Genomic DNA, 72089 nt, shown 5'->3' with positions numbered 1-72089 from the left:
AGCTTATTCAGTAAGAAATTATTTTCCTTTCCCTATTTGGTATAGAGTTTTACTGGGTTGGAGAAAATTTCACTTTTAATTACATTTCCCAACAATGTGTACAACTTGAATGAGAAAAAATTTGTAAAGAGATCACTTGTATGATGATGACAGAGAGTATAATTTTGTATTGCATGGCTCCAGCTAAGTATTAGTTCCTTAAGGGCTGTTTTGGTGTCTGCTGCCCATGTTTTTGTATGCCAAAAAGCACTGAAAATATTATGATGTGGGACCCTTGGTTAAATTTTTGTGTGTGTGATCACCACAAAGCCCTGGATAAATATTTAAATTGTTTTATCTACTATGGTCAACTTGCTACAAGTCTTACAGCATGAAATCTTGCTGTAAAGATTTTGATTAATAGCAGAACATAGAGCATTGAGCTAGTTGCTGTCACTGAAAGTGGATATTGGGAATTTACCAGACTTTATGGCCTCTTCCTCATGCTCATGAAGCCTGGAAAATTGCAGCATTATGTTCAGACCTCAACACTTGAATCTGTCTTGATACACAATTTGAAGACTCATCTGGGTTCAATAATGTAGTCGTACGATGATTTCTCTAAGGAAGAAGGGAAAACCAACCAACCAACTTTAGTTTTCTTTTTCCAAGATTGCCATTTTATCTTTTCCCATGCACAAGCATCATTTCTTCTTCTGTGGATTTTTTTCTGAGCAGAGAGGTACCTCTGGTCTTGCCCCTTAGTGGACCCATTGACCCATCTTCCATCACTTAATGCCAAAAGGGGTAGCAGGGAAAGCTGAGACTGTGCACTTTTCTTTCTTTCTTTTTTTTTTTGGAGATGGAGTCTCACTCTGTAGCCAGACTGGAGTGCAGTGGCATGATGTCGGCTCACTGCAACCTCCACCTCCTGGGTTCAAGCTATTCTCGTGCCTCAGCCTCCTGAGTAGCTGGGATTACAGGCATGCGCCACCACACCCAGCTAATTTTTGTATTTTTAGTAGAGACGGGGTTTCACCACGTTGGCCAGGCTGGTTTCGATCTCCTGACCTCGTAATCTGCCCGCCTCGGCCTCCCAAAGTACTGGGATTACAGGCGTGAGCCACCATGCCTGGCCGACTGTGCACCTTTTTGAATTGCTGACTAATTATCTAGTTGACACCAGAAGAGCATATCCAGGGAAAATCTACAACCACATCCAGATCTGAGAGTCAGGGCTAATGTCCCCAAGCCCTGGTATTGAGGATATAGGACTTGCATAGACTGAACTAGGGAAGTGAGTTCCCCGCAGGATGATGCAGTGGGTCTGATGAAGTGGACTAAAAATGGTTGTGGGCAGTGGTTGCTCTGACTGACATAGAGGAAATAGTAAACTAGGGGCTTTGAAAATGTTTTATACTTCTACTCTCTAGCATTTTTTTCATGCCGTGAAATGTAGCTTTAATTGGATTTCACACAACCAAGGAAAAAATGAAATCAAACATAATAGAACACATGCAGGTCAACACATTGCATTCAGGACAACGGGGCTAATAGGGGACCAAACTCATATGGAGAATTTGCAATGAGATGGCACTGGTGAAATCTGGGCACAATAATACCCTGATTAGTGAGCACAGCTGCTCAGCATCTAGAATAGTCTGTGTCAGTCTCCATTTCAAACTTATTGTTGCCTTCCTTAAAGTCTGGGTGTGTCTCATCATTGAGTTCCTCAGTCTCGTTTAAAAGAAGCAAAAGGGCAAATCTAATATCTATACATTTTCCAATGATCATCTCAGATTTGAGTTGTTTTTTGTTTTGAAAGGCTTATGTAGCATGTCATCAATTTTCTGGTTGTGCTGATTTTTCTCCTCCTTTCTGCCTATGCAGCTCTCTTGATGATATTGCAAACGTTGAGGTAAGTTCATAACAGGACTTGCTCTACCCATATTTACTTTTGAGAATTAGACAGAAAGCAGAAATACCAGGGAGTCAGCTAGGATTAGCCTAGACAGATGTGGCTCCAAATGCTAGTCACAACCCTTAATATCTGCTTGAACTTGGGCAAGCTACTGAAGCTGCCTGCACCAGTTTCTCACAAGTGATACATGGTTAATGGAGATAATGCATTATGTCCTAGTCCTTAGGAGTCACTGCACAAATGTTAGGTGCATTGGATTCTGGAAAAGAAGGTGTAGGTATAAAAGTAAAAAAATAAATGTTGAGATGGGTTGGACCTTGTATGTTTTAAAACAGTGATCCCCCAGAGTGAAAATGCTTCCTGGGAATATATCAGAATATAAGGGAAAGGGGTATGTGTAGTTCTTTAAACATTTAAAAAATCCTGTTTAAAAAATGTGAAATGCTAGGAGAAAATTTCTACAGCATCTTATTTTTTTCAAGGAAAAAAAAAGCTTTATTGAGGTGTAATTGATATACAAAAATTGCACATACTGTATATAATTTGATGAGTTTGGATATATATATATATATATATATATATATATATATATATACCTATGAAACATTACAGCAATTAATAAACATATCCATCACCTTCAAAAGTTTCCTTGTGCCCTCCCCTCTTTTGTGGTAAGAACATTTTATGTGAGATCTGCCCTTGCAGCAAACATTTCAAATGTATAATACAGTGTAGTTAGCTATAGGCACTACCTTGTATAGAAGATCTCTGGAACTCATTCTTCTAGCATATCTGAAGCTTTATACCCATTGAACAATAACTTCCTATTGCACTATTTCCCAAGCCACAGCATCCTTTTAACTATTGGAGTATAACCAGATAATAAATAAAAATGACAAAATGGGAAAGAAGGTAAAACTAATCACAGAAAACAAAAGATAAATAGGAAATACAAAATCCAATGATAGAAATAAATCAAAATATAGAGAAAATAATCGTAAATGGTCCAAAGTTTCCAGTTAATGCAGAGTTTGCTATGTTGAATTAAAACAAAAATGGAACAATTGGTGGCTTATAAGAGACAGACCACATGAGTATTAAAATGGGAAAAATTTGGAAATGAAAGAATGGAAAAAAGACACACCAAATATTAACCAAAAGAATGTATATGTTCTTAACAATATGTATACATGTATATGTTATATATACATATGCAAATTCTAAATATAGGTTTAAAAACTTAATTATTGTAAACAATTCATGGATCAGGGAATACAGCATAATGGATATCAGAAAATACATAAAATTTGACTATAAATGAAAATAACACAAATCAAACAACTATATCAATACAGTAAGTCTTCAGTGATTATATTGGAAAATAACAAAGACCAAAAATTACAAAGCTAAGTTTGCAACTCAAAGTTAGAAGAAGAAAAATAGGCTGGGTGCAGTGGCTCACACCTGTAATCTCAGCAGTTTGGGAGGCCAAGGTGGGCAGATCATGAAGTCAGGAGTTTGAGACCAGCCTGGCCAACATAGTGAAACCCCATCTCTACTAAAACTAGAAAAAATTAGCCATCTGGGAGTGGGCATGGTGGTGGGTGCCTGTAAAACCAGCTACTTGGGAGGCTGAGGCAGGAGAATCGTGTGAACCCGGGAGGCGGAGGTTGCAGTGAGCCAAGATTGTGCTATTGCACTCCAGCCTGGGTGACAGAGTGAGACTCTGTCTCAAAAAAAAAAAAAAAAAGAGAGAAAAATAGTAAACTCAAAAAGTGTGGAAGGGAGTAATGAATACAATAGCAGATACTAGTGACTAAGGAAACAGTGCACAATAGAGAAACTCAAGGCCAAAACTGGGTTATTGGAAAAGTATAATAAAATAGATACATTTTAGACAAGACCAAGGAGAACAAAAGAGAGAAAGCTCACATAAAAATATTAGAAACAAAAAACTGGACATACTACAGATGTAGCACTGATTGAAAAATAACACAGTCTGTTAAACAACTATAACAATACACTTGAATGTAAGCAAATGAGCAATTTCCTAGAAAGCTATACCTTACTAATACTCAAAAAGAAATAGAAAACTTGGAGATACACACACACACACACACACACACACACACACACACACACACAATAAATTAAAAGGATGGTGAAAAGTCTGTCTAAAAAATAAAAAGGGCAAAATAATATTGCCCAGATGGCTTTTTACAGGTCGAGTTGTATAAAACATTTCAGAAAACATTTCAAAAACAGCTAATTCCAAGTTCATGCAAACTATTCTGGAGAACAGAAAAAGAAGATTTTCCAGTTCATTTTAACCATCTAGTATAATCTTGGTATTTAAATCAGATAGGATAAAAAAAGGTAGAGATCAATCTCACTAATAAATCAGGATTGAACAGTCTTTTTTAAATTTTATTATTATTATACTTTAAGTTTTAGGGTACAAAAAGCAAGCTGAACCTAGACATGTTTAAGAAAAGTATGCAGTATAAACCATTTGAGTTTATTTCAAGAATATATTAGAAAATTTGTTAACGCAATTTATCACATTAATAGATAACAGAGACAAAACATATTAGAGGTAGACAAACAAATCAAACAATGACAATGACGCCAAACCTCCTAGAAAACTAGCAATAGTAACAGGAACTTCCTAAACTGAAGATATGTAACAGAAACAGAGAGCAAATATGATGCTTAATGGGAAAATGTTAGATGTATTTCTTCTAAAGACTGGGATAAACCAATGTTGTATCTATCAACATTTCTTTTTTTGGTATGTTAGGCTCCAATCTGTATAATAAGACACAAAAATGCTATAAAAGATACAAGTATTGGTGAAAAGAAACAAAATTGTGATGATTTTTCAGATTCTATTGTTGTTCCATATAAATTGCAAGAGAAGCTGGAGAAGAGGTAATAGGATTAATAAGAGTTCAATACAGTGACTGGATATAAGACCAATATGTAAAAATCTTTAATGCTTTTTATGTTAGCCACAAACAGCAAACATAATATAAAAGTTACAACAACATCTAAATAAAAATGTATTATATTTTATGGAGAAAATATAAATCTTTACTAAAAACTAAAAGAAGAGACTAATTGTAATAAAAAAGATAGGATTATAATGGAAATTTCAAATCATAAATATCCTCATTTTCTAAAAATCAGTCAACAAATTCATATCATTTTCATTCAGGTTCTCAATAAGATTTCTCATGGATCTTGACAAGCTGATTCTAAAGTTTATATGGAAGAACAAGTGACCAAGAATGGCCAGAGTAATTTTGAAAAAGAAAATCAAAATGGGAGACCCAACTTACGAGACACCAAGAATCATTATTTTTTAATTTAAAAATGTGTTATTAATACAAAGATAAAAATACAGAACACAATTTTACAGTAAGAAGCTTGTACAAAGACATACATATATGGAAACTGGACATATTAAATAGGTAATGGTGCAGATCAAAGGTGAAAGGAGGGATTACTGAAGAAGTGGTTTGGGAACAATTAGTCACCCTGATGAAAAAAAGTGAAATTGGAACCATTTCCTGTGATGTGTTCTAAGATCAATTCTATTTGGATTAAAATAGTGAATGCATGCTGGGCTTAAGTTCTAAGTCATGGGTTGATAGGTGCAGCAAACCACCATGGCACACGTTTACCTCTATAAAAACCTGCACATCTTGCACATGTACCACAGAACTTAAAATTTAAAAAAATCTACATAAAAAACAAAACAAAACTGTTTTTAAAAGAAAATATTGCATAATATCAGTATGACTTTGGTATACAGAAGGATTTCTTTAGAAAATGAAAACCAATACTATAAATGAAAATGTTAATAAACTACAGTAAATGTTTAAATCTCTTTGCATCAAAAGGTACCACTAAGAGAGTTAGAAAGTATGTGTCATAAAATGAGAGAAGATTTTTGAAACAAATTAAGATATTAGGTTATTGTGCAGCATACCCAGAGAACTCCTTAAAACAAGAGGATAAATACAAACAATACAGTTTACAGCAAAGAATATGATCAGGCAAATCACTGAAGAGAAAAGAGACCAGCCAGAATGAAAAATGCTTAATATCAGTAATATTCAGAAAAATGCAAATTATAACTACAATGAGGTATCATTTAGTACGAGTGAGACAGACAAAATGAAGTTTAACGGTTTCAAGTGTCGCAAGGAAGTGGAACCGTGGGCATTCTCATACATGGCTGGGAGAAGTGTGATTTGATGCAATGACTTGGGAGAGTAATTGACAATAGCTGGTAAAGCCATGCCTACCCTATGACCTATGTATTAAAGTGTTCATTAAAGCATGGCTTGTAATGGTGAAAACATTGGAGACAACATAAATGTCCATTAAAAGGAGAAAGGATAAATCAATTTCAGTATATTCATACAACAGAATCCTTTATAGTAGCTAAAATTAATGAACTAGAGATAAATGTATCCACATAAACAAATCACATAAACATAAAGCTTAGTGAAGAAATCAAATTGCAAAAAGAAAAAAGAAATATTGTGTTAGTTCTGGTCCTCTATAATGCAGGCACCAAGACAAGAGTAGATGTGCAAGAGATTTATTGGGGGGGTGGGGGCAAGGAAATGCCTATGAGGGGAAGAGAACAGAAGGCGAGGAGATCTCGCAGAACATGATGCATGGCTAACCTCTGTGCGGAAGCCAGACTGATAGTTCCAGAACCAAATTTATTCATGAAAGGAATCCTGTATGTTGTAGGATCGGCCTTCATTAGTAACTTTTTGTCCTTAGTTATGGACTAGGAGCAGCCTGTGGGAATCATAGCACAAGGCAGGGGTGAAGCCAGAGAATAGCAACTATGGCAGTCAGGCAGTTATGCTCACTAAAGCCAGTGACCCCATGGCCACCATAAGGACCTATGGAACAATGCTGATTATACAAAGTTAAAACCCACAATAAAGTTTTAAGTATTGTTTGTGGATGCATACCTATACAGGAGAAACAACAGAACATTTCTTGGAATAAAGGCGAAATTCAGAATAATGGTTGACAATGGGGCCTGGGGAAGAGAAGAATGAAACCAGGCAAGGATGCACAAGAGCTTTATTTTATAAATTTTTATTTTTAAAATTCTAGATTTTTAAATCATAATCAGCATAATTGTGATTATGCTGATATTACTACATAAAAGTAATTTCTATTACCCTAATATATCCTAATAATAGTAATTTTATAATGACATCATTTTATAATAATTTTAATAAATAATTTTCATAATTAAAATTAATTTTTTTTTTAAAAAAACAATGTACTGGGTTACAAAAAATGGTTCGGGAATCTCGTTGTAATGGAAAAGTAGATGTCCAAGATATATGTATACAATTTTTTTAGAATGACAACAATAATCTGTATGTATACCATTTTTTTAGAATGACAATAATCTGTATGACAACTGGAAATGCCCCAAAGCACAGACAGGACTCTTCATGTATCATGGAGAAGGAAAAACGATGCCATGACTGTTATTTTTCTGTCATTGTTTCATTGGATAATTTGGTTGCTGCTGTTAGCATTTTACAGATAGCTAAGAGTTCAGTCTCATTAATAATAGAAAAAGAGAATTTAATTTGTAAATCCCATTGCTTAGGTATCTAAACTTCAGCCCATTATATCATAGGCGATATGGGGTATTATATATTGCAGTGGGAGTAATAGAGGAAATCCTTTAATATGTGCCAGGGACTGCCGTAAACACTTTACATTTCCTAACTCATTTATTCCTCCCAACTACCTTATGAATTAAATCATATTCTAATTCTACATTCTCATTTTATGTGTTTTCAGTTGTTAGATGCAGTGTTCTGTAAATGCCAATTCAGCCAATTTGTTTGGTAGTGTTATTACATGTCTTTGAAAATAAAGACACAAAGAGTTTAAGAAAGTTGCCCAAGTTTGTACAGCTAGCAGACCCCCTACAGTAGTTTCAAGGTCTTGTATGATCCTGTCCCCTCCCTACCTCAACTTAATATCATGTCACCTGCTCCTGTATAAACGCTCCAGTGACACAAGCCTTTTTCAGTTCCAGAAACATATCAAGCTCTTTTTTTTTTATTTTCTGAGACAGAGTCTTGCTCTGTCGCCCAGGCTGGAGTGCAGTGGCGTGATCTAGGCTCACTGCAAGCTCTGCCTCCCAGGTTCACACCATTCTCCTGCCTCAGCCTCTCGAGTAGCTGGGACTACAGGTGCCCGCCACCACGCCTGGCTAATTTTTTGTATTTTTAGTAGAGACGGGGTTTCACCGTGTTAGCCAGGATGGTCTGGGTCTCCTGACCTCGTGATCTGCCCACCTCAGCCTCCCAAAGTGCTGGGATAACAGGCGTGAGCCACCGCACCAGGCCAAGCGCCTTTTTTTTAAAATTATTATACTTTAAGTTGTGGGGTACATGTGCAGAACGTGCAGTTTTGTTACATAGGTATGAACGTGCCATGGTGATTTGCTGCACCCATCAACCAGTCACCTACATTAGCTATTTCTCCTAATGCTATCCCTCCCCTAGGCCCTCCCCCCACATCAGGACCCCGTGTGTGATGTTCCCCCCGCCCTGTGTCCATGTGTTCTCACTGTTCAACTCTCACTTATGAGTGAGAACATGCGGTGTTTGGTTTTCTGTTCTTGTGTTAGTTTGCTGAGAATGATGGTTTCCAGCTTCATCCATGCCCCTGCAAAGGATGTAGGGATAATGTCTCTACCAGGAGAACTACAAAACACTGCTCCAAGAAATCAGAGATGATACAAATGGAAAAACATTCTATGCTCATGAATAGGAAGAATCAATATTGTTAAAATGACCATACTGCCCAAAGCAATTTATAGAGTCAGTGCTATTCCTATCAAACTACCAATGACATTCTTCACAGAATTAGAAAAACCTATATTAAAATTCACATGGAACCAAAAAAAAAAAGAGCCTGAATAGCCAAGACAATTTTAAGGAAAAAGAAACTATCCGGAACTATCCTTTTTTATGGCTGCATAGTATTCCATTGTATGGGAAAAAAGAGCTCATCCTCACTGGTCGTTGGAGAAATGCAAATCAAAACTACAGTGAGATACCATCTCCTGCCAGTTAGAATGGCGATCATTAAAAAGAAACAACAGATGCTGGAGAGGAAGTGGAAAAATGGAAACACTTTTACACTGTTGGTGGGAGTGTAAATTAGTTCAACCATTGTGGAAGACTATGTGGTGATTCCTCAAGGATCTAGAACCAAAAATACCATGTGACCCAGCAATCCCATTACTGGGCATTCTACTCGAAAGACATGCACACATATGTTTATTGCAGCACTATTCACAATAGCAAAGAGTTGGAACCAACCAAAATGCCCATCAATGATAGACTGGATAATGAAAATGTGGTACATATATCAAGATCTTTCTTATCTCATGGTGTTCACACATGATAATTCCCTGACCTGGAAAGGTATTTTTTCACTAATCACTTTGATAAAGTTTGTGTTCAATATCTTTTTCTTATTGAGTTGTAAGAGTTTTTCATATTTTATGTACCAGTCCTTTTCATTTTTGGAACAATATATTTTGAAGAGCAAAGTTTTTAATATCTGTAAATGTATGTCTGTTGTAGGAGTTATATCTAGAATTCATCAAAGAAGATATACAGGTGGCAAACAAGAACATGAAAAGATGGTCAGCATCATTTGTCATTATAGAAATGCAATCAAAAAGCATACTTAGATGCTATCATACTCCCACTAGTATAGAATCCCTTTTGATGTATCCTTTGCTTTGTGGGTTATTTAGAAATCTGCTCTTTTGTTTATAAAAATTGGAGTTTTCTAAATGTATTTTTGTTTCAGATTTTTAATTTAATTGTACTATATAGTTCAAGAACATACTTTGTATGATTTGAATTATTTCAGATTGACTTATTTTAGAATTCAGAATATAGTTGATCATGGTAAATGTTACGTGTGCATTGAAAATTATGTGTTTTTAGTTGTTAGAGTGTTCTGTAAATGCCAATTAAGTCAAGTTGTTTGATAGTATTATTCAAATCTTTTACATCTTTAATGATTTGCTGCCTACATATTCTATCAATAATTGAGAAGAGTATTGAAATATCCCACTATAATTATGGATTTGACTGTTTCTCCTTAGAGTTCTATCTGTTTTTGCGTCATGAACATTGAAGCTCTGTTATTAGAGGTATAAACCTTTAGGATTGCTATGTCTTCTCAATGAATTGGCCTCTTTATCATTATGAAATGACACTCTTTATATTTGATTATATTCTTTTTATTAGTATTAGTATGGTTTATCTTCTTCCACCTTTTTTCTTCTAATGTGTTTGTTCCTTACAGAAAGCATAGTTTGCTCTTTCTTAAAAAAATCTAATCTGACTCTTTAATTAAGATGTTTAGACCACTTATATTTAATGTGATTATTGATGTGGTTGAGCTTAAGTTACTGTATTACTTATTTGCTTCTATTTCCCCCATCTGTTCTTTGTTCTCTTTTTCCATTTTTTCCTTTCTTTTGAATTAATTAAATTTTATATTACCCATTTTATCCTTTGTTAGTTTATTTAGGTGTTGCTTTAGAGTTTATAATATATATCTTTAACTTACTACAATGTACTTTCAAGTAATATAGCAATTTATGTATAGCATAAGAACCTTATAAACTGTACTTTCATTTCTTCCAGTCTTTGTGTGACATTTGTCATGCATATTTCACATAACCCTTTATATGTCACAAACATATGTCACAAACCCTTTATACATTATTGTCACAAACCATTTATACATATGTCACAAACCCTTCATACATTATTATTTTCCTTTAGTTAATTTATAGAGCTTTTTTAAATATGAAAAACTTTGTTAATATTTACCCACATTTTTACTAATTTCAGTGCTCTTCATGCCTTCATGTTGACATAGGTTTTTGGTGACATTTTCTTTCTGCTTCAGGACTTTAAAAAATCATATTTTTGTACTACAGGTCTCCAGGTGATGGATTTTTTAGCTTTCATATCTATAAATTATCTTTATTTTTCCATCATTTATGAAACATATTTTTGGGGGAATAATGTACAGGTGGTTTTTTTAAATTATAGTAATGTAAAGGTGTTGTTTTGCTCTTTAATTATGGGCTATATTTTCCTGCTCCTTTGTATGCCTGTTAATTTTTTGATTGGATGAAGGGCATAGTGAAGTTTACCTTGTTAAGTGCTGGATATTTTTGTATTCCTACAAATATTCTTGAGTTTTGTTCTGAGGTGTAGTTAATTGACCATAAAATAGTTTGGTCCCTTGAAGACTTTCTGTTAAGTTTTGTGATGCAGGACCAGAGCAGAGCAGCCTTTGTTCTAGAACTAATTTTGTTTCATTACCGAGCTAATACCCTTTTGAATACTATTCTCCATGCCTGGTTGGTCACAATTTTTTTCTTTTACTTTATGGCTTATGAGAACTAAAAATATTTCTGGATCTGTGTGTCCTGTGGAGTTGGCAGCCTCTGCCTCTTTTAGGTGTTTCTCTTTTTTGAGGCAGAATTTTTACTGAAATATTTCTCCTGTTATATACATATTTTTAACTTTTATTTTAAGTTCAGGAGTACAAGTGTAGGTTTGTTACATAGGTAAACTTGTGTCATGGGAGTTTGTTGTACAAATTATTTCATCACCCAGGTATTAAGCCTACTATCCATTAGTAATTTTTCCTGATCCTCTCCCTCCTCCTTCTCTCCTCCCTCTGCAAAGCCCCAGAGTGTCTGTTCCCATTTTTGTGTTCATGTGTTCTCATCATTTATCTCCCATTTATGAGAATATGTGGTATTTGGTTTTCTGTTCCTGTGTTAGTTTGCTAAGGATAATGGCCTCCAGCTCCATCATGTCCCTGCAAAGGACGTGATCTAGTTCCTTTTTATGGCTGCATAGCATTCCGTGGTGTATATGTACCACATTTTCTTTATTCAGTCTATCATTGATGAGCATTTAGGTTGATTCCATGTCTTTGCTATTGTAAATAGTGCTGCAATGAACACATGAGTGCATGTGTCTTTGTAATAGAATGATTTATATTCCTTTAGGTATATACCCAGTAATGGGATTGCTGGGTTGAACTGTATTTCTGTCTTTAGGACTTTGATGAATGACCACATTGTCTTCCACCAACAGTGTATAAATGGTCCTTTTTCCCTACAACCTCACCAGCATCTGTTATTTTTTGACTTTTTAATAATAGCCATTTTGACTGGTATGAGATGGTAACTCATTGTGGTTTTGATTTGCATTTCTCTAATAATCACTGATATTGAGGATTTTATCATATGATTGTTGGACACATGTCTGTGTTCTTTTGAAAAGCGTTTGTTCATGTCCTTTGCCCACTTTTTAATGGGGTTGTTTGCTTTTCTCTTCCTGTAAATTTAAGTTCTTTTGTAGATGGTGGATATAGACCTTTGTCAGATGTATAGTTTGCAAAAATTTTCTACCATTCTGTAGGTTGTCTGTTTCCTTTGTTGATAGTTTCTTTTGCTATGAAGAAGCTCTTTAGTTTAATTAGATCTCATTTGTCAATTTTTGCTTTTGTTACAGTTGCTTTTGGTGTCTTTGTCATGAAATCTTTGTCCGTGCCTGTGTCCTGGATGGTATTGCCTAGGTAGCTTATCTTTCAGGGTTTTTATAGGTTTTGTGTTTTACATTTAAATCTTTAATCTGTCTTTTGTTAATGTTTGTATATGGTATAAGGATGGGGTCCAGTTTCAGTCTTCTGCATATGGCTAGCCAGTTATCCCAGCACCATTTATTGAGTACAGGATGTCTCCCCATTACTTGTTTTTGTCAGGTTTTTCGAAGATCAGATAGTTGTAGATGTCTGGTCTTATTTCTGGGTTCTCTGTTCTTTTCCATTGGCCTATGTGTCTGTTTTTGTACCAGTACCATGCTGTTTTGGTTACTGTAGCCAGTACAGTTTTGAGTCAGGTAGTGTGATGCCTCCAGGTTTTTTCTTTTTCCTTAAAATTGTCTTGGCTATTCAGGCTTTTCTTTTTTTGGTTCCATGTGAATTTTAATATAGGTTTTTCTAATGCTGTGAAGAATGTCATTGGTAGTTTGATAGGAATAGCATTGACTCTATAAATTGCTTTGGGCAGTATGGTCGTTTTAATAATATTGATTCTTCCTATTCATAAGCATGGAATGTTTTTCCATTTGTATCATCTCTGATTTCTTTGAACAGTGTTTTGTAGTTCTCCTGGTAGAGATCTTTTCCCTAGTTTGGTGTATTCCCATGTATTTTATTCTTTTTGTGACGACTGTGAATGGAAGTATATTTCTGAGTTGCCTCTCAGCTCTCAGTTGTTAGTGTATAGGAACGCTACTGACTTTTGCACAATGATTTGGTATCCTGAGACTTTGCTAAGTTGTTTTTCAGCTTAAGAAGGTTTTGGACTATGTTAATGGGTTTTCTAGATATAGGATTATGTTGTCAGCAAACAAGGATAGTTTGACTTCCTCTCTTGCTATTTGGATGCCCTTTCTTTCTTTCTTTCTTTTGCCTGTTGCCCTGGTCAGGACATCCAGTACTATGTTGAATAGAACTGATGAGAGAGGGGAATCTTGTCCTGTGCTGGATTTCAAGGGGAATGATTCCAGCTTTTGTCCATTCAGTACGATGTTGCCTGTGGGGGTTGTCATATATGGCTCTTATTATTTTGAGGTATGTTCCTTCAATACCTAGTTTATTGAGAATTTTTAACATGAATGGATGTTGAATTTTATCAAAAGCTTTTTTCTACATGTATTGAGATAATCATGTCTTTAGTTCTGTCTGGTTGTTTCTTTAGCTGGCCCTGAGTAACTTCCTCAAGTGTATGTGCTGGTTAGTGCTCAGATGAAGCCTTGAGGGGAGCCTTCTGCAAGTCTCTGAAGCTCTCTCCATGTGCAGCTCTCTGCTCTCTGGTGCTCTGCTCCATGAACTCTAGCTTTTTTGGCCTCTTCAATCTCCCAGCTCTCTATCCTGATCTCAGTAGGATCACTGGGCCCTTACCTGGTTTTCCCCTTCCTGTATTGAGGCCTGAAAACTCTCTCAAGGCAGTAAGCTGGCAATAACCTTATTTATTTCCCTCTCTCAGGGATCACTTTCCTGTGCTACCTCAGGTTTAACATCTAAAAAATATTTTGATATTTTCCTTCAAAGTCCTCACATAATTTGAAAGTTTATGGTCATTATGGGCTTCTCTGTTCAGAGTCTATCTCTTCTACCAAACAGTAAGCCCAGAGTAGGAAGTCATCTGTCGGATTCACTTTTGTAAACTTAGTACCTAATACAGTGCTTGGCACTTAGTATAATTCTAAGTATTTTTTGAACACCTAATTGCTTGTCATACAAGGATAACATATCTTTTGGTATTATGTCAGTATATTCTTCTGTATCAGTGTATTCTTCTTTGTATTTATTTTGAAATTATCTTGTTGGAATATTGCTGGAATAAAAGTAATATTAGAAGTACAGGTCAGTTAACTCAAAGTATTTTTATATACTTAGTTAACAAAGAGCAATATTTACTGAAGTAGGGATATGAAGTTTTCCAATATGATGTATTGAAACTTGTTTGCATTTCTACTTATCATCACAGTTGTGTGTGTGTGTGTGTGTGTGCGTGTGTGTGTAGAGTGTGGCTCATTTAGACTTACTTGATATAATCAAACCTAGTCCCCTGCTCTTTGTCACAGATATAACCACAATTATGAATAGTTTGTAGATATCCAGATTTTATCTATGATTTTATATGTAAAATTTCATTTTATACTTTTCAAAACTGTATTGCTACAATACATATTTATGCCTCCTAACTTGTATAATTGTTCTTTTATTAATATGAAATATTTCTCTGTGCATCTTTTAATACTTTTTTTGCCTTAATTCAATGTTGACTCATATTTGTATTGCTAGAGAAATATTTTGGGGGGAGTTAATTACCTGTTTTTATATTTTTTTATTTTTGCAATCCCTTCATTTTAAAACTTCCTGCACCTTTAGTTTTTTAATCCACTTAATAGGTGATTTTAATCCTTTTAATTTCATCATGATTCCTGATATTTTTGGATTTGTTCTTGTCAACTAATTTTTTATTTTTCAATTTTCTCTGCTTTATTAATAAACTGTTGCTGTATATCTAATTACTCCCAAACTTAGTGGTTTAGAACAACAATATTCCCTTGATTATCTCTCATATTTTCTACATATCAGGAGTTCAGATTGGGCAGAGAAAACTTTTCTTTGTTCTATGATGTTTTAGTTCTCAGCTGGAAGACCCAAAAGCTGAAAGCTGGAATCATTTGAAAGCTCATTCACTCATATGTCTGGTAGCTGATGCTAATGTTGGCTGAGGATCTAGCTGGGGCTCTTTGCTTCAATCATGGTCTCCACATGGTCTCTCTGTGTGGCTTGGGAATATGGTGACTGTGTTCAAAGGACCAGCATACTAACAGGGAGAGCCAAGTAGAAACTATTTTTGTTTTATAACCTGGACTCAGAAGTCATGCACACGATATCAACCAAATGCTATTAGTTGAGGCATTTGTAAAGTTCTATGCAGGTTCAGAGTCAGGGAATATAGACCTCATCCCTCAATTTAAATGTGTCAACAACACAGTTTAAGAAGAACATATAGGGTGTTTATATAAAAGTGTGATCACCTTTGGAAAATGCAATCTACCACATCTGGTTTATGATTTTACTTAAAAAAACTTTTTAAATTGATACAATTTGCTTTGTTCGATTTTCCTGTGTTACTGGCTTCAAAGTTATTAATTTTTTTAGCCTACCAATGATTGCTTTTAAATTTTAATATACTTTCATGTATATTATATCTACAAGTAAACTTATATTTTGCTAACAAAGTTTAGAATTTATTTATATATAGTTCTAGCAAATAAGGCAAAAAGTAGCCTACTTTTACTTCTCTCCACCAGTCTCACTCAGCCAAAATTTATATTGCAAGTAGCTGAAATTTCAGCTGTTTGTTATTAAAATCAGGTTTTTTTTTTTTTTTTTTTTTTTAGTAACCAGCATTTACCTTATTTTCTAATTTCCTTTTGCTTCCTGAGAGGCAATAGAGTGAAATACTTAACCTCACCAAGGGATCAGAAAGCCTAAGTTGGCTAGTATTTTTGCTCTACCATTTAACAGTTGTGTGAGTTTGGACAAATTACTTGTCTGAGCTCAAGCACTTTGTCTTTAAAATAGGAGAAGTTCTAAAATATTACTTTCCTCATAAGTAGAAAAAAAATGAGATGGTCTACACAAAGCACTTAGCGCAATGCCTGATACTTAGTGAACTTTCAGTATTGTTTAAAATACTGTCAGTTGTTTCTAAATATTTAAATATAAAAACTTTTATTTTATTATGAATATCTTCTTCTAGAGAACCATCTGATTCTTCCAATTATTCTTTAATTACTCTTGTCTTTCTCTCTGGGTATTACATTAAAAATACATTAGGTACATGGTTTGGGTTTGTTGTGTAAGCACTAACATTTCTAAATATCAATTCATATTTTGATACTCCTATGCCAGTTAAACGAAGATATTCTCCATGCAAGTAGAAGGGAATTTTTTTAACAAAAAAAATGAGATTGAATCTGACATTGATAATCTGAACCCATAGCCATCATATATCCTTGCTACAAGACTAAGCTATCTTGACTGACCAATATGTTCTTGTTTTAACCTAAATAGAACATTATATGTAGGAATCAGGGAATAGGCTGTGAATTGGTGATGTTTGATTCCTATCACTTGGCTGTGTCTCAGGGAAAGTAATTAGTACCAAGATGGCTTATCTGTAGAAGGTCTCTATCTTGGTTGGCTGATCCCATGGAGATATTCAAGCCATGTAGGGACTTGATTGCTTAAACCCACAGATTAGCCATGGGGTATAAATGTAGTCTCAATGGAGCATGTGGCTTGGGAAAGAGAGACAAAGTACATGTGCCTCTCTAATCTATAACCTTGTGTCTCTAGAGGAAGAAATTATGACTGCCAAACACATCCTAGGATTTTGAAAAATATCTGGGAACCACTATGGGTATATATAGTCATGTATCACATAGTGACATTGCTGTCAATAACAGACCACATTGACGACAGTGGTCCCATAAAATTAGAATAGAGCTGAAAACTCTTATTCAGATTTGAAAAACTCTAGTGAAAAGCTGCGGGAGTGGAAAATAGCAATATTGATGATCCTGACCATGTGTAGATCCAGGCTAATATGTATGTTTGTGTCTTAGTTTTCAATAAAAATTCTAAAAAGTAAAAATAAATCAAGAATTTTAAAAATAGAAAAAAAGTTGATAGAATAAGAATGTAAAGAACAAAAATATTTTGGTACAACCACATAATGTGTTCTTGTTTAAAGCTAAATGTTATTACAAAGCAGTTAAAAAGTTTCAAAAAATTAAAAAGTTTACAAAGTAAAAATGTTACCCCTAAGCTAAGGTTAATTTATTATTGAAGAAAGAAAAATATTTTTCAATAAGTTCAGTGTATCCTAAATAAACAGTGTTTATGAAGTCTCCAGTAGTGTACACTAATGCCCTAGGCCTTCACATTCACTCACTATTCACTTACTGACTCACCCAGAGCAACTTCCATCCTGCAAGCTTCATTCATTGTAAGTGCCCTATAAAGGTGCACATTTTTTTAATCTTGTATACCTTATTTTCTTTTAAAATATACTTTTTTTTTTCCTTTTTGGATACAGGGTCTTCCTATGTTGCCCAGGCTGTTCTCTAACTCCAGGGCTCAAACAAGCCTCCTGCCTCAGACTCCCCAGTAGCAGGGACTACAGTCACACACCACCATGCCAGACATTTAATATATTTTTACTGTACCTTTTTAATGTTTAGATATGTTTATATACAGAAATACTTACCATTGTGTTGTAATTGCCTGCAATATTCAGTACAGTAACATGCTATGCTGGTTTGTAATCTAGGAGCAATAGGCTATACCATCTAGGTTTGTGTAAGTACATTCTGTGATGTTCACGCAGCAACAAAATTGCCTAATGGCCGTTTATCAGAATGTATCCCCATCATTAAGCAATGCATGACTATTTTATAAATTATTATTCATGGTTGTATTTGTTCTCTGACAATGTGATAAAAAATCATAATATTTTAATCAAAATAGAAAATAAAGGTGGGAAATCCTACAAGGGATCTGGCATAGCTCAAATAACGATGACATTTATCTCAACAAAATCCCTGTTGGGGTTTTTGATCTCCCTCTGGAATGAATTTGTGTTCTTACACTGACATTTGCTAAGGTTAGCATAGCATGGTACATCAGTTATGAATTTCATTCAACTGTGAGCAGTGGGCTTTAAAATAATGATTTGAAATACTAGGAATTTTATTTTTCTAGCATAAAATAGGTTTGGTACTCATTAGTGGTATGGTAGTTCCTCTATGTCCTCAGAATACTGTCTCTTATCTGTCCCTTCAGTCTCAAGATAGATGATTTGTGCTGGTTTTATATCTGAATTTCACCTAAGAAAAAGGTTTTGGGCACTGGAAATGGACATTCACTAAGGCAGTTGGACACGTTTTGAAGAGTTTAACTAAAAGTCTCCCCAACAACTTCTGCTTGTATGTTATTGGCCAGAATCCTGTCACATGGCCATTGCTATCTGCAAGACAGTCTGGGAAATGTAGTTTCATCTTCTTTCCCCCCACCCCCCTTTTAAATCTATCTAGACATCTATGACTCCTGACAAAATTTGGGTTCAATTAGGAAGAAGAGAGAATGGATTTGGGTAGGTAACTAGCAATTTCCACCATATTTATTCAATTACAAAAACAAAATGAAACAAAACAAAACTTTAATCATTCTACAGTTTAGCGATCATTAGTTTTGATTTCTTTCTTAGTGATTGTGATTATCTGATATGAATAATATATAAATATAAATAATATTAAAATAGACCTTTTTTCTCTTCCTGAATTCTTTTTAACTATTAATTAGTGTCCAAGAACCTCAGCCCTTTTCTTTCTATTCTACTCTCATAATCTTTCCTCTTACTGGCATCTATACTGACCACTCAATCCCTCACCTAGTTGGGAACCTTTGGATAAAGTTGGGTAACAATTGCCAGAGGTTCAAGTTTAGAAGAATCAGAAATGTTGTAAGGTACAGTGATGACTCAGTTATAGATAATAGCATATGTGCCTGATGGCAATGGGTAAAAACTAAGGATTTGGAGGGCATATCAGTATGCTGCCTTGGTAGTGGCAATCATAGGACAGATATACCAAGGCAAAGTGGCATGATGATTCATCATTATATCTCTGGGAATAAATTTTTGGACTATTATATAGGTGACCTTTGTACCTGAGTAGCAAATCTTCAGACATGTTTTCATTTTGTAAAATAACTTATGGGCCAAATCAAATTGTCCCTTCTAGGTAGTGGCACCAGTCTGAATGGTCATGGCAGGGACAGATGTTTGCATTCGGGGAAATGAGAACTTCATTAGGAACTCTACTTGCGTGTGGATTTGGAAGGGTTTATATGCACCCTGAGAAGACTACCTGGATCATCTGGATGAAAGGGTCACAATACACACATATGATACACACACACACACACACACACACACGTATAATAAGTCTCTTAGGACAAAACCCATTGCTTGTGATACATCTACTCTGAAGAAGTTTCTGGCACAAAGAACAAGAACAGTATAGTGGTTAAACATGTGACCGCTTGATTAAGACTGTCTGATTATGAACCCTGACTCCAAAACCTACTTGCTATGTCTTTGGGGGAAAATTATTTAACTTTTCTGTATCCCACCTTTCTCATCATTAAAATGAAAATAATATTAGCTACCTCATAGGCCTCTCGTGGGGTAAGGAAGGTAAACCACTTAGAGTTATGCATGTACTCAATAAATATTAGCAATGATTCTTAACACTTGAAAGTCTGAGTGGTGATGTGGAGAGTGAATGCAGAGTGGTTGAGTCATGTTCTCATACTTGTGGTTATTTTTTGCTTATTTATTTCTCAGTATGTCCTTAAAGAGAGCTGGTGGGTATAAAAGTTATTAGAGGAGATGGTCTAATGCAATTGAAAGGCATAGCTTAAGGCTTTCAGAGATCTGGATATGGGCTTTAGGAAGTCACCTTATCTTTTACAGCCTGAGTTTCCTTTTTTCCTGACACAAATATTAATCCTCATTCTTCCTACCCCACGAGATTTTCATAAGATGGAATGCTTTATAAATTATAAAGTGCTATAGCTGTCTCACATTCTTTTTGGGTGCAGCTGTGTATAAATTATAAATAAAAAGCTACTATGAAAACATAAGGAATTATTACTGTTGTATATTCTGGATGTGCCATTCTGATATATGTATCCATTTAATAATAGGGTGTGTGTGTGTATGTGTGCTGGTGAAGGAAGGGAGGCACCTAGCTCCGAGTGTATGTTTGCGAGAATGAAATGCACATACATTGAAAAATGTAATGCTTTATGACAAGTTGATTGTCTCCTGGAAGAAAAAGGAAAACTTTTAAGTGGTCCTGAATACCAAATTGTCTGACAGTCAGATTCCACTAGAACATCCAAGCACAAAACCATTTATCAGTCAGTCTTGAGAGACAGTGACCAATATGAGTGTGTAGATTGCTTGGAAAAGCAGTTCTATGAACACTGAATGGACTTGGGAAAATCTTTTTAGGTTTATGGGAATTAACATTTAAACTGAAATGCCCTTTCCAGGTAAACTGGAGGTAACCTTGTCATGGTGCTACAACCTTGACTGTTTTGGGACTATATTCGAGTTGTCTTCCCTTGTGTTTTGGGTTTAAGAGGTAAAGAGGCATTGACCTATCTTACTTGGTTTGGTTTGATGACAGATGGGATTGTTTCATTATTTTCTTAGTGAAGCCATATTCTCAGACTCTGCAAAGCCTGCCTTGTCTGGTCCTTGCTTCCTTTTCCAGGCTTATCTTTTCCAGGCTTATCTCTTCCGGCTCTATGCTAGCAATTTGCACCCCGACCATTCTGAACAATTTGCAGTTCCCTGAACAATTATGTTCTCTTCCCTCTTTGAACATGCTGTTTCTGTGCCTGAAATATTCATGCCTTAAAGCCTATCTCTTTACTCCCCTCCAGCAAGTCTCCTCTAGCTCCCTAAGATAGGATCACCAGTCCCTCTATGTAGACTCCCAAGGTGGCCATTATGAGGTAGGTGTCACAATTTGGGTCATAATTTTTTGTTTACCTTTTTGTCTCTTTTAGTAAGCTAGGAGCAACTTGAAGGCAGGGAATTGGGTAAACTGAATTTCAGTTTTAATTGTGCTGTGGTTTATATGACCTTTTTCAATACTGCCTCTTTCAGGTGTATTTTCTTCATTTAGGGTAACCTTGCAGAATATAATAAAGATAAGGAAGCGATAAAAAGTTGAAAGTAAATTGAAAGCAAAATGAACATAAATGTAAAAGTACTTTTTAAACAAAAGTGCTATGGAAATAAGGCATTCACAATCTTTAATATATTTTTGATACAAAAATTGTACATTGGTATTCCACCCCAGGAAATACAAGAGGTTTGGAGGCCAGGAGTTCTGTTGAAATAGAAGAGATTTTAGATTCCTCAGAGATCAGGAATGAAAGCAACCACACACTTCTGGATCTTGGATTTAGTTAGCTAAACTCAGCATAGCTTCCATGGTAAATACCCTAATAAATGTGGCAGGCACCGAGTTACTCTGTTCAAAAATTGTGGTGCCTGTTTTGGGAGACTCACTCTAATTATGAACTCAGAAATAGCTTTGATGCAGTAAGTATTGTGATAATGAAGTCTTGTTTGTGAAAACATTTTGCTGAAGTTTGAGAGTGTTCTCAAAATAACATCCCTTTTTCTAGTCTGTATCAGTCGAGAATTAAAACAAAAGAGTAAGGCAGATGAGAAACTGCCTTAAATTATCACCTGTATTATTCATAACACTGATAATAGAGAGTGTGGTTCATAACTACAGTCATGTGCCGCTTAACGACAGGGAAACACTCTGAGAAATGCATCATTAGGTGGTTGCATCATTGTGTGAACATCATAGAGTGTACTTATACAAACCTACATGGTACAGTCTACTACACACCTAGGCCATATGGTACAGCCTAGTGCTCCTAAGCTATAAACCTGTACAGCATGTTACTGCACTGAATACTGTAGGCAATTTTAACACAATGGTAAATATTTGTATATTTAAACATACAAAAGGTACAGTATAAATACGGTATAATCTTATGGGGACACTGTTATATATGTGGTCTGTCATTGACTGAAATGTTGTTATTCAGTGTGTGGGTGAGAGACAAGTGAGCTTCTTAATACTGAACTACAGAATCACTCAGATGTCTGACCTAGTCATAGGTAGAGATGGACCCTGTGAAACTAGCAAAAACATTGACATTCTGCTTGGGATGGATGACACTTTATGTCACAGAGAAGAGGAGATGAAAGTTTATATATGTCCAGATACTTTTCCCCAACTCATTAATCAGATTAAGTGGCTTTACTTCTGGAGAAGACTGATTCAGACATAGGTTGATGCCAGGAGTTTTTTTGACGGTCAAATTTCCTCTTTATGTGGGAACAAACAAACAAACTAAACAGGAGTAGGAAAGAAGCATTACCTACTTAACATTAATCTATCAGCCAGTTTGTGACACCTGGAGTAGGTGTCTGATTTTTGCCATTTCTAAAGAATCATTCATTCTGAGTGATTAGTTTACCATGAGCTGCCTTGTGATTCCATCGCCTATCTCGGATCTCAAGACTCTGTGAAACGAAAAGGAAATCTTATGCAATAGGAATAAAGAGGCTCTTGCTGCTGCCCCTGGACTCAGTTTTCCAAAATAGAAGACTAAGCTCATAATTGCTAAAGCTATCTGATGATTGGTAATACTATGCATTGACTTTGACCCATAAACTTTGCATACCGCACAGCAATCCAGAGATCATTGGCGTTATTCTCATTTTTTTTTTCTAAGCAGGAACCAAGGATCAGAGAAGTAAAGCAACTTGCTCAAAATCATGAAGACAGTAAGTGGGATTCAAAGTCAGGCTGGTCTAAGTCTAAAGCTCATTCTGTTTCCTCTTTACTGTAAAAATGAAACAAAATAAAATCAGAAAAAGGAGAACTTTGGTTCTTCTTACATCTGTTCTCTGACCCTGGATGGTTACAAATAGTGTGATTCCATTTAAAGCCAAGTAGACTTACAGTTTTATTCTTGGGTCCCATTTTAATTGCCTGGAAGTGTGTTGGTTTCTGCATCTGTCTACTCTTGTATACATTTGTTTATAGGTGGTGTAGATGGCTTATAGAAGTTTAAACCTCTATATACCTCAGTAATGACAGCTCTACCCATTATCCACTGACTTAGAAAAAATCTTCTCCAAGGAGTAAGATGTATATTACTTGTGACAGGAGAAAATTAAGGTGGCATATGGAGAACATTTTAATCAAAGTGGTTATTTTAATGTGTTAGAAGAGAATTAACTTCAACATCTATTCACAGATTTCACTTAACACAAGACCAAAGTACATATACAAAGAAATCTATTAAAATATTACATAAATATTAGAAGTGTTATGCAGATATGTAAAAAATTGGAAGAATGGATGTATCTGAAATTTGGGAAACACTGCCCTAGAGTGATGAAGACAGTTTATTTTGTCTATTATAATTTTGGGAAAGATAGTCCTATTTCCTTCCCTTTTGTCCTATGTAGAAAGAACAGTACTTAGGAAAAGCTATCTACTTAGTAATGATCAACACACAAAAGAATGCCAATTATTTAATTCTCCTTAGAAATTATTTGATTCCAGGCATGAACAAAGGCTGTGAACATGGGTTTTAGGAGATTAGGAGAGGGGTATGAGAAGCATGGCAGAAATAAAGTTGACATGATTTCTCTGCTGTTTTATTCTTAGAATTTCTCATGGAAAGAGCATTGCCTTGGTTTGCAAGAATATTTTGAAAAGTGATCTAGATGGCAAGACATCTCTTCACATCTGCTCTTCAGCTTCCATCCCATCTTCAATGCTCTAAGTGCCTGCTGGAATCAAAGCTGAGATAGGGATAGGACAGTCATTTCTCTGCATGAGATGCAGGGGAAAATTCTATTATTTTTCTCTTAAAGTTTGGAGTGGGTTGCAAGAAGTCAGAAAATGAGTTAAGTCTGGGGTAGTCAGGATTAGTAAAAAAAATTTTTGAGGTTCCTTCAAGTACCTGTTAAAGTGGCATGCATTGTTCTACAAACACCTCCTAACCTCTCATTTATCTTTTGAAAGAAATATTGGGCATATTTTACCATGCATGTGTGTGTATGTGTGTGTGTGTGTGTGTGTGTGTGTGTGTGTGTGTGTGTGGCAACCAGAGTAGCAGAGTTTGTCAGAGTCAAAATGTTTCAAGACTCAGGTAGCCTCTTATGCTGCTGAAGCTCAGAGGCAGATGTGAAGAAGGAAGGTCCTATAAATTTATGGCAAGGATATTTGGGTTCTTTCTGGAAGTGGGATTGTGGATTAGAGGTAACTCAATATAGCTTTCAAGGGCTAGTGTGAACCCAGGTAATAGCTGGATTATATTAAGAAACATATATCAAGTACCTCAAAATTGTGAGACCCTGTGAAAGGTCTGTGGAGTGATATAGAAATGAGAATGCCATAGTGGCAATCAATTTTCGTTTGATTTGGGTATGTCTGATACCTCTCCTATTGGTCCTTAGGGAACATGCTTGTGCCAGGTCTGAGCTCAACAATTTCATCTTTTTGGTCATAGTAGTTGACTCGAAGAGGTGATCAGATCAGTTTAATGAGACTCAACCTTGGAACTTTGGCTGAAAAAGAGATACTATCTTCTGTGTTTTTTTTTTTTAACTTCAAGCATATTTTTTGTATTAGAGCAACTTGAATCCCACATGGGAAGAGACTTCCCAAGAAGGAAACCAACAGAGGAAAGCAGAGCCTGAGAAAGAAGACAACACAGAGAGGAGAGAAAGACTTAAGTTTAATGAAAAGATTCAACTCCTGAATCCAATCATGGCTGGAGACATAATTTCCATGTAGTTTTCAGTTTATTAGCTAGTAAATCCATTTTATTGCTTAAGCCAGTTTGAGCTGGTCTCTGCCACTTGCTCCCAAAAGATTCTTGCCTAATATGTACATGAACAAAGGCAATGGATTAGCATATAGGAGATAAATCTGAGGGAAGCAGTAGAGGGAAAGTTGACATGATTTCATAAGTTGAAGTGGAGCTTTAGAAAGGAAAAATAGAATATGGCTTTTGGGTTGATATCCTGAGCGGTAGAAGATTGTTTTCTCTGTGCTGGATTTCTTCCCTCGTCCCTCCAGAAGCACTCTCTTCCCTTGTCCACCTCACTCTTGCCCCAGGAACCTGGCCTGTGCGAGTTGCAAAGACAAGTTCCTGTGTCTCCTGGCTGCTGGTAGAGTATGGCCAATGGGGAGAAATCAGAATACATACCTCTAGTTCTCTTACTTTGAGGCCATGTAAGATTGGCTGTGTCTGTGAATGAAGGTTATTGCTCTTCCCAAGGTAGTCTGATCTTTGTGATTCTGCCATTTGGGTTCTTTAGTTTATCTCCCCCACTTTGCATCTTTTCAGGCATAGGTTACTCACAGTCATGATGCTGATAGCCTCAGGTTCCTGCACTATCCCTTGTGGTTTCTCTGCTTCCACCCACACCTTTGTCATTAGTCCCTTGGTAAATTAACCTCACTGGAATTATCCTAAATTGAGTGTTCTATTTATTTCTGCTTGGAATTTCAAATAAATGCATGCATCTACCCTTCAAAAGAATTCATGAAAGGACATGTTTATGTTAACACCGATTCCTTATCTGTCTAGAATACTTTACAGTTTTCAAATTTTCATTATTTTTCTTATTCTCACAACCTCACGAAGCAGGCAGGTCAGGTAATATTATCCTCACTTTATAAAGGAAATCAAGACTCGGATAAGAAAATTGATGTTCGCATTCATGCAATTAATAGAGTATCTTTGAACCTATGCCTTATGATTCCAGTTGCTCTGTGTTTATTCTAGTACAGCTTGATTTACCTGAAATAAATTAATTTGATTAAAGCTATTGTATTTTACTCTTTCTCTTTTATGTCTAAAGCAATAGCTAGGTCTTACAGGAATAAGCATAAGCAGAGGTAGTTCTCCATTAGATGGATGCAACAGATATGTGTAACACCTAAAGAGAAAGGGAAAAATTGTGTAAGTGGGCAAATAATGTACCTAGGTTTTGCATATGAGGAACCACCTTAGATAGATTACACAAATGCAGGGAAATAATTATACATACATTTGTACATCTTAAAACAACAAACCGTTCATTTGATTTATGTAGTCAGGTTAGGCTAAAACCTCACTAGTATAATAGCTGAGTCATTTGTCTTAGCAAGTATCTTGGTATTGGCAATCAATAATGCAGCCGAGATGATTGATGGCCTTGTTTTCTTGTGGTGCCTCAGCTGGTCTAAATTATTTATTTGACATATTGCCTCCTGGCAGATGTAAGGAAACTGATGATAATATGTTTGCATTGCTTGGATATATATCTGAGAGGGGGAAATGGGTGTTCTTTTCCTGTCTGTGATCTTTGGGCACTTTATATAGGTAAGAATATGTTTTGCAGAATTGTCATATCATCAGCTACATATATGGAGATGAATGAGGCTGTGAGGTTTTAAAAGTTTCACTCCTGATTGTCCTAAAATGAAATAAACTTTATTACTGTCAGGATCATGATTCATTGGCTGATATATGACTTCTTTCCCAGCCACAGTGAATATATGTGGACCTGGGGCCCAGGGCTCTTTATATCACTCTGTATTGTGATTTTTCTGTTAGGATGTCTGTCTTTCTCAATAGACAGGGAAGTCCTTGAGGACAGAAACTGTCTTATTTATCTCTGTAATCCCAGTGCCTGGCATGGATTCTCAAACACTAGTCACTTAATAAGTATTTGCTGATGAATAAAAGACAAGAATAAATGATTCAGGCAAATAATTTATACTTTTTGCCTTAGATTTAGAATTTATTAACCTTATTAAATAAGATACTGCTTTGGAAAAAGGCATGGACTAGAAGTCACATCTTTTTAAAGAATCTCAGTTACTATAGTCAAGGTTTACACTTTAAGCTTAGTTTTCATTACGTAAAATGGTAAAAACAATACTTTCTTCATAATGTTATTAGGAATTCAAATGTAATAATGAACTTGAAAGACTTCATTATTACATTTGAATTCCTAATAACATTATGAAACCTAAATGATTAAGTAAGCTCTAAATGACTACATAAATAAGAATTTATGTGGTGGCAGTGTTTTTACTGATAACTGGTTTTATCCTCTCCAGCCCCCAAAAAGACTTTGATTTGTGGCATTTACCAACTTCAATGGTATAAAGACTCCTACAGTGGCTGATTTCAAGTTAATTGTTTGAAAACAAGTTTGCAAAGTTTCTGAATATTTAACAACTGGCTTTTATTAACTGGGTTGTAGGCACCACTGGGTGAGAAGTGATTTGGCTTCGTTGAGCAAGATATGTGGTGCCCTTTAGTATTTGGTTGGCGCATGGAGGATATTTTGAGAGTGAAAAGACAACAGAACACTTCTAGTATGGATAAATGGAGACTTCAGATTTGTGCTAAGTTGAAGAATATGACACTGCTACAGTGATTATCTTAGTGATGGAGAGGTATCCAGAAATTGTTTCACTGAGAATTTTGGGGCACCAAAATTAAATGATTCATTCAATGAATAAATATTCATCTTAGGTAGACAGAGGGTCACAGGTAAAAAAGTACTAAAAATGGAGAACGTGTTCATTTGGTAATTTGTGATCTGTGACTCAAGGAATAGATTTACAGCTATGGTTTGAGTGACGGTGTCCCCTCCAAAGTTCATGATGAAACTTAATCCCCGTTATTGTGGTGTTCAGAGGTGGGCTTTTGTGAGAGTTGACTAAATTATGAGGGTTCCACCCTCATGAACACATTAAGGCCTTTATAAAAAGAACTTGTGGGACTGGTTTGCTCTCTTATGCTCTTCTGCCATGTGAGGACACAGAGTTCATCTCTTAAACATATTCTTAAATTTTGTGGGTATATATTTATGGGGTACATGACTAGCTACAGGCATACAATGCATAATAGCCATATCAGGGTAAATGAAGTATTCATTACCTCAAGCATTTGTGTTTTGTGTTATAAACAATCCAAATATACTTTTAGTTATATTAAAATGTACAATTAAATTATTTTTTTTTACTATAGTCACCCTTTCAGGCTTTCAAATACTGATATTATTCATTCTTTCTATTTTTTTTGTACCCATTAACCATCTCCACTTCCTGCCTATCTCCCCACTGCCCTTCTGAGCCTCTGGTAACCATCATTTTATTCTCTATTTTCATGAGTTCAATTGTTTTAATTTTTAGCTCCCACAAATAAGTGAGAACATGCAAAGTTTGTCTTTCTGTGCCTGGCTTATTTCACTTAGCAGAATAACCTCCAGTTCCATCAATGTTATTGCAAATGACAGGATCTCAGTCTCTTTTTTATGGCTGGGTAGTACTCCATTGTGTATGTGACCACATTTTCTGTATCTGTTCATCTGTTGATGGACATTTAAGTTGCTTCCAAATCTTGGCTATTGTGAATGGTCCTGCAATAAACGTGGGAGTGCAGATATCTCTTTGACATACTGATTTCCTTTCTTTTGAGTATATCCCTAGCAGTGGGATTGCTGGATCATACGGTAGCTCTATTTTTAGTTTATAAAGGAACCTCCAAACTGTTCTCCATAGTGGTTGTACTAATTTACATTCCCACTTACAGTGTATGAGGGTTCCCTTTTCTCCACCTCCTCTCAGCAATTGTCATTGCCTGTCTTTTGGACATAAGCCATTTTAATTTGGATGACGTGATATTTTATTATAATTTTAATTTGCATTTCTCTGATGATCAGTGATGTTGAGCACATTTTCATATGCCTGTTTTCTATTTGCGTGTCTTCTTTTGAGAAGTGTCTGTTCAGATCTTTTGTCCTTTTTTTGGATTATTAGAATTTTTTTTTCTATAGAGTTGTTTGAGCTCCTTACATATCTGGTTATTAATCCCTTTTCAGATGGATAGGTTGCAAATGTTTTCTTTCATTCTGTGGGTTGTCTCTTCACTCTGTTGATTGTTTTCTTTGCTGTGCAGAAGGCTTTTAACTTGATGTGATCCCATTCGTCCATTTTTGCTTTGGTTGCTTGTGTTTATGGGGTATTACTGAAGAAACCTTTGTGCACTCCGATGCCCTGAAGATTTTGCCCAATGTTTTCTTGTAGTAGTGTCATAGGTTGAGGTTTTAGATTTAAGTTTTTAATCCATTTTGATTTGTTTTTTGTATATGGCAAGAGATAGGGGATCTAGTTTTATTCTTCTGTGGATATCTAGTTTCCCCAGGACCATTTATTGAAGAGGCTGTCCTTTCTCCAATGTATGTTTCTGGCACCTTTGTCAAAAATGAGTTCACTATAGATGTATGGGTTTGTTTCTGGGTTCTCTCTCCTGTTCTGCAGGTCTATATGTCTGTTTTTATGCCAAAACCATGCTGATTTGGTTACTATAGCTCTGTAGCATAATTTGAAGTTAGATAATGTGATTCCTCCAGTTTTGTTCTTTTTGCTCAGGATAGCTTTGGCTATACTAGTTCTTTTTTTTTTCCATATAAATGTTAGGATTCTTTTTCTATTTCTGTAAAGAAAGTCATTGGTATTTTGATAGACATTGCATTGAGTCTGTAGATTGCTTTGGGTAGTATGGATCTTTTAACAATTTGATTCTTCCAATCCATGAACATGGAATATCTTTCCATTGTTTTGTGTGCTTTTCAATTTATTTCAACAATGCTTTACAGTTTTCATTGTAGAGAGCTTTCACCTCTTTGGTTAAGTTAATTCTTAGGTATTGTGTTTGTAGCTATTATAAATTGTATTACTTTCTTGATTTCTTTTTCAGATTGTTCCCTGTTGGCATATAGAAATATTACTGATTTTTGTGGTTTTTTGAAACTTGTATTTTAGGTACAGGGGTACATGTGCAGGTTTGCTTTATAGGTAAACTCATGTCATTGGGGTTTGTTGTACAGATTATTTTGTCACCCAGGTACTAAGTCCAGTACCTCCACCTTCAGCCACGTGAGATGCCACAGGAAGATGACATCAATGAAGCAGCCCTCACTAGACACTGAACCCGCTAGCAATTTGATCTAGGACTTCTCAGTGTCCAGGACTGTCAGAAATAAATTTCTGTTCTATAGACATTACCCAATCTTAGGTATTTTTTTGTTGCAACATTAACATAGACACATTGGCTATTTTAACAAAAGGGAGGGTTCATGGAGGGACATCCTGTATTTGAGACACCAGAATCTGGAATGACTCTGCTGATCTCTTTTATCTTGATCTTCATGATCTCTCATGGTATCTCTCTACTAGTTTGCTTCATTTTTCCCACAATCTTGATGGGTCACACTTCTTTCTGATGAGTTTATCTAACCATAATTTATATTCACCAGGACACATCAAAAGTGATATTTCTTTGCAACCAAGTTAATGTGCAAGTCAGAAAGTGATTGTCAACTTTCAGGGTGCTGTAGAATCACCCTGGAGAGTTAGTTAAAATCAGATTTTTTGAATGTACTTAGAGACAGTATAATCCAATATCCTGGGGTGAAGCTCAGGAAAATAAGCAACATTGATTACTCTGATACAAATGGTTAGAAGACATTTGGAAAACAAACCCTACCAATTTATGAATTACCTTACCTTTCATGGTTGGACTTTATCTTTTAGGTTGATGTGTCTCATCCTTGACAGCCTATTGGAATCACTTAGAAGCTTTAAAAAATACTGGTGCTTGACACTCAAAAAAAATTCTCATTAATTGATCTGGGATGTGGCCTGGCACCAGAATTTTTTGAAAGCTCCTCAAGTTACTCTAATGCATAGCCAAGTTTTAGAGCCACTGTGCTATAGAAAGCCTCTGAAGGCTTTCAGGCAAGTGTATTAGGCTATTTTCATGCTGCTGATAAAGACATACCTGAGACTGGGTAATTTATAAAGAAAAATAAACTTAATGGTCTCACAGTTCCACACAGCTTGGGAGGCCTCACGATCATGGCGGAAGGCAAAAGGCATATCTTACATGGCAGCAGACAAGAGATAATGAGAACCAAGTGAAAGAGGAAACCCCTTATAAAATCATCAGATCTCATGAGACTTACTCACTACCTTGAGAACAGTATGGGGGAAGACCCACCCTCATGATTCAATTACCTTCCACCTGGTCCCTCCTAGGACACATTGGAATTTGGGGAACTTCAATTTGAGATTTAGGTTGGGACACAGCCCAACCATATCAGCAAGTAAGCTCTTGAAGAGTGAGATAGTCAATTTTGCATTCGAATTACTCTGACAACTGAATGGAAAAGGAACTGAGAGTGACAATACCGGTGGTCTCAATCAGGAATGAAAGAACAGGAGGTTCATGCCAGAAAGTAGAAGCTTAAGATTTCAAAGGTAAAGAGCACAGTTTTTAGGTAAATATAAGGACTAGAGTGCAGCCATTGGGTTGAATTAGAAAATAAATGAAGGTCACTAGAGTTAAGAAAGTCAGTGAACAGAGAAGCTGGGAATGAAGAGCAGTGACAAAGAGAAATAGAAGGAATATCATAACATTTAAGAACCTCAAATTAATACTTTTTTTTAACACAAGAATGGAAGAGTAATGGTCTGTAGGTAAGATATCATGGAACAAAAAATATTCTGACTCTACCTGCTGACCCTGAGAAGAGAAGTAAGTGAGTGTGTGTGTTAAAAAGAAAGGAGGGGCCAGGCATGGTGGCTGACGCCTGGAATCCCAGCACTTTGGGAGTCCAAGGCAGGCAGATCACTTGAGGCCAGAAGTTCAAGACCAGCCTGGCCAACATAGTGAAATCCTGTTTCTACTAAAATACAAAAATTAGCTCAGTGTGGTGGCGGGCACCTGTAGTCCCAGCTACTTGGGAGGCTGAGGCACGAGAATCACATGAAGCTGGGAGGCGATGGCTGCAGTGAACTGAGATCATGCCATTGCACTCCAGCCTGGGTGACAGAGTGCAACTCCATCTCAAAAAAAAAAAAAAAAAGGCGGGGGGAAGGAAAAAAGGAATGGAAAGGGAAAGTTTGCAGAGGTGCGTTATCTAGGAGAGAGAAAGAGCTATTAGTTAAGTCAGGAGGTGGAGAGTGGAGAGGATATTCTGGGGTAAGATATGTTTCTTAGAAATTGAAAAAGAGTTTTAGAGAGTGCATTAGGAATGTCAGAATGGAAATTGAGCTTGGGGTGGAATGGAGCTGGTAGTCATTAGGACTGCCCACAAACATTCCAGCTCCCTCTCCTCCAGGACACATGACATGACTGTACCTTCATGTTTCTGGGATTTAAGGGGGCCATGTGGCTTTCTCTGACCAATATGAAAGTAAGCAGAAGTGATGATATGTGTCAGTTCTAGATGGATGCTTTATACATTAATTCAGTGGCCAGGTGCAATGGTGCAATGGCTGATGCCTGTAGCTGGGAGGCCAGGTGCCGTGACTCATGCCTGTAGCCACTGTACTAGCATTTTGGGAGGCAGATAAATTGCTTGAGTCCAGGAGTTAAAGACCAATCTGAGAAACATGGTGAAACCCCATCTCTACTAATAATACAAAACAATAGCCAGGCATGGTGGTATGCACCTGTAGCTCCAGCTACTCAGCAGGCTGAGGTGGGAGGATCCTATGAGCCCATGTGGTGGAGTGTGCAGTGAGCCAAGATCATGCTACTGCACTCTAGCCTGGACGACAGAGTGAAACTCTGTCACATAAAGAAATTAGTTAATACAGAATTTGCCCTACTTATTTTTCTTTTATTTTGGTAACTGGTAACATTTTAAATAATGAACATCAACCTGAGGTCCTAGACCAGGTCCCCTCTGCTGACCTATGATAGGCATGAAATGGGAGCAGACATGAAACCTTTATTTTTCTTTAGGCCACAGAAGTTTGGGGCTTACTTGTTACCTCAGCATAACTTAGCTTGTCCTGAATGATATAGAAATTAGTGCCTTGAAATGGTACTGCCATAAAAAAGATATAAAATATGTGGCATTTGCTTAGAGACTGTGTGGCAAGTAGTAAGAAACTGCCTCAAAGGCTGGAAAAGTAACACTCCATGTTATTCTGTGCCAAAGTATTCAATAGAATTGTCACGTGAGGTGGCTTGGGAGGCAGACCATGTACTGAGGAGTGTATAGGTCTAAGGTAAAACATCAGAAAAGCAAGTATTGGTATTTTGTGTTGGATGCAGATGGCTATATTTAGGAGAAAAAGGCAGGCCTGAAAGCAGGAATGAAAGGAAATAAAATTACAAAATAAAAAGTACTTCAAGGTTGGAAGAGTATACTACTTCCCATCTACAAATAGATAAACACATGATTGAGAAAATGGGAACAGAAATGAACAATTAAAACTGTATTGGGGCAAGAATCAAATAAGACTATGGGAATCATACCCATGTAGATTGGGTTAACTTAAAGTAAAGGTCCAACTAAACATATGCTGCCCAGTGATGTGGTACAGTGTGGGACACAGCGCTCTGATGGATAACATGAACAACTGTCCTAGGTTGCTGAGACTTACCATGCAAAAACTGGGAAAGTTCAAGGCAAAGTTACTCATCCTATAGGTAGACCCAATGATGGATATTTTGCCTGAATGAAAAAGAAATCTTTGTGATTCTAAGTTACTGAACATTTGTCATGGTTCATCACTGCAGCATAATCTAGCCTATTTTGACTGACACAAGAGGAGAGGAATCACAGTACGAAGAGGAGAGTAGATGTGGGGAACTGACCAGCACACCCTCTTCTGACTCCTTATGAAATATGAGGTGGGGAAGCTGATAGGATTAGGTTAGCTTTTGTTTTGAACAGTACTCTGAGTCAAATTGGTGCCAATTGATGTTAAGGCATGTAAAGGCAGAGAGTATATTTACTTTGACATTCTTTGGTTTGTCTTCCAACCCTTAAAATAGGGTTAGGACCTTACAATAGTTCAATTCCGCCTTCAAATTCATACTCAGACTTTTGGATGCACGTCTATTGCATGGTGTGTGGTATTCTTTCCCTGTGATTTTTTTTTTTTTTTTTTTTTTGATCTAGGCATGGTAATAGTCTGGTAGAGATTTCTGGACAGTTTGAACTAATGGGTAAAGCATTCATTGTTGCCTTGGTTTCCTCCCTTGGGAGGATAACCTTAGGCTTAGAATTACAGTGATTGAATGTGAATGAGACCTGGGACTTTTTATTTACTTTTTCTGTTCAAATGAAATGAATATGCATTGTACTGGGAAGGTAGACAGGGCTATTACCACTGCATCTGAGAACAATTAGTTCTTATTTACTTAACACCGTTTCTTAATGTGCAATTGTAAAACTTTTCACAGGATGTTTTAAATATAATCAATTTTTCATTGCTGTTCCTAATAATTCAAAGAGCCTGACATTTGCAGTCAAGCCAACTGTGGTCGATACCCATTTCCTCTTAGTTAAATAGGAATTTAACTCAGTGACACAAGTGGTAGCTTCTGGAACTGATTCTGTGTATTTATTCTTTTGTGAGGGCTGTACCCAGATTTGTGGGTTTGCAGGAGAAACTGTCAAGTATCACAGGGCCAGGTGAACTTATTGCATATCTGGGGTCAGTCCCATCAGAACCCACAACCTGGCCCCACTGTCTCCAAGAAGTATGCACTTTGTCAACTTGCTTCTCTGCACATTAAAATGAAAAAGAATTTCTCTCATAGAGTTGTCTTAGGATTAAATAAAATAATGCATTATTAATCAGGATATATCATTCATTATTGGCTACAAGTGACAAAAATTTAAACAAAACTAACGAAAACTGAGAGGAAATGTAGGGGCTTTAGAAAGCACATCTATAATTTTACTGATTGTAGAGATAGCTGAATTCAGGCACTCAAACGATGTTAGGATCCTTTTTCTGCTGTTTGTATGGATGTGCATTGGTCTCATTCTCTCTTTTTCAGATGCAAATTCTAAATTAGGGGCAACAGGTTTAGGGTTTGGGAAAGAAAAGGGCATTTTAAGGTTCATTTTGAGGAGAATAAACAGGAAAAAATGGCAGCTTTAACTAGTTTTTCTACAGCTCTCAAGGGATTGCCTTTGTACTACTTCTTTGAGCATCTTTTCATCATCTTCTAAACCAGGGATCTGCAAATTGTGGCCAGCCAGCAGTCATATCTGGCCTGCTTCCTGTTTTTTGTATGTAAAGTTTTATTGGAACACAATCAGACTTGCTCATTTATATACTGTCTATGCTTTCATGTTACAATGGGAGAGTTGATTAAATATGATAAAGACTATATAGCCTGCAAATCTAAAATGCTTATGATCTGGCGATTTATAGAAAAAGTTTCTTGCTTTTTACAAAAGAAGATTTAAACTAATAGTCCTCAAAGTGTCTTGTTCAGCAAGTGGTATGCAAGAAAAGCAATTGGGAAAACAGAAAAATATATTTTGGCTTGTATTATATCTAATTTTCTTTGTAAAATATTTTGAGAATAAACTTTTATAATATTTACTGTATATTGTGAGGGTATTTAGTGAATGCATGTAACGTGTGTGTGTATAAAATATACACAAACACACACACACACAGAAGAGAGAGAGAAGCTCAAAATTTTGTACTCTTGTTAGTCCATGTTAAAAAATTAGAGACTACCAGATTAAAAATTGTCACACTATGTATCATGTTAAAACTTTGTGAAGGCATCACTGTAGGAGAACTATATCACTTGACTCCACTCTTTCCCAACTCAATTCTACATAGGCTTGTGTCTCTCACCTCTGCATGATGAGGATGGTGTGCTAAATCCAAATGTTCACTTAGAGATAGATGTAAAATAATCAAAATGTAGCAGAAGGAAGAATAAAGGAGGAAGCCTGGGTCTGTGATTATTGAAGCAAGGCACATTATAGAAACATCAAAAGAAAAAACAATCAGATCTGCCTTAGTTCTGAATTTTAAAAGAGAATGGTATTTCTTTTCATCATTTATCTTGCCTGGGATTTGAACAAATACAGGATTTCTGGCAGCAATTATTGATTATTCAATATTTATAGAAAATGACACATGTTCTGCCAAATATGATATTTAGGAAGTGAGATGAGTTCTATAAATCCAGAGGATTGGTAATTGTGCTACCAGGACAATTTGTAAAATATGTTAAAGCTGATTAATAAGAAATAGAAATGTCAATGAGTTGCTAAAATGAAACAATAAATGGGCTATGAGAACCCAGAGAGAACACCTTTGGCTCAATACTGTTAAGGCTGGCTAGACTCACAGGATGGAAGCCTGGATCAACTCTTATTCTCCTGGAGAGATTTGGTTATGGTGTCTTAGTCCATTTTCTGTTGCTTATGACAGAATATCTGAAACTGGGTAATTTATTTTAAAAAGGGAATTTATTTCGTACAGTTTTTGAGTCTGAGAAGTCTCTGGTTTAGGGGCTGCATTTGGTGAGAGCCTGCTTGCTGGTGAGGACTCTCTGCAGAGTCCTAAAGTGGCACTGGGTATCTTATGGTGACGGAGGTTGACCCTGCTAATGTGCTAGCTCAGGTCTCTTCCTCTTCCCATATGGCCACCAGTTCTCCTCTCATGATTATGCATAAATCCATCAATTCATGAATGGATTAATAAATTCCTGAGAGCAAAGTCCTCATGATCCAATTACCTCTTAAAGTTTCCACCTGTCAATCCTGCCACATTGGGGATTAAGTTGCAGTATGAGTGTTGTAAGGAACATTCAAACCATAGAATGGGGCAAAGAAGCCTTTCTTGGATGTGCAGTGGGTACGTGAGTGGCTGGAGAGGTTTTTATTGGTGTTCTTTCTGTCCATCTGACTCCCTTTTTCTGTAGGGTTCACTGCTTGGATCTGTTGGATTTTTCCCTTTCTTAAAAAAATATATTTGTGTGTGAGGCAGAAAAACTATTGCTATGTGGTGAACGTTATTTAAGATACATGAACCCATCTGCATAAGGAGTTAAGAGAAAGAATGGAGATCTTAAATTGTTAAGATGAGAAGTTACTGGGACCTCTTGGGGTGGACCAAAATAATACTGACCAAATATCTGGGACAGGAATTGGCCCCAAGTCTTCTATTATAAAATCATGACACAAGATGAATGAATGTGGGCAAGTAAAGTGGCTCCTGCACTGAATCTATTCAAAGAGAAGTGGGAAGAGTAAGTCCATGTCTTTGACAAAATCATACTCCTGGTCTTCCCTATCTTGGTTTGCCTTTTTTGTTTTTTAAAGCAGAGTCTTACTCACTCTGTCACCCAGGCTGGAGTGCAGTGGTGCAATCTCCACTCACTGCAACCTCCGCCTCCCAGGATCTAACAATCTTCCCACCTCAGCCTCCCAAGTTGCTAGGATTACAAGCATGTGCCACCACACCCAGCTTATTTGTTCTGTATTTTTAGTAGAGATGAGGTTTCACCATGTTGGGCAGGCTGGTCTTGAACTCCTGACCTCAAGTGATCCACACACCTCAGCCTCCCAAAGTGCTGGGATTACAGGCATGAGCACCATTCCTGGCCAAGGGAATAGATCTTAAATGTTCTTACCATACACACACTTTTATGATTCTATGTTCCAGGTCTCCCAAATCTAGCATAGCATTAATACTTGAGTCAGGCATTTGAGGTTGACTAATGGAAGACAACTGTGTTAAGCTGTTCAGCTTCTGAGGAGTGATCCGTGTAAAGCTGTCTATTTTGTTGTTGTTGTTCGTGGTTTTTTTTGTTTTTTGTTTTTTTTTTTAAGACAGATGTCTTCCTCTGTCACCCAGCCTGGAGTGCAGTGGCGCGATTGGCTCACGGCAACATCCGCCTTTCAGGTTCAAGCAATTCTCCTGCCTGAGCCTCCCAAGTAGCTGGGATTACAGGCGAACAACACCATACTCAGGTAATTTTTTTGTTTTTTTAGTAGAGGCAGGTTTCACCATGTTGGCCAGGCTGGTCTCTAACTCCTGACCTCAAGTGATCTGCCAGCCTTGGTCTCCCAAATTGCTGGGATTACAGGCATGAGCCACTGTGCCGGGCCTCTTTCTTCACTTTTTAATGGCAAATTTGTACTCTTAAGACATGGATAGAGAAGACTGTTCAAGAGTCGGGATACTAGAAACTGGGCCAGTTTTGGTGTGGATCAGACTTGCCTGAGTATCACAAGGGAGGAAATTTTTTTTTCATACTTTGAAGAACATCTGCATTCTCGGCAGAGAGGCGGATAAGTAGCAGGGTCTAAGGTGGGAGATATGGCCTCAATTTCATTGCTTCAGATGAGACAGGCCGCTCAGAGCGATAGGCTGATGGCTCTTTCCCAAACAATTTTCTATAGTTGTGGGATGTGCTAGTCACAAGGAGGTACCGCTGAGCTGTGGCTCTGTAAGGCAGGCAAAAGAAAACTTAACTGGTCTTTTTAAGATGGGATAATCTGGGACACTAAAGGGAGAGGAATGCTGCCTTGGGAGAGATGAGATTTTTTGCTTCTCTGGGTATGCAGGGGCATGAGTTGAAGCCACAGTTAGCAGCCATTGTTTCCACACCATTTGTGAAGTGGGATCCTCCACCTACACTTGTACTAAGCCCTTGCTATGTGCCACACAATGCTGTGCTAGCTTTTGAGGACATGGAGATGAATTAGTCATGCGATGTGTGGGTGATAGACTCACTCGATATGCAAGGAGAACAAATAAGCTGAACCTGAGGCCTTGGGGCATGGTCAAGTAAGTCTTCCTGGAATAGAAATGTTGGGACTGATTCTGGGCAGGAGCTGAGAGGACTAGGGTTGTGTCTAGGTATAAAGTACACTTGTGAGAAAGAGTAGAGGTATAGAAAGTAGTTTGACCTGGGGAACTACAAGCAGTTTGGTAACTGCTGGAGAGGCAGGCTCAGTAGCAGAGTAGCACCAAATTGAAGTCCTCGTAAAGTAGAAAAGGCGCAGACCATTAGACAAAAGACTTTGCATGAAAAGCTAATAAGTATGGATTTGGCCGGGCGCAGTGGCTGACGCCTGTAATTCCAGCACTTTGGGAGGCTGAGGTGGGCGGATCACGAGGTCAGGAGATCGAGACCATGCTGGCTAACACGGTGAAACCCTGTCTCTACTAAAAATACAAAAAGAAATTAGCCAGGCATGGTGGTGGGTGCCTGTAGTCCCAGCTGCTCGGGAGGCTGAGGCAGGAGAATGGAGTGAGCCTGGGAGGTGGAGGTTGCAGTGAGCCGAGATCACGCCACTGTACTCCAGCCTGGACAACATAGTGAGACTCTGTCTCAAAAAAAAAAAAAAAAAAAAGAAGTATAGAAGTATGGATTTTTAGACAAAATGCAGTGAGGAACCATTGAAGGATTTTATAAAAGGAAAATATCATGACATTTTCATTTCAGAAAACTAAGTTTGTGATGAGTTATGATGTACTGAAGGAGGGTTGATCTAGAGGGAGGGTAATCATTTGACAAGTGTAGAAATCAGGATTTTTCATTTAAAAAAAACCCTTCTTTAATACTTATCAAATAATCTAAACTTTCTTTAATACTTATCAAATAATCTAAGCAAGAAATAACTTGCTTGCCTCTGCTGAGTAATATATAGTTTAAAAGGAAAAACTCTGAACCCAGAGTGCCCAGGGCCACCACTTATTAGTTATTTAACTGACTGGACCAGTTGATTAACTTTGGTGTGTCCCAATTTTCTTATCCACAAAATGGGGCAAATTTTAGTGCCTATATTATAGAATCATTGAGAGAACTGAATGATTTAATCCATGTGATTTTCTTGAAATAGTTACTGGAATATTGTAAGTCATCTATAATCTGATATAATTTTGTGTTTGGCACTGTCGGACTTGGGAGGGATGCAAAAATGAGTAAAACATCATCCCTGCTCTCAGAGTAATATGAATAAATAAAAATAATTCAGAGTGAAGAATAACACTATAAGAGTATATAGGAGAGAGGGTAGTCTAATTCTTGTTAAGAGAGCAATTTCCAAGGTCAAAGAATTGTGGGTTCAAATCCTGGCTCTGCTACTAGCAGTAGGTTAGAAAAGTGACAAATTTGGCGGGGGGGGGGGTCTTATTTAATTATGTTGAAGGTTGGATAATGCTGTGGTGAAGGATACAAATGCTAGCTGTTATCATTTTTATCATCATCATCATCACAGGTATCACAGAGGAGAGGAGAGGTGAGGTAGAGCTTTCTAGAGAAGATACCATCTGGTTTGGCCCACTTGCCTACTTGGGGACTTTTTCCCAGCAGGATCTGCACCTCTGCCTGCATCTCTCTTCACATAGGGAAGACGGTGAGGTGGGTGGCATGGAGTTTGTGCCAGAAGGGCCTCCCCAAGTTTCTTTCAACACCCTCCGCTGAGCCAGGAGAGCACAAGATGCTTCCCTGGCCTGCAACACCATTTTTCTCCAAGTTCTGCATGATTTAGACACTCACAGCAGAATTCAGTCCAGGAATTCCCCTGTGAATGACCTAATAGCTCTCTCTCCATACTCTGCAACCCTCTTGTTGTCACATTAAGGGAAGAGGTAGGTTATAAGCTCAGGATGGCAATTTTGAGTGAACTGTTGGTGACTAATGCTCCTGGCCTTCACATGGATCTCACTGTGGCAGGTACTTTGCATCGGGACTCCCTGGCTTTGAGTTGTGAAATCTTTCAAGATGAGTGCCATCTGATGTAGCTGTCACGAAGGCACATCTGGAAGGGTAGCCCCAGCCTCTGGCTTCCAAAGAGGCCTAGAAGTAGTAAGCAGTTTTTTGGCCTTCCCAGTATGGTGCTGGAATAAACAGACATCACAGCACGAGAAAGACTCCATGTTGCTTTCGGTCCTACAGATTGAGCTCTGCCTTGGTGGAGGATACTTTCAAAACCCAAACACCGTCCTAGGCTGCCAAAGGGACCAGGAGGTGCTCAGAGAGGCATCATTTGAGGGGTAGAGAAGACCAGAGTGGACACAGCACTCTCCGTGGGTTTCTCTCCTTTCACTCCTCCTTCCTACCCTGCACCTGGGCACCTGAGCCTCTTTTGCCCCTGACAGAGGAAGGAGAGACTAAAGGCAGAAACTGTAAATTCAGGGAGGAAAAAAAAGTGAAATCATCTTTTTTTTGTTAGATAGTTTTTTTACTTGCTCCTTTGTGTTTATTTATTTTTGTCACAGATTCCTTTTAGAGGAATGGAGCTCTCATCTAGCCAGGAAACCCTTAGTTTTAGGGGTATAATTAGGTCTGAGTGAGAGAAGTCCCAGTTGCTACCTCTGCTATTGCACACCTGAGTTATTTGCTCCTTGGTGTCACCTCTCTCCTGTGGAGCTATAGCCACCCGGATAGATAGCTGATGGAAGTGAGAGCTAGTGCTAATAGGTTTTCAGGGTAGAAGTTTAGCAGTATTTGGTGCAATTATGTATAGCTTGTGCCTTATGATCCGGCAAGTCATCTTCTGGGTATACATTCAAACACATTCTTATATGGACTGGTAAGGGAAAATGCATGGGGATTATTTATTGTAGCATTGTTTGCAAGGATTTGGAAGCAATCTGAGTGAGTTGGATATTTATCACTGGAGAAATAAATAGGTGCAATAGAGTAGGTTCCATCAAGAAGCACTACGCATCATTCAGAAGCAACAGAACAGGCTTGCATAGCAACACAGGTATATCTTAAAAATGCTGTACTGTACTTTAAAAGTAAGACACAAACTAAGATTTATAGCATAATACTATGTAAAAAATGCATGCAGAGAAAACATTAATAAATGTTTTTACAAGAACCCTACAAATAAATGGGTAAACATCAACTATATTAGAACAGAGATTTGGGATAAATGAAAAAGAATAATACAAGAAAGAAATCTTATGCAAACTATCAATGATGGTACAGCAAGAAATAAAGAGGGATTAACCTGAGCCTCTGAAATGAAGTTAAAAAACTCTCACCTAAACCAATAAATACTTAAGTCACTTCAAGTTTAATGAGTAAGAGATAAGATATTGTTCCTGCCTTTTGTTCACTTATCCCCAAACCTGGTTCTCTGGAGCACAAATTCACAGTTGAACTATTTCTTTCTTTTTTTTTTTTTTTTGGGAGATGGAATCTCGCTCTGTCACACTGGTTGAAGTGCAGGGGTGCGATCTTGACCCACTGCAACCTCCTCCTCCCGGGATCAACCGATTCTCTTGCCTCAGCCTCCTAAGTAGCTGGGACTACAGGCACACGCTGCCACATCTGGATAATTTTTTTAAGTCAAAACTCTCCTTCTGAAAACTCTAGGAGCAACTAGAAGACTTAGCTTGTAGTTTTTCTCAATTCATTTTTTAAATTTTTTTCTGGACACATTCTAGATTTTTGTGGCAGCCTGTTTCCAGTCATTGGCAACTCTTCCTTCTTTTTATGTTTCACAAGAAAAAAGGTCATTCTCCCTGCACCAGTTCATCCTGGGTTTTATCATAGGATCCTTCAGGATCCCTTACAATTTCCCACACCTGCATCACTCTCGTAAAGGCTTTCAGTCTCTAAGGTGCAGGAAAGCATGTTTTCATTAATCTAATAATTTTAAAATGTGAATATAATTTTGTATGAGTCTTTGAGTTAGGTGTCAGCAGCGGCGGGATGGGGCAGTGGGGGGAAGCATAAAATAGAATCTGTATTTGTCTTCTATTGCTGCAATAACAAATTACCATAAACTTGATGGGTTAAAGCAATAAAAAAATATTGTTTGATAGTTCTGGAGGTCAGAAGTCCAAAATAAGTTTCCCTGAGCTAAAATCAAGGTGTTGCCAGAGCTGTGTTCCTTCTGGAGGCCCTAGGGGAGAGTCTGTTTGCCTTTTCCAGCTTCTAGAGGTTGCCTGCATTCTTTGACTCATGGCCTTTTCCTCCATTTACAAAACTAGGAGCTTAGCATCTTCTCTCCTCTATGACCTCTGCTTTCATCATTACATCTTTTCTCTTTAACTCTGATCATCTTGGCCCCCTCTTATAATCACTCTTTTAGTTATGTTGGGCTTACAAGATTCCAGGATCATCTTCCAATCTGAAGATCCTTAACGTAATCTCACCTTCAAGTTCCTTTTAATATGTAAGCTAACATATTCATAGGTTCCAAGGATGAGGACACAGATGGGTAAAGGTAATTATTCAGCCTACTACAGAGTCCTTGCTCTTAAACCATCCATAACCTAGTGGAGAACACCAAGAAGTTGATGAGCAATTAGAATAGAGTATAGGGTGTTTCATGACTGGAGAACGACAGGACAAAAGAGACAAACTTAATCTAGTTTAGAGTTAGGGCTGGTTCCCCAGAGTTGTGTTCAAGAGGGGGGTAAACTAATAGAATATTGCTTTGCAAAGAGGGGATAAGTATCATGTGCAAAGACCTAGAAGTAAGAGTGAGAAATAGCAGAGGGTTGAGGCAGAGTTTGCAGTGAGCCAAGATCACGCCACTACACTCCAACCTGGGTGACAGAGCGAGACTCCATCTCTTTAAAAAAAAAGAAAGAAAAGAAAGGAAGAAAATAGTCCAACTGTTAATGTGTGCTCCAAATAACCAGGTTTGGGGGTAAGTGAACAAAAGGCAGGAACAACAACTTCTCTCTTACTGATTAAACTTGAAGTGACTTAAGTATTTTTTGGATTAGGTGAGAGTTTTTTAACTTCATTTCAGAGGGCTTTCTCTACACATCCTCTTTGTCCTACCTCACTGCCTTTCCTTGTCTTCTTACATTGTTTGTGGTGCCTCTGTTACTGCCTACTTACTCTTCAATGTCCCTTCAGGAAGCCTATATCCACACTCCACAACTAGCATGATTTAACCCTCTAATGAACTCCTATAGTTTTTTGTCTCTACAGTAAGACCTATTGACACTTAACATTGTCAATAAGTTCTTGGAAACTGTGATTTTAAGTCAAACATTGAATCATGTAATTTCCTTATAAGGCTGATGAGAAAAACAAAAATGATTTCCTTACATATGTGCATCCTTTCACTTAAGGTGGCCATTTCCGAGAACTTGATGTTTCAAGGGAGAGCTTAAATTACTGTATTCCTCTTAAACTCATTTTTACTTTAGCATATAAGTTAGAGGCTCTGAAACACTTGTTAAAAATATATCCTGTTTGTCTTCTTTTTCCTTTTGAACTTGTGATTAGAATAAATAGGAAACTCTGTATTCCCCTCCCCATCTTCCCTTTCCTCTCCAAATTTCTTATTCCACACCAGGAACATAATAGACTATCAGCAAAAACAGAGTGAATGAATAAATAAACAATAGCACATCTAAATTCAATCTCGTATCATTCCCTCTGGCTCCAGTCAGATTGGGAATACTCTGAGAAACAAACATATGATATATTAAAGTTTTTAATTCAATTTTTAAAGATACAGTGAAGATGCATTGAGTCAAAATATTTATTCATTTTAAGTGTCCATTATAATAAGTGTATGGACAGAGCCAAATAATACCCTTTACTGATAATGACCAATTGAACTAAAGCTTGACTCAGTATCATCCTCAGAGAGTGGTGGTGGCATGTGTGTATTTACTGTTTTGTCGTGGAGGTAAAGAGGGGATTAGATGGTGGAAAAATGGATGGAGAATTTTCCATGGAAGATGGAGAATTCATTGTTATCACTGCTCTTCATTGACCCTGCTTTAAAGTTTAAATATCAAGTAAGTCCCATTGTAAAGGTCTTGTATGAAAAGAATTCAGAATTTCGACTACATGTCCCATGACATAATTCCTACCTAGATGAGATCATACTTTCATATTCTGGAGAACAAATACATGTCTGTTTCAGTCCTTCAAAAATATCTTTCTTAAGCAACATATACCAGTGTAGATAAATGAAATTCACATCTCATCCAAAAATAAATGAATATTTACAGAAGCTTTTAAAATCAACTAATTTTTTGAGACAACTTTTCACTACTTTCTTTCCAAGTTTTCTTTATTTTCAGTGAGTATAGTCAACATGCTCTGGCAGTTTCTTATATATTAGTCTCTTCTAGCCTTTGAGACGAGCAATCCTAGAAACTGAGACTAGGAATAAGAGTCTAGGAATAAGAGTCTCATCTCACCTCCTCCCCTGATGAAGTTCTCATCCTGTCCTACCCCACCCTCAGGATCTGACTCCAAGGAGGACTTCTTATTTCCTCATCTGGGAACCAGGTGAAATCCCATGATCCCATGCTGCTAGAGATTTGCTAACCACATAATTTACTGTCTCCTGAGGTGACTCTTGCCTATTATTTATTCATTTTGACATCTTTGAGGTTTAAGATTTTGCTGGTAGTCCCATTCTTTTCAGAAAAAGTATTCTGGATTATAATTGCTTTTTGCATGAGACCATCAGGTTGAATCCCATCATAAGTGACTTCCCCTTTTACCTTACATATCATCAGATGATCAAGACATCCAAATAATCTGTCATCTGGCCAAATGGAATTGAGACTAAGCACTTGATGAGACATTTTAGAAAATGGAATACAAATTGGGTACCTCTGATTTACAGAGTGTGCATTTTTTCAGCCCCATTACACAGATATCCACTTGTCAATTAGACTTTTCTTGGATATCTCAAAGGTACTTCAAACTTGAAATATCCGCAATGAATCTATGATTGCCCTTGAAACCTGGTTCTCTACTGCTATGCCTTATTTAGTGAATGGCACCACTATCTATCCAGTTGTACAATCCAGAAATCTGGGATGAATCTTTAGCTCCTCTCTCTCCCTTACTCAAGACAGTATCATATCATGCGTATTTCACCTCCTGCATGCCTGTTGATTTCATCATCTTTGCTTCATTTGAACTGCACGAGCAGCTATCACTCTAGCTATTCATTATTTCTGAGTCTTCCCGCTGTAAAAGGAATGATTATTTCCGTATCCTTTGCTATTGCGATAGTTTTCTAAAGTTCCCTCTGCCTTAATGCTGCCCTTCTCCAATCCAGTCATTATTATTTGTCAAAGGGTCTTTAAAATACGCAAATATCCTCTCTACAAATGGTCAGTGGCTTTTCATTGCTTTTAGGATGAAAAAAAGAAAGCGAACATGGCTTACACTGACCTGCGTGGTCTGGTTGCATCCTACCTCATAGCATTGGGCGTGCTCATTCTAGCCACATGCTTTTTCAGTTCTTCCCAGTTAACATTCTTTCCCTCTTGACTCTCCTTCCAAGTATATTACTCTTACTGTACTCTCCTCAAGAAATACCCTTTCCTCCTCTATTGTCTAGCTAACGACTTCTTACCCTTCCATTTTCATCACACACTTAGGAAAATCCCTGGAGTCCCTAAGTGAGTGAAAACTTCCTTTATAGACTGACAGAGCACAGCAAATTTCTTCCTAGCATTTGTCAGATTGGAAGTTTTACATTTTCTTGCCTAAATATTTAATTCATATCAATTTTTTTTTCTGCTAAACTTTAAGTTCCATGGGAGTAGGGCCATATTTCATCGTAGTTTTTCCCACTCCTTGGTAAAGAGTAGCAGCTTAGTAGATATTTATTAAATGAATGAATTAAAGTCTCTTACTTATAGCTGACTCTGAATAATGATGTATGAAGTAATATATAATTTACTTATGAAAGGGACAGAAGTCCCTTCATACTTGGAAAGAACAGAGTGACATATCACTATAGGAATGATGAGGAGAGAAAGAGAAGCTAAAGTGGCTTAATTAAAAATGCACTCCTAAAGGATAGCCTGAAGCAGTCTGGTTTGTTCAGGAAAACAGAGCCACTGCAAATGTCGTATAAATCAAACTTTAATATTGGCATAAACACATATGCAAATGTGGGAGAAGCTGGGCATGAAGGCTATAACTAGAAGAGTGAAGAAATTGTCACTAACCACTTCACCCCAAAGTATTGGCATAGGTGGCATCAGAGGAACTTTCAAGTAAGCTTGAGAAACAACTTGAGTCTACTCCAAAGAGGGAGCTCATGGCAAGTCCTGCTAAGCTGCTGTGACTGCAAAATGGGGGAGCTTCTGGGGAGGTCCAGACCACTGCCAAGTCTAGGGAAGGCAATCAGACTGACCCTCATGACCTCCTAAGATTAATGCCTTCTGCTCCATTTCTGCTTTCCAAACCTCCTGTTAGTTCCTCTCACTGGCAAACTTTGACATAAAACCATACAGGAAAGGGATTCTGGGAAATGCCCTGGAGTAATGGTGGTGCTGCTAAATTGGCAACACAACATGGAGCACAGTAAGGCTATTTCTTGCTTCCATTCCAGAGCTTTCTCTGGGCACATCATTTTTAAACGAGAAATGCTAAAGAAGAATCCAGTCCCGGAGTCCACTCTAGAACTTGACTTTTTTTTTCCTGAGGTCTCATGGTTGTAGATAATTTTTAAAAAGTTTTAACAGGTATTGATGAATCTTCAGGTAGAATCAGGTTTGCTAGTCTTTGGGGATCGTTTCCAAACAACTAAATAATATATATGGTCTGATTCTAAAAGGGCCACTATACAGGATATGAGCCTAACTGGTCTTGTCCCTACATACAAATGTTTAACCTCTTTGGGCTGTAGCTTTCCCATCTCTAAAAGTAATGAATCACTTTTCTCCATGGTGCCATAATAGTAATAATAATCACAGTGTTTGTTAATAGAATGCTTATCATGTATTGTGTTCAGTGATTTATGTACATTAGCTCTGATCCATACAATTACCCAGGAAGAATGAGGCTAAAGAAGCAATAATGCATATTTGAATTGTTATGAGATTTAAATGAAATATTTATAACACACCTGGCATGTTGCCTAAGACAAAAGTGTCCTTCAAGTGACCTGCTATAATGTCATATGACTAGTAAATGATAATGCAGAGATTCAACATTTTGTTCATCATACAGCTATAGTCCTCATAAATAAGAGATTTATAAACAGATCGGTAAGAAAGAAAATTACAAATGCCTTATTTAGTCTTTGGGTTCTTATCTATTCATCTACCATTAACATCTCTGTACAAGGGTCAATAATGAGTAATAAAGACAGCATAGTGCTATGATTGATTTTTGTGATTAATTTTGACTTTGTGAAATGTTCCCACATATGCAATCTTAGTTGGCCAATAATTATTATCTTCATTTTATAGATGTGGAAACTAAAACTCTTGTCTAGTTAATGAAGAAAGAAGAAATTATATTTATTGCATGCCACAATGTAAACTTAAGTGTTTAGTCCCTATTACATTCATGTGAATTTCCCCTTTTATAGGTACAAAAAGAAGTCATAATTTAAATAAATATTAACAGTTATACAACTGGTGGAGACATTCTAGTCTGGCAATTCAAACTCAAATCTATCTGGACTCAAAGTTATTATTATTTCCATTTTATCCAGTGCCTGAAGTCTTACAAGTAATTAAAAACACAGCTTAAACTGGGTGCTTAGACGCTAGACTTTTCCAAGCTGGTAATCTAATTAATAAGATATTTCCTACTAAATAACTCTAGTGATAGTAAGTATTATGTAATTGATCATTAAAAAAGAGTTAGAACTGCATTATACTGATATTTTATTCAACACAGTTTTATAGAAAGGATGTCATTCAAATGATCAGGCATCTTTCCTTCAATAAAATATTAGATAATATCATTTTAGTCATTTCAGGTTTACTTTTGTTTAATTTTTTGTTTCTTCTCAACAGGGTCCTGTTGTGTTTTTCCTTTACTGTACATGCATATTCACAGACATATGTACACCCAATTGGGCTGTATCTGAACAAAGAATTTTTATTTTGTATGCTGAGAGCTCTAGCTGTAGTAGATTACAGTGCCTTTTGATGGTGATTATCTCTGCCTTCTGTCATGGGAACTGAGACTATTTTAAAAATCTCAGGCTCTGGAATGGACTTGGCAATTTATTGTTATCTAAAAGGTGATTCACTCCCACTTTAAACTTGCTGAACAATTTACCTCAATAATATCTCTTGTTTCAGAGTTCCATAGATTAATTTTACATTATGTAAAGATCATTTTCCTTTGATCTAAATGCTGTCATAGTCTTGTATTACAGGACAAGGTTAATCGGATCACACTATTAGTTTTTTTATATCATTTTCATTATTTCATACATCTTTATCTCATCGCTTCTTATTATTCCCCTTTTGAGAGTCTTTTAAATCACATGCCACATGCAGAATGTATTTTAAAATCTCTTTCAAAAGCTAAATTGCTCTGCGTTTAAAAATTGACACAAACACTATTAATAATAGCTTCTCCATGCTATAAAGGAATCTACCTTAAATATGAGCATATATACAATGGAAAGAGCTAAAAATCATAGCAGTTTTGTTAGAAATGATCTTGGAAGGGTGTTTTATCATTTTGTAAAATGGGATTGGGTTCAAACAATGCTTTTGCATTTGGAAATTAGAGTGTTATATGGTGTTCAATGAAAGAGCAATTTTTGTAGAGGAATGAAGCTCATGGCAGAGTCCCATATACTAAAGAGTACCAGTGGAAGGGTAAGTAGAAGTGGGTGGTAGACTATGATTTGAACATATTTGATAGAGAAGACATGGTAGCTTACAGGAGAATTGGATTAACAAAAGGACCTTGAAGAAAATGGATGACATAAATGGTAACTTTTGAACAGGATGGTGTTACTTCCTGAATGAAGGGTTTTAAGTATGACTGCATGGTCATTTATTGATTCACCTAAAGAGACTACCAAATACCTAAAAAAAAAATCCACATATCCCATGCCTACCTGCCTGCCTGCCTCCTTCCTTCATTTCTTTTTTCATTCCTTCCTTCTTTCCTTCCTTGCTTCCTCCCTGCCTTTTTCCTTTACTTCCTTGCTTCCTTCTTTCCTTCCTTCCCTTTCTCCTTTTTTCTTTCTTCTCACCCTCTCTCTTCCTTCCTTCTTTTGTTACTTGCCTACTTCCTTTTTTCTTCCTTACTTCCTGGCCTCCTTTCTTCTTTCCTTTAATCCTTCCTTTCTTTTATCCTTCCTTGCCGCCTCCCTCCCTCCCTTGTTTTTTAACTTCCTCCCTTCCTTCTTTCTTTCTCTGCCTCCTTCCTTCTTTCCTTCCTTACCTCCTTTTTCTCTGTCTCCTCCCCTTAATAATTTTTGTGGAGCACCCCCATATCTCTGAAGAGTATTACTCTCTGATAGTACATGATAAGACATAATTCATGTCCTTAATGAATGTAAAAACTGTAACAGTACCATGATCTGTCAACCTAAAACCACCTGTCTAGAGAAGAAGAGAGGAAAGGGAAGCATGAATTATATTTGGTTAGTTCAAGTGGCACCATAGTCATTTCTAAATGCCTCAGGCAGGATCCTTAAAAACCTGTTCCAAAACATTGCTTTGAGATAAGTATCAACCTTATAGGTTTGTAGTTGTCAAATTTGTACAGGGGGTGTAATGAGGGGAAGGAGACTTCCCCACCTATAATTTTCCAGCATCTCTCCAATTCTCTGTAAATTTTCAGAGATTTCAGAGAGTGACTGCAAATATATGTTTTTATCAGCATTCGGTTGTCTAATTTATTCTGGCACAGTGAATTTTACTACCATTTCATCTATTTTGTTTCTATTTCTCAATTCAGTTTAAAGACAGACTGATGTCTTTACCAGAAAACAAATACATGATTAAAAAACCTAACAAAATGGAAATCATAATAAAATTACAATAATTCATCTGCTTTTAAAAAATGCTTTCAAACCTTCATAAAGGTTTCAAGAATAGTTCAAAGAAATTTTTTCCTGAACCATTTGAAAGGAAGTTGCTCCCATGATGCCTCAACACCCTTGAACACTTTAATGTGTAATCCTTACTAACAAAGACATTATGTTATATAACACCAATGAAATTATCAAAATCAGGAAACTAACATGGATAATTAGTAGCACCAAATCCACAGACCTCATTAAAGTTTTTCCAATTATCCAAATAATATTTTTATTCCCCTCCAGGATTATTAAGGTATGATTGACAAGAAAAACTGTATATATCTAAGATGTACAAAGTAATGATTTGAAATATGTATACATTGTGAAATGATTACCCCAATCAAGCTAGTTAACATACCCATCACCTCACATAGTTACCCTTATTTCCTCTGTGGTGAGAACACTTACAATCTACTCTCAGCAAATTTTCAGTATAAATACATTTTTATCAACTATAGTCACCATGCTGTACATTAGATATCCAGAACTTACTCATTTTATAACTGAAAGTTTTTACCCTTTGACCAACATCTCACCAATTTTCCTATCCCCAAGATCCTGGTAGACAATATTTTACTCTCTGTTTTGATTAGTTCAACTTTTTTATATCCCGTGTATGAATGAGATCATGTGGTATTTCTCTTTCTCTGTATGTCTTATTTGTTTAACTTAATTTCCTCTAGGTTCATTCATGTTGTTGCAAATGACAGGATCTCCTTTTCTAAGACTGACTAATGTTTCATTGCACATTCATATTCTACATTTCCTGTTTGTGTTCTTGATTTTTATTTCACCGATTACTCGTGTGTTTGAGCATCACAGTGTGTGTGTATGTGTGCCTGTGTGTGTGTGTGTGATCCATTATGGCTATATTTATCAGCCATATGAATGTCTTGTTTTATGAATAATTCCTCATGCATTTTGCCTACTTTCTTAATCTTTTATTTCAATAACTTTTGGGGTACAAGTGGTTTTTGATTACATGGATGAATTGTGTAGTGGTAAAGTCTAAGATTTTAGTGCACCCATCACCTGAGTAATATATATTGTATCTAATATATACTTTTTTAGCCTTTATCTCCCACCCTCCCCTCTTCTGAGTCTCCAGCATCTATTACACCATTCTGTATGTCTTTGCATACCCATATCTTAGCACCCACTTATAAGTGAGTTTATATGGTATTTAGTTTTCCATTCCTGAATTACTTAGAATAGCCTCCAGCTCCATCCAAATCACTGCAGGAGATATTATTTCATTCTTTTTTATAGCTGGGTATTTCATAGTGTACATGTGCCACATTTTCTTTATCCACTCACTTTGTAATTTGTAATTGTGAACTGTGCTGTGATAAACATGTTTGTAGGTATCTTTTTAATGTCATAACTTCTTTTCTTTGGGGTAGACACCCAGTAGTGGGATTGGTGGATTGAATGGTAGATCTACTTTTAGTTATTCAAGACATCTAATATACTGGTTTCCATAGATGTTGTACTAATTTACATTCTGACCACCAGTGTATAAGCATTCCCTTTTTACCAAATCCATGCCAACAGCTATTGTTTTTTGACTTTTTAATAATGGCCATTCTGGCTGCGGTAAGGTGGTATCTCATTGTGGTTTTAATGTGAATTTCTGTGATGCTTAGTGATGTTGAGCATTTTTTCATATGTTTATTGGCCATTTGTATGTCTTCTTTTGAGAAACATCCATTCTTGCCCACTTTTTGATCGGATTATTTTTTTTTCTTGCTCTTTTTTTTTTAAAGTTCCTTGTAAATTCTAGATATTTGTCCTTTGTCAGATGCATAATTTGCAAATATTTTCTTGCAATCTGTGGGTTGTCTGTTTATACTGATGATTATTTGTTTTGCTGTGTGGAAGGTTTATTAGTTTAATTAGGTCTTATTTATTTATTTTTGTCTTTGTTACATTTGCTTTTGGGGTCCTAGCCATAAATGCTTTGCCTAAGCCAATGTCCAGAAGTGATTTTCCTAGGTTTTCTTCTAGAATTTTTATGGTTTTGAGTCTTAGATTTAAGTCTCATCCATCTTGAGTTGATTTTTGTAGATGATGAGAGATAGGGATCAAGTTTCATTCCTTTACGTGTGGCTATCCAGTTTTTCCAACACCATTTATTGCACGAGGTGCCCTTTCTCCAATGGATGTTTTCTTTATGCCTTGGTCTGTAGATGGGCACTTAGTTTGTTTCCATATCTTTGCTATTTGAATAAGCAGTGAACATGAGACCATAGGTATCTCTTTGAGATATTAATTTCATTTCCTTTGAATATATACCTAGAAGTCAGATTACTGGATCATATGGTAGTTCTGTTTTTAATTTTTTGAGTATCCTCCATGCTGTTCTCCGTAATGGCTATAGCAGTCCTTTCATACACTGCTGATAAAGACATACCCAGGACTAGGAAGAAAAAGAGGTTTAATGGACTTAACAGTTCCACATGTCTGAGTAGGCCTCACAATCATGGTAGAAGGCAAGGAGGAGCAAGTCATGTGTTACATGGATGGCAGCAGGCAAAAAGAGAGCTTGTGCAGGGAAACTCCTCTTTTTAAGACCATTGGATCTCATGAGACATATTCACTGTTCTGAGAACAGCATGAGAAAGACCCACCGCCATGATTCAATTACCTCCCACCGGGTTCCTTTCATGACACATGGGAATTGTGGGAGTTACAATTCAAGATGAGATTTGGGTGGGGAAACAGCCAAACCAAATCAATGGCTATGCCAGTTTACATTCTCACCAACAGGGTTACCTTTTCTCCCCATCCTCACCAACACTTCTTATCTTTTTGTCTTTTTGGTAATAGCCATTCTAACAGGTGTGAGGTAATGTATAATGTGGTTTTGATTTTTCATGTCCCTGATGACTAGTGATGTTGAGCATATTCTTATACCTGTTGGCCATTTGTATGTCTTCTTTTGAGAAATGATTATTTAGTTTCTTAGATCATTTTCTAGTTTATGTATGTATTTATATGGAGTATGTGTTCCTTATATGTTTTGAATATTAATCCCTATTGGGGTTAACACATTTCATAGGTTGCCTTTTCATTTTGTTGAATTTATTCCTTTGATGCCCAGAAGTTTTCAACTTGATGTAGTCCTACTTGTGTATTTTTGCTTTTCTTGCCTGTGCTTTTGAGATCATACCCAAAAAAATCATTGCAAACACCAATGTCAAGGGCTTTTTTTTTTTATTATACTTTAAGTTTTAGGGTACATGTGCACAACGTGCAGGTTAGTTACATATGTATACATGTGCCATGTTGCTGTCCTGCACCCATTAACTTGTCATTTAACATTAGGTATATCTCCTAATGCTATCCCTACCCCCTCCCCCCACCCCACAACAGGCCCGGGTGTGTGATGTTCCCCTTCCTGTGACCATGTGTTCTCATTGTTCAATTCCCACCTATGAGTGAGAACATGCAGTGTTTGGTTTTTTGTCCTTGTGATAGTTTGCTGAGAATGATGGTTTCCAGCTTCATCCATGTCCCTACAAAGGACATGAAGTCATCATTTTTTATGGCTGCATAGTATTCCATGGTGTATATGTGCCACATTCTCTTAATCCAGTCTATCATTGTTGGACATTTGGGTTGGTTCCAAGTCTTTGCTATTGTGAATAGTGCCGCAATAAACATATGTGTGCATGCATCTAAAGCCACATGATTTATAATCCTTTGGGTATATACCCAGTAATGGGATGGCTGGGTCAAATGGTATTTCTAGTTCTAGATCCCTGAGGATCTAGAACACTGACTTCCACAATGGTTGAACTAGTTTACACTCCCACCAACAGTGTAAAAGTGTTCCTAACTCTCCACATCCTCTCCAGCACCTGTTGTTTCCTGACTTTTTAATGATCGCCATTCTAACTGGTGTGAGTTGGTATCTCATTATGGTTTTGATTTGCATTTCTCTGATGGCCAGTGATGATGAGCATTTTTTCATGTGTCTTTTGGCTGCATAAATGTCTTCTTTTGAGAAGTGTCTGTTCATATCCTTCACCCAGTTTTTGATGGGGTTGTTTGATTTTTTCTTGTAAATTTGTTTGAGTTCATTGTAGATTCTGGATATTCACCCTTTTTCAAATAAGTAGATTGCAAAAATTATCTCCCATTCTGTAGGTTGCCTGTTCACTCTGATGGTAGTTTCTTTTGCTGTGCGGAAGCTCTTTAGTTTAATGAGATCCCATTTGTCAATTTTGGCTTTTGTTGCCATTGCCTTTGGTGTTTTAGACATGAAGTCCTTGCCCATGCCTATGTTCTGAATGGCATTGCCTAGGTTTTCTTCTAGGATTTTTATGGTTTTAGGTCTAACATTTAAATCTTTAATCCATCTTGAATTAATTTTTGTGTAAGGTGTAAGGAAGGAATCCAGTTTCAGCTTTCTACATATGGCTAGCCAGTTTTCCCAGCACCATTTATTAAATAGGGAATCCTTTCCCCATTGCTTGTTTTTGTCAGGTTTGTCAAAGATCAGATAGTTATAGATATGTGGCATTATTTCTGAGGGCTCTGTTCTGTTCCATTGGTCTATATCTCTGTTTTGGTACCAGTACCATGCTGTTTTGGTTACCATAGCCTTGTAGTATAGTTTGAAGTCAGGTAGCATGATGCCTCCAGCTTTGTTCTTTTGGCTTAGGATTGACTTGGCAATATGAGCTCTTTTTTGGTTCCATATGAACTTTAAAGTAGTTTTTTCCAATTCTGTGAAAAAAGTCATTGGTAGCTTGATGGGGATGGCATTGAATCTATAAATTACCTTGGGTAGTATGGCCATTTTCATGATATTGATTCTTCCTACCCATGAGCATGGAATGTTCTTCCATTTGTTTGTATCCTCTTTTATTTCACTGAGTAGTGGTTCATAGTTCTCCCTGAAGAGGTCCTTCACATCCCTTGTAAGTTGGATTCCTAGGTATTTTATTCTCTTTGAAGCAATTGTGAATGGGAGTTCACTCATGATTTGGCTCTCTGTTTGTCTGTTATTGGTGTATAAGGATGCTTGTGATTTTTGCACATTGATTTTGTATCCTGAGACTTTGCTGAAGTTGCTTATGAGCTTAAGGAGATTTTGGACTGAGACGATGGGGCTTTCTAGATATACAATCATGTCATCTGCAAACAGGGACAATTTGACTTCCTCTTTTCCTAATTGAATACCCTTTATTTCCTTCTGCTGCCTGTTTGCCCTGGCCAGAACTTCCAACACTATGTTGAATAGGAGTGGTGAGAGAGGGCATCCCTGTCTTGTGCCAGTTTTCAAAGGGAATGCTTCCAGTTTTTGCCCATTCAGTATGATATTGGCTGTGGGTTTGTCATAGATAGCTCTTATTATTTTGAGATACATCCCATCAATATCTAATTTATTGAGAGTTTTTAACATGAAGGTTTGTTGAATTTTGTCAAAGGCCTTTTCTGCATCTATTGAGATAATCATGTGGTTTTTGTCATTGGTTCTGTTTATATGCTGGATTATGTTTATTGATTTGTATATGTTGAATCAGCCTTGCATCCCAGGGATGAAGCCAACTTGATCATGGTGGATAGGGTTCTTGATGTGCTGCTGGATTCACTTGGCCAGTATTTTATTGAGGATTTTTGCATCGATGTTCATCAGGGATATTGGTCTAAAATTCTCTTTTTTTGTTGTGTCTCTGCCAGGCTTTGGTATCAGGATGATGCTGGACTCATAAAATGAGTTAGGGAGGACTCCCTCTTTTTCTATTGATTGGAATAGTTTCAGAAGGAATGCTACCAACTCCTCCTTGTACCTCTGGTAGAATTCGGCTGTGAATCCATCTGTTCCTCCACTTTTTTTGGTTTGTAAGCTATTAATTATTGCCTCAATTTCAGAGCCTGTTATTGGTTTATTCAGAGATTCAACTTCTTCCTGGTTTCGTCTTGGGAGGGTGTATGTTTCCAGGAATTTATCCATTTCTTCTAGATTTTCTAGTTTATTTGCGTAGAGGAGTTTATACTTTTCTCTGATGGTAGTTTGTATTTCTGTGGGATCAGTGGTCATATCCCCTTTATCATTTTTCATTGTGTCTATTTGATTCTTCTTTATTAGTCTTGCTAGTGGTCTATCAATTTTGTTGATCTTTTCAAGAACCAGCTCCTGGATTCACTGATTTTTTGAAGGGTTAAAAAACCCTGTGTCTCTATTTCCTTCATTTCTGCTCTGATCTTAGTTATTTCTTGCCTTCTGCTAGCTTTTGAATGTGTTTGCTCTTGCTTCTCTAGTTCTTTTAATTGTGATGTTAGGGTGTCAATTTTAGATCTTTCCTGCTTTGTTTTGTGGGCATTTCGTGCTATAAATTTCCCTCTACACACTGCTTTGAATGTGTCCCAGAGATTCTGGTATGTTGTGTCTTTGTTCTCGTTGGTTTCAAAGAACATCTTTATTTCTGCCTTCATTTCATTATGTATCCAGTAGTCATTCAGGAGCAGGTTGTTCAGTTTCCATGTGGTTGAGCAGTTTTGAGTGAGTTTTTTAATCCTGAGTTCTAGTTTGATTGCACTGTGGTCTGAGAGACAGTCTGTTATAATTTCTGTTCTTTCACATTTGCTGAGGAGTGCTTTACTTCCAACTATGTGGTTAATTTTGGAATAGCTGTGGTGTGGTGCTGAGAAGAATGTATATTCTGTTGATTTTGGGTGGAGAGTTCTGTAGATGTCTATTAGGTCTGCTTGGTGCAGAGCTGAGTTCAATTCCTGGATATCCTTACTGATTTTCTGTCTCGTTGATTTCTCTAATGTTGACAGTGGGGTGTTAAAGTCTCCCATTATTATTGTGTGGGAGTCTAAGTCTCTTTCTAGGTCTCTAATGAGTTGCTTTATGAATCTAGGTGCTCCTGTATTGGGTGCATATATATTTAGGATAGTTAGCTCTTCTTGTTGAATTGATCCCTTTACCATTATTTAATGGCCTTGGCTCTTTTGATCTTTGTTGGTTTAAAGTCTGTTTTATCAGAGATTAGGATCACAACCCCTGCCTTTTTTTGTTTTCCATTTGCTTGGTAGAGCCTCCTCCATCCCTTTATTTTGAGCCTATGTGTGTCTCTGCACGTGAGATGGGTTTCCTGAATATAGAACACTGATGGGTCTTGATTCTTTATCAAATTTGCCAGTCTGTGTCTTTTAATTGGAGCATTTAGCCCATTGACATTTAAGGTTAATATTGTTATGTGTGAATTTGATCCTGCCATTATGATGTTAGCTGGTTATTTTGCTCATTAGTTGATGCAGTTTCTTCCTAGCCTTGATGGTCTTTACAATTTGGCATGGTTTTGCAGTGGCTGGTACCAGTTGTTCCTTTCCATGTTTAGTGCTGCCTTCAGGAGCTCTTGTAGGGCAGGCCTGGTGGTGACAAAATCTCTCAGCATTTGCTTGTCTGTAAAGTATTTTATTTTTCCTTCACTTATGAAGCTTAGTTTGACTGGATATGAAATCCTGGGTTGAAAATTATTTTCTTTAAGAATGTTGAATATTGGCCTCCACTCTCTTCTGGCTTGTAGAGTTTCTGCTGAGAGATCAGCTGTTAGTCTGATGGGCTTCCCTTTGTGGGTAACCTGACCTTTCTCTCTGGCTGCCCTTAACATTTTTTCCTTCATTTCAACTTCAGTGAATCTGACAATTATGTGTCTTGGAGTTGCTCTTCTCTAGGAGTATCTTTGTGGCAGTCTCTGTATTTCCTGAATTTGAATGTTGGCCTGCCTTGCTAGGTTGGGGAAGTTCTCCTGGATAATATCCTGCAGAGTGTTTTCCAACTTGGTTCCATTCTCCCCATCAATTTCAGGTACACCAGTCAAACATAGATTTGGTCTTTTCACATAGTCCATATTTCTTGGAGGCTTTGTTCATTTCTTTTTATTCTTTTTTCTCTAAACTTCTCTTCTCGCTTCATTTCATTCATTTGATCTTCCATCACTGATACCGTTTCTTCCAGTTGATCGAATCGGCTACTGAGGCTTGTGCATTCGTCACATAGTTCTTGTGCCATGGTTTTCAGCTCCATCAAGTCCTTTAAGGACTTCCCTGCATTGGTTATTCTAGTTAGCCATTCGTCTAATCTTTTTTCAAGGTTTTTAACTTCTTTGCCATGGGTTCGAACTTCCTCCTTTAGCTCGGAGAAGTTTGATCATCTGAAGCCTTCTTCTCTCCACTCATCAAAGTCATTCTCCATCCAGCTTTGTTCCTTTGCTGGTGAGGAGCTGTGTTACTTTGGAGGGGGAGAGGTGCTCTGATTTTTAGAATTTTCAGTTTTTCTGCTCTGTTTTTTCCCCATCTTTGTGGTTTTTATCTACCTTTGGTCTTTGATGATGGTGACGTACAGATGGGGTTTTGGTGTGGATGTCCTTTCTGTTTGTTAGTTTTCCTTCTAACAGTCAGGATCCTCAGCTGCAGGTCTGTTGGAGTTTTCCAGAGGTCCACTCCAGATGCTGTTTGCCTGGGTATCAGCAGCGGAGGCTGCAGAACAGCGAATATTGGTGAACAGCAAATGTTGCTGCCTGATCGTTCCCCTGGAAGTTTTGTCTCAGAGGAGTACCCGGCCGTGTGAGGTGTCAGTGTGCCCCTACTCAGGGGTGCCTCCCAGTTAGGCTACTCGGGGGTCAGGGACCCACTTGAGGAGGCAGTCTGTCTGTTCTCAGATCTCCAGCTGCATGCTGGGAGAACCACTACTCTCTTCAAAGCTGTCAGACAGGGACATTTAAGTCTGCAGAGGTTTCTGCTGCCTTTTGTTTGGCTATGCCCTGCCCCCAGAGGTAGAGTCTACAGAGTCAGGCAGGCCTCCTTGAGCTGTGGTGGGCTCCACCCAGTTCGAGCTTCCTTGCTGCTTTGTTTACCTACTCAAGCCTCGGCAATGGCAGGCACTCCTCCCCCAGCCTCGCTGCTGCCTTGCAGTTTGATCTCCAACTGCTGTGCTAGCAATGAGCGAGGCTTCGTGGGCATTGGACCCTCCAAGCCAGGCACTGGATATAATCTCCTGGTGTGCCATTTGCTAAGACTGTGGGAAAAGTGCAGTATTAGGGTGGGAGTGACCCAATTTTCCAGGTGCCATCTGTCACCCCTTTCCTTGGCTAGGAAAGGGAATTCCCTGACCCCTTGTGCTTCCCGGGTGAGGCGATGCCTTGCCCTGCTTCAGCTCATGCTTGGTGCACTGCATCCACTGTCCTGCACCCACTTTCCAACACTCCCCAGTGAGATGAACCCGGTACCTCAGCTGGAAATGCAGAACTCATTTGTCTTCTGTGTTGCTCATGCTGGGAGCTGTAGACTGGAGCTGTTCCTATTTGTCCATCTTGGCTAGAGTCAAGGACTTTTCCTATATGTTTTGTTCTAAATATTTTACAGTTTAAAGCCTCATGTTTAAGGCTTTAATCTATTTTAAGTTGATTTATATGTATACTGTGAGATAAGGACTCAATTTTTTTATTGTTTCATGTAGATATCAAGTTTTTCCAGCATCACTTATTAAAGAGCCTATCCTTTCTTCATTGTGTATTCTTGGTAACTTTATAGAACATTAGTAGACCATATATATGTGGATTCATTTATGGGGTCTCTATTCTATTCCAGTGGCTTATATATCTGTTTTTATTTCAGTACCATGCTGTTTTGATTACAGTAGCTTTTTATAAAGTGAAATTTAAAAGTGTGATGCTTCCATCTTTGTTCTTTTTGCTCAAGATCGTGCTGATCATTTGGGGTCTTCTATGGTTCCATGTAAATTTTAGAATTGTGTTTTCTATTTCTGTAAAAAGTGTTTTTGGAATTTTGATAATGACTGCATTGAATCTTTAGCCATTGGGTAATATGGACATTTTAACTATATTCTTCCCATCCATTCCATTTCATTTATTTTTGTCTGCTTCCATTTCTTTCATCAATATTTTATATTTTTCAGCATATCAATCTTTTCCCTCCTTGGTTAAATTTATTCCTGAATATTTTACTCTTTTTCATGCTATTGTAAATGGTATTGTTTTCTTAATTTCTTTTTTGAATAATTTGTTGTTAGTGTATGGAAATGCCACTGATTTTGAATGTTGATTTTGTGTTCTGCAACTACTGAATTTTTTAATTCTAACAGTTTTTTGGTAGAATCTTTAGGGTTTTCAATATATAAGGTTGTCATCTGTGGAAAAAATTTAGCATCATCGTTTCTGACTCGGATGCCTTGTATTTCTTCCTCTTGTCTAATTGCTGTGGCTTGGGTTAATAGAAGTTGAATAGAAGTGGCAAGAGTGGACATCCTTGTCTATATTCTGATCTTAGAGGTAATGCTTTCAGCTTTTCACTATTGAGTGTGATATTGGCTGTGGGCTTGTCATATATGGCCTTTATTACATTGAGGTACATTCATTCTATACCGAATTTGCTGAGAGTTTTTATCATAAAAAGATGTTGAGTTTTACCAAATATATTTTTTTCTGCATCTATTGAGATGATCATATGATTTGTACCCTTCATTCTGTATATGTGATGTATTTTATAGACTTTTGTTTATTGAAATCCCCTTGTATTCCAGGTATAAATCCTACTTGATTATAGTATATAATTCTTTTCATGTGCTTTGAATTTGGTTTGATAGTATTTTGCTGAGGAAATTCCATGTTCATCTGTGTTCATCAGGGCTATTGTTCTGTAATTTTCTTTTTCTGCAGTGCCCTTATTTGACTTCAGTATTAGGGTAATGCTAGCTTCATAAAATGAGTTTGGAAGTGTTTCATTATCTTCAATTCTTTGAAAAAGTTTAATAAAGATTGGTATAAGTATCTTTTCTGAAAACAGCAGTACAAAACTAGAAATCAATAGCAAGAGGAAAACTAAAAAAATTCATAAATATGTAAATATTAAACAATATTCTCCTGAACAACTGAGTCAAAGAAAAAAATCAAAAGCAAAATAAAAAAAGTCTTTAGACAAACAAAAATGGAAATACAACATACAAAAACATACGGGATGCAGCAAAGCAGTTCTAAGATGGAAATTTACAGCAATAAATGCCTATAATAAGAAAAGAATCCTCAAATACGTAACATGAATTTATACCTGAAGAAACTAGAGAAATAAGAACAAACTAACCCAAAAGTTATCAGAAGAAAGGAAATAACAAAGATCAGATAAAAAATAAATGAAATAGATATTAGAGAAACAATAAAAATCAACAAAACTATGAGTTTGTTTTTTGAAAAGATAAAAGTGATAAGCTAGATTGAAAAAAGAGAGCATTCAAAATTAGAAGTGAAAGAGGAAACATTACAACTGATTTAACTATACAAAGAATCACAAGAGACTATCATCAACAATTATATGCATATAAATTGGATAAACTAGAAGAAATGAATAAATTCCTAAAAACATACAACTTACCAAAAGTAAGTCATGAAGAAATAGAAAATCTGAACAGACCAATTACAAGTAAGTTTATTGATTCAGCAATCAAAAATATCTCCCAACAAAACCTAGGACCAGATGGCTTCACTGGTCCATTCTACCGAACATTTAAAGAAGAATTATTACCAATATTATCTTTTATAGCAAAAGGATCCAATCCAAAGTCATGTGTTAAATTTATTTGTCATAGTTCACTAACATCTTTCAATGTGAAAAAATTTTTAGGTTTATCATTGGCTTTTACAATCTTGATATTTTTATAGATTACAAGCCAGTTACTTTCCATGTTTCTCAATTTAAAGTTTTCTTATGCTTTCTTGTAATTACATTGATGTTGTGCAATTCTGGCATAAGTATCAATGTGACCTTTTTATTCCATTATATCAGGTGGCATTCAGTTTTAATTTGTCTAGTTACTAGTGATGTTAACTTTGCTTACTTAATTAAGGTGTCATTTTCCAGTTTCCTCTAAAGTATCTCCTTTTCCATTGTAGTAGAAAGTATTTTTAGAAGGTAGAGTATGGCTATGTAACTATTTCATCTGCATTCAAATTTCACCCACAAGTCATGACATCTATTGATTTTTTGTCTAAATTATTAATTACTATGATGGTTGCCAAATGATAATTTTCTAATTCTTACTCCTTCAACATTTATTAGTTGGTACCCTATTGTAAATAAACAATTTCTCTTCTTTCCATTGGTTAACTTATTTATATCAGGTTGGACCTATGGGTTCCCATTATATTTATTTGGTTGTCATCTAAGATTATTATTATTATTATTCATTCTGATACTTTAATAATCCCAAGTCTGACCAGTTTGGGCTCCTTTTTGCTGACTTCTGTGTCCTTTTGACATATACTCATCATTATTCAGTATTTCCTTACTTTGTGACACAAGATGCTCTGGGCTTATCTTTTTCTTTCCTTTCTTTAGCTTTGGGCTCAACCATTTCTCCACGGAGTTCTGTTTGCATTTAGTGGAGAAAGGTATTTAGAAACCAGGATGTGAGCACTAGTGGTGCTCATGGCTATTGGGTTAACACTGCTGCCAGCCTTCTTGGTAAACAGAACTAAAGCATATAAACACACACATATTTCATATCCTATGTAGGTATATACATATACATGTGTATGTGTACGTGTATTTGCATATAAAAATATATTTATAATGTATACATATATTTATGAATATATACATATATTTATATGTATATGTTCATATATGCGTGTGTATATATGTTCATATATGCATGTGTGTATATATGTTCATATATGCGTGTGTGTATATATGTTCACATATACATTTTATATGTACACATTTATATCTATGTTTATTTCTATATCTATCTATATTAAAACCATGAGTTTATAACTGTACCTTCAATTGTAATATAACATCACATGATTCATTCTAGTTTTCTTCTTTCCTTACTTTCAACTCCCTTCTCTGAAAGTAATAAACCTTCCTCATATTAACTTCAATATATTTACTTATTGGATCAATCCCCTTTATGTCATCAATCTCTCATCACTGCTTCTGTCCCTTTCTTTAGATACCCTTCCCATGTCACTTGAGCTCCTATACTTTACAGTGGGTGACAGTTTGCTCACTCCTAGGTGGACACCATTTACAGTCTCCTTGGGCTCATCATCTTGCTCAGTCTTTGACACTGTGGGTCAGACTGTTATTGATCTCTACCCCTGCCCAAGTGGATGGCCTCCTCACCCACCCCTGTCCAGGTGAATGGCTTCTGATAGCCTCTTCTGAGTTCCTACCTCCTTGCTACCATTACTACCACTGCTCCCCAACATAGAGACCTATGAAGGAAGGAGGGAAAGGAGAAAGGAAAGGATCCATTTTGAATGTCACTGGTGCCATCATCCTCTCAGTTTCTCAACCAAAAATGTTGGCATCGTTCTTAAGATTTTTCTTTCTCTCACATCCCAAAATTGAATTAATCACTGAAAATCTGTTGACATCCCTCATTGTTATTGCTTCCAAGATAATTTAATCCATCTTCATCTTTCTTCTGATTTATTTTAGTGACCTCCTTAGTGGTATCCTTGCCCCACCGTTTTTGCCTTTCTATCACCAGTTTTTCACAGCAGCAGAGTGATCTTTCCAAAATGCAAATGACGTATGTCACTTATGTCCTTGCCTAAAATCTACCTACTTTGCTAGTCTGTTTTGTATTGCTATAAATGAATACCTGAGACTGGGTAATTTACGAAGAAAAGAGGTTCATTTGGCTCATGGTTCTGCAGCCTGTACAAGCATGGCACCCGCATCTGCTTGGCTACTGGTGAAGCCTTAGGAAGCTTAAAATCATGATGGAAAGCAAAGAGGGAGCCAGTATATCACATGGCAGGAGGGAGCAAGAGAGAGTGGGGAGGAGGTGACAGCCTCCTTTACCCAACCAGCTCTTGCATGAACTAACAGAGTGAGAAGTCACTCATTATCTTGAGAAAGGCACCAAGCCATCCATGAGGGATCTGTCCTTATGACCCAAATACCTCCCACCAGGCCCCATCTCCAGCGTTAGAGATCACATTTCAATGTGCGACTTGGAGAGGACAAACATCCAAACTATATCACCTAGTGACTTCCTATTGCCCTGGAAATAAAATCCAAATTTCTTACCCTAGACAATTCTGTAGGAACCAGCACTGCGTACCTCTCTGACTTCATTTCATTAATTTCTACTTCTTACTCATTATGTTCCAGCTATGGTCTTAAACTCTCTGTGGTCTTAAACTGTTTCTGAAGCATGTCCAAGTCTACTTCCATAGGCTTTAGATTTGCCAATCATACTTTTTTTTGATCATGGGATTTGTTTCTCTTTCCTTTAAGGCAGTAATTTAAACATCACTTTCCAGAAAGGTCTGCCTTGACCACCAAAATCAAAATAGCTCTCTTACGATATAGTGACACACTGCAATTGTTTCTATAACTGCTATATCCCCAAGGCCTAACAAAGTGCTTGACCCAAAATGGTGTATAATGAGCATTTGTTGAATTTTTAAAATATTGTCTGCTATCATTACACTATTCTCCTCAAGTAGATGATCAGTACTTCTTTCTTACATTCTTTATGTAAATTTAAAATAAATAAATAAATAAATACACAAATAAAATAAGTATAAGTTAGAAGTATTAACTATCTTAGAGCATTTTAAATAAGCTCAGATATTTGAAAGCTTTGTAACAGACGACGGGCTGGTCTCATTATTAACGATGTGAAAAGGTTTGGCATAAAGCTAAAAGAATATGAGAAAGACTGAATATGCTGTGAGGAGAAAAGTGAAAGACTCAAGGAAAATTCATGATATTTTCTGATTTGTATGAGTGACACTTACTTTGGTTATCACTGGAAATACTATTTATCTAGATCTGTGATAATCAGAGAGTTCCCTATGTACCCATAAGAACTGTATGCCAGATGCTCATTTGACACATTCTCTTATCTTTATGAGTGATTTTTTTCTTGAGAGTTTCTGACCCTAGGATTGTGTGTGTGTGTATATATATATGTGTGTGTGTGTGTGTGTGTGTGTATGTATATATATATATAATCTGCTATTCTAAAGTCTATGTTAAGTATCTGATAATATCATATCTTTCATACGATATTTGGGGACCCACTATGTCCCCAAATTCCTGTGATTTTCATATTATCAATACTTTTTCCGCAATTCATTCCAGATAGTCTTGTTGCCTCCTGTAATTTCCAAATGATGGAAAGGCCAACAAGAAAGGCAACACTTGTTAGGGCTCCTCTTCTAAGAGAATGAGACTTGCAGGTGTCAGGAGAATTGATTTTTTATTGTTTGTGTTTGTTTGTTTGTTTGTTTTTTGTTTTGTTTTGTTTTGTTTTTTGAGACAGAGTCCCGCTCTGTCGCCCAAGCTGGAGTGCAGTGGCATGATCTTGGCTCACTGAATCCTCAGTCTCCCAGGTTCAAGCAATTCTCCTGCTTCAGCCTCCTGAGTACCTGGGATTACAGGTGCATGTCACCACACCCAGCTAATTTTAGTATTTTTAGTAGAGACGGGGTTTCACTGTGTTGGTCAGGCTGGCCTTGAACTCCTGACCCCGTGATTCACCTGCCTTGGCCTTCCAAAGTGCTGGGATTACAGGTGTGAGCCACCACTCCTGGAAGTATTTTGTGAACTATGCCCATGTAATAATCAGTAATCAGAAACATACATAAATATGCTATAAAACTTATTTTCTAATTTTTTCCTAGTAAACAAACCTTGAAAATTTGGTGAGAACCCCAGATGTGTGTCATGTCTTTGTAGGTTTGTGTTTGCTCAACTAGAAACACATTAGTGGTTTTGCCTAATTAATATTAGGTTCCACATCCATTTGACAAAATTATTCTGAATTTGCTCTTAATTTGTAATGTTAATTTTTTTAGCTTATACACACAAGTGGATTCATTAATCATTCTGCTTTACTAACTAAATATCTCCTTTATTTTTATTTTTATTTTTTTAATTTATTTTTTTAATTTTTTTTATTATTATACTTTAAGTTTTAGGGTACATGTGCACATTGTGCAGGTTAGTTACATATGTATACATGTGCCATGCTGGTGTGCTGCACCCACTAACTCATCATCTAGCATTAGGTATATCTCCCAGTGCTATCCCTCCCCCCTTCCCCCACCCCACCACAGTCCCCAGAGTGTGATATTCCCCTTCCTGTGTCCATGTGATCTCATTGTTCAATTCCCACCTATGAGTGAGAATATGCGGTGTTTGGTTTTTTGTTCTTGCGATAGTTTACTGAGAATGATGATTTCCAATTTCATCCATGTCCCTACAAAGGACATGAACTCATCATTTTTTATGGCTGCATAGTATCCCATGGTGTATATGTGCCACATTTTCTTAATCCATTTTATCATTGTTGGATATTTGGGTTGGTTCCAAGTCTTTGCTATTGTGAATAATGCTGCAATAAACATACGTGTGCATGTGTCTTTATAGCAGCATGATTTATAGTCCTTTGGGTATATACCCAGTAATGGGATGGCTGCGTCAAATGGTATTTCTAGTTCTAGATCCCTGAGGAATCGCCACACTGACTTCCACAATGGTTGAACTAGTTTACACTCCCACCAACAGTGTAAAAGTGTTCCTATTTCTCCACATCCTCTCCAGCACCTGTTGTTTCCTGACGTTTTAATGATCGCCATTCTAACTGGTGTGAGATGGTATCTCATTGTGGTTTTGATTTGCATTTCTCTGATGGCCAGTGATGATGAGCATTTTTTCATGTGTCTTTTGGCTGCATAAATGTCTTCTTTTGAGAAGTGTCTGTTCATATCCTTCGCCCACTTTTCGATGGGGTTGTTTGTTTTTTTCTTGTAAATTTGTTTGAGTTCATTGTAGATTCTGGATATTAGCCCTTTGTCAGATGAGTAGGTTGCGAAAATTTTCTCCCATTTTGTAGGTTGCCTGTTCACTCTGATGGTAGTTTCTTTTGCTGTGCAGAAGCCCTTTAGTTTAATGAGATCCCATTTGTCAATTTTGGCTTTTGTTGCCATTGCTTTTGGTGTTTTGGACATGAAGTCCTTGCCCATGCCTATGTCCTGAATGGTAATGCCTAGGTTTTCTTCTAGGGTTTTTATGGTTTTAGGTCTAACGTTTAAGTCTTTAATCCATCTTGAATTGATTTTTGTATAAGGTGTAAGGAAGGGATCCAGTTTCAGCTTTCTACATATGGCTAGCCAGTTTTCCCAGCACCATTTATTAAATAGGGAATCCTTTCCCCATTGCTTGTTTTTGTCAGGTTTGTCAAAGATCAGATAGTTTTAGATATGTGGTGTTATTTCTGAGGGCTCTGTTGTGTTCCATTGATCTATATCTCTGTTTTGGTACCAGTACCACGCTACAAACCACTGCTCAAGGAAATAAAAGAGGATACAAACAAATGGAAGAACATTCCATGCTCATGGGTAGGAAGAATCAATATCGTGAAAATGGCCATACTGCCCAAGGTAATTTACAGATTCAATGCCATCCCCATAAAGCTACCAATGACTTTCTTCACAGAATTGGAATAAACTACTTTAAAGTTCATATGGAACCAAAAAAGAGCCCGCATCGCCAAGGCAATCCTAAGCCAAAAGAACAAAGCTGGAGGCATCACACTACCTGACTTCAAACTATACTACAAGGCTACAGTAATCTCCTTTATTTTTACATAAACTATTCTAGGTATGTGAATGAAGAGATGAGTTGCCTATTTCAAGAGCATCACGCCCTTTTCCTCCATTGTGTGTGCTGAGCTTAATATAAGTTCATCTCTTAACTAAGTTTTAAGGTGATTTATTGACCTAGGCACATACTGTCCTTTAACTTGGAATAACAGCATTTTGCCAAAGGACGTTTTTGAAAATAACTTTGACTGTTGGATGAAGAATATTTTGCAGAGGGGCCATAGAAGAGGGAAAGAGGCCAGTTAGAAAGGTACTGCAATCATCCTGGTGAGAGATGATGGTTGTTTGAACTAGAGTGGTAGTGGTGGGGGTGAGAGAAGTGGACAGTTTAAAAATACGCTTTAGAAGTGTTACTAATAGTATTTGCTCATGGATTGAATATGGGTGCTGAAAGAAAAAGAGAACATGCTGAAAGAAATTGTTAAATATCATTTGCAAAACAAAACAGACACATTTTTTTTCTCCTTTGTAAATCATTTTAAGTTTAACTACCAGTTTGCTCAGGCAACACTAATTAGACATATGAAAAAGCAAGTGTTCTTAATAACCGAGTCTCCATGGATAATGTATGGGGTCAAGGAATCCTCTGACATTGCATACAAAATCTTAAATTTATGCATATGATTTTACTAAGAAGAAAGTCCACGGCTTTTATCATACTCTCAAAGAAGTCTTTGAACAAAAACAGGTTAAAAGCCTCTATTGGTTCATTATCCCGCAAAATTCTGTGTAGCAAATCAGTCCAAAAGTTAGTGGCTTAAACCACCCTCATTTATTCTCACTCATATGCTTGTGTACAGCGAGTAATTCTACTGATCTCCACTAGTCTTGGCTGGACTCTGCTCCAGGACATGGATTCAGGTCAGACCTGCTCCTGTGTCACTCATCCTTCTGGGTCTAGTAAGCCACTCGAGGTATGTTGTTTTTGTGATGGTAGCAGAAGTACAAGAGTGAAAGCCCAGCCCAGCAAGAACATTTCCAGCCTCGCTTGTGTACCACTGCTGACATTCCATTGGCCAAAGCAAGTCACAGGCAAATCCCAAAGAAAAGGAATGAGGAGGTTTGATGCAGCATTAAGTGGGAGGGACTGCAAAGTCACATGGCAGAAGTCACTGATATCTTTTTTGTTTATCACTGATTTTTTATTTTCCTTTCCACACTTGTACTACCCAAAATGTCAAGTTGGCGTTTTGTGGAGAATGGACATACCAATTTCTCCTACCCTTGTAGCACCTCTTGCCTGAACTTTGTACGTCAAATTTTCCTCAACTATAGTCCTGATCTTTGGATGTGGCCTGATGGAGACTTTTGTAGTCAACCTTCACAGAGACAAAAATTCAATAAAACCAACACACATGCACAATCTGTAAAGAGTTATTTCTACTCCTTGCAATACAATTTCAGTTTTCCAGTAGCTAGGTATCCCCTGGAGCTAAAGGGTCTCAAAACTCAGAATATATTCTCTTTCTCTCCAACTTCAACTCATTCAAAGCTGGAAATATTTTATCCTGTATCTTTTGAATCAAAACACAGTAAGATGATCTACATACAAAATCAGCTAGCAAATATACGCCCCTTTCTCCCTCTGCCAACAGGATTAAAACTCATCTGTGGAATCAAGAGTTCCCTGTAATCACATCCAACCAGACTTCATTCAAAACTCAGGCATATGAAAGCCTCTTAGTTTCAGATGTATTTAAAAAAATTTCCTTTCATTCTCTGAATCTTTCTTGAAGAATAAACTTTGTGTCTTTCAGAAATTATCTCCTGTTGCAGTTTTTAATCTTTTCCTCTCACCAGGGCAAAGATTGAAGCAATCTGTAACTAATGTCTTGAAAAATATTTTGTTGAATTTAAAAAAGAGACCCAGAGACCCAAACAGTAAAAAGCTCCACATACCTACATGTTTTCTTTAATTGAAGAAATGCTAGAGAATTCTGGAAAAATTGCTAACATCCCACGGCATTTCCATACTGACCCATTAAAGGATATGAAGGTCTGTGTATCAGTATTTTAGTGGCTCTCCTGATGGTATAAAGATGGATCAATAATTAATCTTGGATGTTTAAGGTATGTTTTTATTTGGTAGCCAGGGGACTTACCTAGATGACCTCTTTGCATCCCTTCCAATTTAGACCTAACCAAGTTGACTTAATTAAATAGGATTTTCTTTCTCCTTCAAAGTTACCTGTGTTAAGGGAGAAAGGATGTAAGTGTATCTCTGTGTATCGATTTCTTTCCTTGTAGTATGTGTGAAGGAGAAACATCTTGCAAAATCTTTCCTTAGCATAGGAATCAGTAGACAATCTAATTTTAAAGACAGCAAAACATAGGGGAATTAATGTGCGACTCTGGTACACATTTGAATCCTGACTTCATGACTTACTCTGTGACCTTAGGTTAGTGGGTGAGCTGGTTTAACCTCAATTTCCTTCAGACATTTTTATGGGGATTATGGAAAATCATGTATGTGTAGTCTTCAACCCAATTCCTGCCACAAAGTAAGCACTGAAAAACATTGTTTAATTAGAAATTGCTGTATCTACTAGCTTCATTTGTATATTCACAAATAAGAGGTGATATGGGCTGTAAAATGAGTGAAATACTGATTTAGCTTTGTTGATCAAAAACACATTTGAATGAACTATGCACAAAGGCTTATTCTACCTTCTGGTGACATGGAGCACTCCTATTAAATGGCATTTTAATGAAATACATCCTCAAAGCAACTGATCAGTATATGCTTCTTACTGGGGTCTAACTAAAGTATGGGAACACATAATCAAAGGGTAATCAGAGTCAAGGGTGTTTGTTTTCAAAGATCTAGAAGGGGAAAACTTAAAATCAGATTTTAAATAGGTGGAAAGAAACAAGGAGGCATACATCTCTTTATTACTTATCTTTTATTTATCTTTTATTTAGTAGGCCCTGTCCTGGGTGCACTGAGGAAATCAAAGGCAAAAAGACAAAGTCTCTGAGCAAGCAGGACTCTGTCCTAAAGCGTGTTTGCACCCACAACTTTGTGCTTTGCAGAAAATGCCTGAAAATCTACCCTCTCCTGGTAGTGGGAGGTTTTGTGGGGGGCGGATGGAGGGGAATAAAAAATGATGCTGATGATCTGGGTGGAAACATTTGGGGAAACATTTCAGAGGCCATTCTGAGGAATTTGTGAAAAAAATAAGTAGTAAAAATAAGAGGGAACCATAACAGATTCTTAATTTTTTTTTTGTAAGAAGGGATGGAATGAAAAAATGATATTGGAGGATGCTTACTTCAGCAAATATAAATGCAATTGACTAGACAGGGAAGAGAATGGGGTTATGTGGATATTTATATCTATATCAGAAACAACTTCTTGTTAATTATACACCTGTTGTAGGTAGCACAGTTATTCTCTCCATTTGTGGAGTATGAGACAGTTAATTGTAGCAGTGAATGAGACATAGAAGAATCGCTAGGTCACAAGAGTCACTTTAAAAGTTATTTTTAAAAATCCTGTGAACATTTTTCCAATATCTGAATTTATCAT

This window comes from Pan troglodytes, chromosome 9, assembly GCF_028858775.2.
Source record: "Pan troglodytes isolate AG18354 chromosome 9, NHGRI_mPanTro3-v2.0_pri, whole genome shotgun sequence".
NCBI lineage: Eukaryota > Metazoa > Chordata > Mammalia > Primates > Hominidae > Pan > Pan troglodytes.
Note: the sequence above shows the minus strand (reverse complement) of the source record.